The sequence below is a fragment of the Solanum lycopersicum genome, chromosome 11 (assembly GCF_036512215.1).
Source record: "Solanum lycopersicum chromosome 11, SLM_r2.1".
Classification (NCBI taxonomy): Eukaryota; Viridiplantae; Streptophyta; class Magnoliopsida; order Solanales; family Solanaceae; genus Solanum; species Solanum lycopersicum.
In genome coordinates, this window is record NC_090810.1 from 39005528 (window position 1) to 39077616 (window position 72089).

Consider the following 72089-nt stretch of genomic DNA (forward strand, 5'->3'; position numbering starts at 1 on the left):
TAATATATTATTTTGATTGTTTTTTCTTAGGTACAAATATTTTGTTTGTCACTGCACTCTTCCTAGAATATTAGTATAGAGAAAATTAGTCCGCTACTTTTATTGCAAGTTAACTTATTTGTCATATTTCTTCGTCTTTTCTTTTTGGGCATAATAAGAAATCAAGTTTTCTTTAAACTAACAAATATCCAAAATACACTATAACAAAATAAATTTTATCTATAATAAATATGTACATTAACGAAGAGTGTTAGATCCTTTACCGATATTAATTAATTGTTATTAGATTCAATTTTGCTATAGATTTTAGAGACATTTATAGAGAGTGCCAGTTGCCTCTGAAAATTCATACTTAGCGACAAATAAGATTAGGTGTGCAATATGCACCTTAAGGAAAGTGAAGACACTTCCTCTGCTACGCCACCTTCTTAGGGGATATTAATATCACTTTGAATAAGATTAGGTGCGTAATATGTCACCACAATAGTTTAAATGTGTAATTCACTTTTTGGTACAAATTTAGAAGAAATTTATGTCTTTTCTCTATGAAATAATACCATTATAATACATTGGAACTTTTCTAGTTTAAAAAATGATTCTTCAGTTGACACTCAAGCTAGTAGAGTTCTAGAGGAAGCTTCAAGTAGTTCTCTCAACCTCCTCTAATATGCTCTTAGACTTGGGATTCTGCTGTTATCCTTTGAATAAGAAAGTTTACAAAATACTATTAAAATATTTGAGTATGATTGTAATAAAAGAATAATTTTATAGCAAAGTCTTAACAATCTTGGAAAGCTACTCTAACAATCTTGTGTAGAAAAAGAAAAGATAATCTCAAGCACCTTGTAAAGCATTGCAGATAGTTCTAATAAATTAGAAAATCATTCCTGAACAAATTTGGAAGATAATATTGATTAAACAAAAAAACATTTTATCCTCATAAACAATTAAATATTTTAAAACAAACATAGTAAACATATTAGATTACATTGGCACTACCAGAATCCTACTGATAAAAATGCTTTATACTCTACCCTTTTTATACTAATGCAAAATGACTATAAAAGTTTAATTTGCTCTTTCATGTTCACTCATACAATGACTAATTAATCTTTTGGTAATTTCATAAATTCTAATGATACTAAAACGTCAATTATGAATTTAGACACATCATTAATATCAAGGACAGATAACATACTTTATGAATGTGTCTCTTATGAAGATAATTACTTCATCAAACTAGTTGGACATAAATTAACATTGGATCACTTGTCAATATTTCCAACAAACTAAAAGAACAGATGAGGAAATATTTCTTATTGCACTGATATATTGCACCATCTAAAATCAATGAACTAAGCACGGGAACAAATAACGTTAAAACTTATCAAGAAGACTTCAAAGCACATTAGAGTTACGAATTACATCTCAGTTGGGTTATAAATCCCTGCAACCGAAAAGAAAGTGTTGTGTTTTCCTAAAATAAGTGCAAAATATACAGTGCTGCTACAAGCTCATTTGTCAAAGTTACAAATCCTGTCATTTCCCTATTCTTGGGAAACTTGTATGCAAATGGGGACTACTTAATAGAGCGGCCGGCTACATTTGCTAATATCAAAACAAAACAAAACAAAACAAAAATATTGTGCCTGCAGCCTGCTGAAGACGACTTCTTATTATTTCCTTGCATAGCTCAAAATGATTCTATTTGAACAATAGAAATAAAGAATATTGGGAAAGCGAAACAATCGTCATACATCATCTTCATTGTGGCAGAACAAATCAAATATAGAATGGCTCTTTACTGCACCAGATCGGGTGAGGTTCCAAATGTCTAGCAACCCAAAGCATTTGATAGATCTCTTCCTACATATCAACTGTTGGGTAAAGACCAAGAGAATTACGCCCACCACCATTTGAATCTGCACCAGCATACATTGGTGACTGTAGTTCACCAGAATGGGATGATTTGCGTGATCTTGGGTTTTTAGGAGAAGCAGTGTATGAATCAGTTGAACCACTGGAATTATACACAGATGATGTTGGAAGACCATGAATCTTTGGTAGGCCTGTTGGGTCAGTACCTATGCTGTAGCCTCTTTCAACTGTCTCAGCTTCAAGTGGCAACTCATCCAATGTCTGCACATACCAAAAGACATTAATTCCAACGTCTACATCAAAAGCATTTATAAGGGTTTGGTTTACCAAATACTTCAACATTTTCTGAAAATGTTTAATTTAATTTCTGAGGTGTGTCTTGATAAATAGTAGTCTAAGAGCCTGTTTGGTTCAGCTTAAAAGCTGATCAAACTGACTTAAGAGCTGGTTTTTGACTTATTTAGTTGTTTGACAATACTCAAAATAACTTATTTTAAGTTAAAAAAAAACTTATTTTAAGCCAAAAGTTAAAAGCTGGGGTAGGGGTGCTTTTTTATTTAGCTTATAAGTTGTTTTAAGTTGCCCACATTTTTATCTTTTTGCTCTTAATATTTTTATACAATCTCAAATAACCCATATAACCCTACATTTCTTTCTTCCATTTTTTCCTTTTCACGTTTGACATAACAACTTCAGCACTTTTATCCAAACGCATAACTGCTTATTTTAAAAATAAGTTTCAGCACTTTTAAAAGTACTTTTTTAAAGCTGCTTTTATTAAGCCCATCCAAACGGGCCCTAAGTTTTTTAATTAGGTTTTAGCCATAACTTCAAAATTGGCCATGGAGAAATTAATCTCTATCTTCTTTATACAAAGTCACTTCCAAGAAGGTTGAATACTTTGAACTTAGCCTTGTTCCGACTGAATGTGCCTATCAGACACATCTGGCACAGTTCTCAAAACAGATTAAGCATGTGCAAGCACCTCTCACGTGGCTCAAGAAACAAATCAAAATGCAACACGTATTAATGATTTACACCATAATCTGTGTATTCCTTTACAAAACAATAAAATACTCCTTTGTTAATTTATCCGTAAAAGCAAAACAGAAATACAGAAAAAGGAACAATTCAAAAAGACAATAAAGAGAGGTATTAAACAAGAACTATTTTATCCTCAACAGGTAATGAGAAAATACATAGAAACCCCATTAAACTATGACCTGTTTTCGAAAGAGTCACTCAAACTTTGCGGATGTCTTAATACACCCCTAAGCTAATTTAAATTAAATTATTGAATCTGACACAAAGTGTGTGTATCACTCTCCCGAAGCGCGTGAAAACTAAAAAAAAACTAAGATTAACTTTAGTTTGCAGTATTATTTGTTAAATATATTGCTCTACCCAAACTTTTCTGGTTCACCCCAACATTCCCCACTTGTCCGACTGTTGCTGAGCAGTTTTTGGATATCAAACGGACCTCCCCAGAAGGTAATTTTAATGTGGCTTCATAGAGAAATCTCTGATCAAGGATAGACCAAGAGCCCTTTTGCATCATATCTAAGGGATTCCCTGGTTCGGGCCGAAGAAGCAATGTCACTCTGATCTTTCTCGATTTCGGAACGGAAAGGCTTGGTTGAAGGCAAAATTCGATGTAATTCGCCATTTTTTAAGAAAAGAAAGGCAGGGTAGAAAGTCTTGCTTACTTATTTCTCCATCTAAGTAAGAGAAGGGGGGTTGAAGTTTATAGCTAGGGGAGCTACTTGAATAGCAAGCGGCACATGTCCTGGTTCTGGTTCTGGCTGATCCACCGACGTGCCCGTTTTATGACCAATTTTTTTGTTTAAATCTTCCCCTTTTCTTTTTTTCTTCTTCTCCTTCAGAGCTTCACCATTGAAGAACGATGACAATAGTTTCAAGGACTTCTTTTTCTCTCTCTTCCATTTTCTCTTTTTGTTTTCCATTCATTATTCTTCTCAAAAGCATTTCCGTAGGACCTTCTCTTTGAATTGGTCAGATAAATATTTTGTCTCTACTTTTTTTCCCTCAAAAATCAACCAGCCCCTTCCAAAATACCATAACATTATATTCTCTTCTTTTAAAAAAATATATTTCTGATTCAAAAATGAAAAAACAAAAAGGATGGAGAAAAAGCTAAGATTAATGGGTTCTTGAAATAAATTCCTATAATATGTGATACAAAAATTGAGGGTGGTGATAATAAAGATGACATAGGTGGAAGAAAGAGAGAAAAAAAAAAGAGGAAAGATAGATGTAAAAGAAACAAAAATTATTTTTAATGAAACTGACATGTGTCACTTAATGATTTGAGTGTGACAACACCTTTAAATTGGGATTGACTGAAAAAGGGCCAAATAATTAACTTTAAATTAGTTTTGGGTTTTTTGAAATGAATTCCTATAATATATGTGATACAAAAATTGAGGGTGGTGATGATAAAAATAACATAGGTAGAAGAAAGAAAAAAAAAGGAAAGATAGATGTAAAAGAAACAAAAATTATTTTTAATGAAACTGACACGTGTCACTTAATGATTTGAGTGTGACAACACCTTCAAATTGGGATTGAATGGAAAAAGGCCAAATAATTCAACTTCAAAATAGTTTTGGGGGTATTAGGACCCCCCCGCCCCCCCCCCCCATGTTTAAAGTGTCATTATAAAAAAAAAAAAGGGTCATAGTTCAGTGGGGTTTTAAACTTTTTATGTACTCGATGGTAATTAAACATTCTTAATCAAACACAGTAAGTATCTTTGGTAGTATAAATATATATGACTATAAAAGTTTAATTTGCGCCTTCGTGTTCAACACTAATCATAGAATAATTAACTCACCTTTGAGTAAATTCTTAAGTTCAAATGATAGGGAATGCTAACTTATGCATTTATCATGAAATAATTAGATCACTAGTATCAAGGATAAATGACAAACTTGTGGTTGGCCACTGTGACTAACAAAACATTAATACATGCATAATATCCACGTAAGGACATTTTAGTTTGTGCATATTTTAATCATGGTTGAACCCATCGTGGGACAACAGTTGCAACTATTGGTGTCAACTTTATCCCAATGGGTTCAGCCTTTAGTCATTTCGTTCATCCACTTTGGTGACTAACAAACTAGTTATAAGCATAATCACATACATCACATACAAAAGAGTACACAATAAGGAAGTTCATTTCCGAAATTCCTTTCTTTCTTCCACAGATATATTGCACTTCAGCAATTTACTGAAGCTGAGTGCAGCACCCAGCGCCCCATCTCGGCTAGGGTAACTACCATGTCATATTTCAACTTCCAAGAAGAGATGCAAGGAAGACATTGGTATATTGATGGTGCTCAACTTTAACTTCTGAGGGGAAGAGGACAAGGGCAACAGAAAGTGTGGAGCCTGGAGAGGCGAATAGGAATTGATGAGGCAGAAAGGAAAAAGTTAAGAAATGAAACACAACCCCAAAAAGTTGCAAGCTACAATTTCTTTTTGAGTCATATTTTTCTAATTGGTATCTTCCAATTTTTTCCGGGATAATTCAATTTATTTTTTTTTGGTTTTGCAAGGAAATAAAGAGGCTAGGGCTTGAATCATTAAAAATTATAGGATAGCGTTCGAAGCAAAAAATAGGAGTGTAAAATGCAAGTCTATAGAATTAGATTTTATTTTATCATTCCCCCCGAAACCACCAGAATCCTAGTGAGAGAAGGTCAGCTAAATCGTTATGGAGTTTCTGAAACCAATAAAACCTGAAGGAGATGCTGATGAAAGACAGTGTGGATTGCAAATATTGTTTACCCCCCAACCCCCGCCCTTTTTTTTTGTTTTAAACTAATAGATGGAGACAAGGGAAGGGCGGTAGAAGGATGTGGTGGCAAGGAGGAAGAAGAAATTTGGAAGGAGCCAAAAATTTAGCTATTATAGAGGCTTTTAATGCGCTAAAAAGGAGTGGGAAGTACACACTTCGCCACAAAAGCACATTGTGTCTACTAGACACAGTTTGGCTCGAGTTCAAGTGTTCAATAGGTACAACCCTTAGTTTAGGTGTATGAATAAAAAATCCAGACAAGTTTAAGGAGCCACATATGTATTTAGCCGTTACATAAACTTTCATATGAATAAATTTGAATGATAACACCACTAATTATTCATCTTCATGGACTGGTAAACCTAATTATTGCAGGGTGGGGTGGGTGGGGATTGTTTGAAGAGAAGTCCAATAAATGAAAGCTGGAAATGAGCTGTCACTACTCTACTTGGAAAAAGCTTGAATATGACTAACTTATAGTAAAGCCCAATGCCAATTAGTATGAGAAATTTGGGTTTCTTTTTACGTACTGGTTTTTTAATTAATCTGTCATAATGTTGAATGATTCTGAATCGACTATAAATGTTTTTTGAACTGTCTCTCCCATCTATCATGCTCCCCTGAATTTTAAAAGCTCATTAGTTTTGTGTGTTGTGTCCGTGTTTTGTTCAATTTGTAGTAGTATCATATCTCAATTACTTGGATTCAATTAAGAACGTGAATAGATCATATAGACCATCATCCACCCATGCTAACTTGGAATACCTGAAGAAAGAAAAAAATTGGAACTCCAAAAGATCTACAATTTTCAGACATTAATTACCAAACTACAACTAGCCACATAGACCTGCTAACACCAATAGTTCATTAATACGTAATTAACATTTCTCTGAAAAACTCAGATCTATGTTCTGTATAAAAACAAACCAAGATCTGACCTTGAAAGCTTGCTGAAGAACACGAAGTGTCTCACGAGTGCGCTTTCTCTTCAAGGCTACCTCATCAGGTTCCTGCAACATCTCTTCAAGGAGGTTGTCTCTGTCACATGTTGAAAGCACACTGATTAGAATCACGACTAAACCATATACTATATGCCATAACATTTTGAGATAGCTAAGCAGTTGAGCAAGAAAAATATTATACTATCAGCATAGAGTATCACAGCATCCAAAACGTGTGTCCACCAAATCACTTCCTGAGTGACGACTATTTTATTCAGCAAGAAACCCTTGAGAAAGATCAATAAGCAGATGTCTGTAATAGCTTTGGGCTTCAAATAAACTCGGATTTCTTGCTCTTATACAATACCTGTAAAGTTTCTTGATAAATACATTGTGGAGCTCTCGTTTTGTGTGGTTGACCTGAATAAAGAAAAAGAGAAGACATTTTTATCAAACAAGGAGGCTGAACATGAAAAATACATGCATAAATTTGTATATCTATATATACATTGCCACTGATGCAACTACATCATATAAATAAAATGAGAGAACACTTCCTTGCACAGTAACCTCTGACCTTTTGGCAGAAAGACCAAGAAAACCTTTAAACTAAAACAAGATTATTTACTCTTTCCTATTTGTTTAACAGTTAATCTAGACCTCTGACCTTTTGGCAGAAGAACCAAGAAAACCTTCAAGCTTACAGAAGATTAGTTACTCTTTCCTATTTGTTTCCCAGTTTATCTAGACTATCACAAATATATACGCCTCTGACCTTTTGGCAGAAGAATCAAGAAAATCTTCAAACTTACAGAAGATTATTACTCTTTCCTATTTGTTTCCCAGTTTATCTAGACTATCACAAATATATACAACATAGCCTACAGCAGTCTTAACGGTACTTGAAATTCCACCTGAAAGAGACGAATCTCCTGCCCAAGGAGATAGGAGGATCTAGAAGTGGATACACAAGATTATGGGAAGAGTTGCTCTATCAGATCAGAAAAAGTAGCACATCCTAGCACCCAAAGGTAAGGATGTGGCCTCCTGGTCAATGAAGTTGGTGCAAACCTTTGAACACCACGGTTCAAATCCTGGTAGAGACAAAAAAAAAACATTGGGGGATTTCTTCCCATCTGCCTAAGCCTGGGTGAGCAAACTTACTTGGCACTTGTTTTGGTGGGAGGAAGCTGGTACACGGTGGAATAATTGAGGTGCCACAAACTGGTGAGAACACTATCATTGTTTTTTTTTGAAAAAAAAAACACAGATCTTAGCACAGAGTACTCATCTAAAATTACTTAGGATTTGCAAGAAATGGAACCAGAAAATTTTCCCTATTTAAAGCACAATTCCAGTGAAAGCCTACTCAAGTAGATGCCAAAACATCAATGCAAGAAATCGTTAAGACGCAAGATCATGATATCATTATTACCAGAAAGTGCATGATTGCTTTAGGTACTGAGTCCTCAATGTTTTTCCGGACAATGTCATAATATGACCTTAATAACAGTTTTGTAACAGCAATTTCAATAGTCTCCTGATCCGAATGAGTTTCTGACGGCCTCAGCACACTTGGGGGCTTCAAAAAGGTAAGAAGCACAAGTAAGATGATCATCAAATTGAATACCTAGTGATCATAGACTACAGGGGGCCTTCAAATATGTACCTCTCTCAAGTGGATGAAAGCATGATTCATGCTCTGGACAGGTTCACTGAATGGCTTGCTAATGGGATTGTCTTTGATAGATGTACGACTGTCTGACCCACCAAATATTGATGATATCCCCCAGCTTGAACTAACATTTGATCCTGATTGTGAAGAACAAATCTTAGGACATAGCCAATAAAAACATGCAACACTGGATCTGAAACTAGGAGTCCAGGATAAAGAAATGGATGCTAAACAGCAGAAAAAAAGTTATATGGTGTAGCATTCGAACTAAAGTGTAACAAACATAACTTACATACTGCAATACAAGTAAAGATCACATGGCATAGAATCATGTGTTACCAGAAGGAGATATACCTGATGTTGTTGTTTTCTCTTCTGCAGCAGGCCGAGCAACCTGCTTTTCCGGACAAGGTAGCACAATAATCAGAGCAATCTTAATGCTTTCGCTTCATCTTCAGGAAAATAAATAAAACTGATGCCCCAGCAGGATGGCAAGGAAGAGAAGCAAGCTTGCAGATGATGGTGCAGAGAAGTCATACCTGATCAGGAACAATTCCATTAGCATGTCTAGCAAGAATAGCACGCGACTTCAGACTTCTTTCAGATGCTGGCGCTTTCTCTAGATCCACTCCATCCTGATCAGTGAGATAAAAGCAGTAACTTGCGACTAGTTAAATGAGATCACAGAAAAAGATCCACTGAAGTCTGTGAAACAACATATCAAGTACTTACTTTCTGCCTCGGAGCAGGTACAGTAATCCTGTTGGACTTGACCTGCTGCATTGCCATCTCCACAGCTTTACTCCCCCCAACAAAATTTGGATGTGAAGTGTTTATGTAATCCATCTAGAACAAAATATAAGTTGAAGAAATTTCAACTTTCTATAACAACGAACGCAGTGATGATTAAGTACTCCACTGATGCACTTACAAATGTTCACAGCTATTACTGTTTATTATTATTTGAGTTAACCATAAAGTCTTTGATACTAAAACTCTGGTGTCTCCTAAGCTGCTGACAGTATAGCAATTGTCAAATAGATTATTATCTATGAGAAAAGACGAATCAAGAATATCAAGGATCTCAAAAATAGGTTGGGCTATATTAAGCAAATTCACTTCAGAGTACACAGAAATACAGAAGAGTATATATGTGTGTACACACAAAAAAAAAAATTATACACAAGTTGATGCATGTACAAAGAAGTATACAATAGGACAGCCGAAGGTTGAACATACCTCCATCTCAATAATGTGTCCAATCATAGTCTCTGAAGGTTCCAGGCCTTCCCGCAAAAAGTAACCTATAACCTCATCCATCCGTTTTCTCAAAATAGGAAATCGTTGCAATTCATTAACCATGCACCGATGGCTCATCTGTGAATAAATAATACAAGTTGAACAGCAGATACAAACACATAACACTCAAAAACCAGACATTTCAAACAAAAGGCCATACTTTTATTAGCTCGTCGTAAATAAATCGTGCACACTGAAGACTTGGATCTAACAGACGAGCTATCTGTCTTCGGATAAGAACTTCAAATGGAACCTACATATATAAAGTGCAAGGCCAACCAAATAGAATAGATTTTACAAGAAGCTACTTGAGAAAGCCCACAACCACTGGCACAAAATAAAAGCATTTCCAAAAGCAAGTAAGGGTTCACATCAAGAACCTACTTCTGGCACAAATAAAGCAGATTTAGGACCAGTTGCATTTTGAATGGCAGTTCGGATGTCGTCATCAGTTAAATCTTCACAAGGATCTACCTCCTGCAAAAGATGGACGAGTTTGATGATATTTGTTGAATTTTGAAATAATATTTGAATAACGTTAACTAAGACACCATACTGATGCAAAGAAGCTAAGTTTCTTTTCAGTTTCCCAATCATCGCGTTGGACTATATCCCAGAATTTGAGACAACGTTCAGCTGTAGGCAACATGGCTATAGTAAAAAAAGGGCGCTAAAGCAAGTAGGTCAAAATGGGAGGCAATTTCATCCTGCTCAAACTTTTGTGGATACAAGACACATTGCGGACAAATGATGACAATTTTTCTTGATAGCATATGTGCACTTGAGCAACAAGTTATCATTAATGTCATTATTTTATAGTAAGAAAGACGAGCAGAACCTCCCAGGAGTAGCATAATATGATTAATCAGAACTGGCTATCCCGAGTAGGGGTGGCAATTTCAGCCCATATAAGTGAAATGAAACCATTTTGCCCATATTAAATTAAATGGATCTCTCATATTTTCTTTCCTTCTCTTAAATGGGTTAATATGGTCTTCAACCTATTTAATACTGTCAGGTTTAAAAAAAAAATCTCCAAGTTAGAAAAAATATAAATTGGCATTCTCAAGTTGATAGGAAAGATGTGTACCTCCAAACTCTTCACAAATATGCTCTGGAAGATGTAATGAATTCTTGCTCCACCAGACAGCTCAGATGTTGACATTTCTTCATTTTTTCCTTCAATCATTGAAGAGAATGCTGTTCCCAAACCCAGAGGGAGAGATGAGAATCTATACTTCAATGAGATTCAACAAATTTGAGACAACATTACCTTCACTGTACTTGGAAAGGATGTTCAATAGAAGTGCTCCCATACCAGCCTAGTTTGAGAGGAAAATAATGTCAACACACGATAAGGGTAAACTAAGCTGAATAAGAAACAGAAAATCTACCATGAAAAAAACCCGATATCAACCGCCTGTTGTAATATCGCAACAAATTAGCAATAGTTCAGGTATATGCATGGTAAAGATGAGCAATATGGCAGAACAAACCTTGGACTCTGTGATCTCCCCATAGCTGGCATGCTCCTTTGCAACAGATACCAATGCAGCACTAATGCGTGATTTCAATCCTGGAAGAACTGTCTTAATGTGTTGCACTAGAATCTGCGTACAAAAAGAAGTTGCAAACATGAAGTTGCATTGTAGAATATTGTCATCTACTTATTTTACAGTAATAGTTTCACTTATGGAAGGGCAAAGAAAATCGTCCGTATACAAGAAGTAACTAAAAAGTAGCAAACCTACAAAATCCAATGGTTTTCTACAAGCGACACACAATCTTCTATAGAAGATGGAATATCATGGGTGCAACAAAAGGAAGTAAGGGACAAAAGGCCTTCCTCAGTTTAACAATACTCATCTACACCCTCAAAACTTCTCATATTTCTTCCCCTCCACACAACCCACACAAGTGCAAGCAGTGACCCACATTCCACTACATGAGTCTTTTCCTTCTTTTACCAATATTCCAGCTAAATAATACTTCTTCCACAGGACCTGACATCACCCAAGTAACTCCAAACCAACAAAGGATTTTTTCCTACCACAGCCTCCGGGCCACTAGGCAGTGAATGAGATGATGATCAACGTATTCAACCGGACTCTTATACATAAGTTGATGTAGGTGATTTCCCCCCGCCACAAGTTTTTTGTCGTCAATAGCGCCCCACTAGCTGCTTGCCAAGTGGGGGGAAAAAACACCTTACTAGGAACTTTAGGGATCCAAATAAAGATATGTTGGAACGCATCCTCCTCACTATATAAACGCTTAACGTAAAAATACTTCACAGAGAACATCACTATTACCCACCTCCACCTCCAAACATCATAACTTTCCTGTGAAGTACTGTTTGTGGAGCCATTCAATCAAACTTTGGAACTCTGTCATCTCTGGGTCATGCAAATTCCTAAATACCTAAACACCTCTCCCTCCGGTTTTTTAAGCACTTGTATAACTGTCATCTCCCACTGGCAAGATATTCTGTACAAGTTTTGCAAAGGGATACTCAAAGAACCCACACCATTTGTAAACCCAAAAACTTACACTCCTTCCATCCCCAAACCTTAAAGTCAACGAAGACACGAAACTCTTCCCACCCTTCAAAATATTGCTCCCTAATGCAGAACCATATGGCATAAAAATATATTTAACCACAGTCACCTCCCTTAAAATTAGTATTCTTTGGTCACAAATCTCCATAAATATTTTTGTAGCTGAGGTTTGGACCCAGCATGGATGGAATTTCCAGTTTAGAAGGAATTTCAATGATTGGGAAATCGAGACCGTAACTGATTTTTTTGGAAGGTTGGAAGCTTTTACAGGAACAAGGGATGAACATGATAGATTATGGTGGAGCAGAAATAACAAAGGCACATTCAAGATAAACTCTGCATATAAGTTGCAAAATCAAGATGGACAACAACCTCCTCTGTGGCCTTGGAAGCAGATTTGGAAACCTAAAATCCCTTTCAAGGTGTCATGTTTCATTTGGCTTCTGGCAAGAGAAGCAATTTTAACACATGAAAATCTCAAGAAAAGGAAGTTCTCCATGTGTTCTAGATGCTATTTATGTGGGGAAGAGGTTGAGACAGTCAATCATCTGTTTCTCCAGTGCTGAATAACATCCAGCTATGGAGGATTTTCATTAGGCTCAGGGTTTTTGATTGGGCTATGCCTAACAGAATCACGCATCTTTTATACAGTTGGGGAGAAGTAGGGGTGGGAGCTGCAGATAGAGATAGATGGAGGATTGTCCCAGCCTGTATTTGGTGGACTGTTTGGAAAGAAAGAAATGCTAGATGTTTTGAGAGCAAGAATTGTGATCTCCCAAAGATCAAACTAAATTGTATCAGACTTTTTTGTGCAAGCAAATTTATTTAGAGGACACTGAATCCATTATAGATATCCTAGGTTCCTGTTAGGATTCAGATTCATTTTTTTAACTTTTTTGACAAGCTGTAAATATGGTTTAGTGCAAACCAAGCACTGGTTTCAATGAATATACACAATATTACCTTCTCAAAAGAAAAACTCCATAACTATATCCTAACCTAAGATTTTTACTCCCAACCCTCCCCAATACTTGGGACTTGTTATCATCTTCCTCCTCATTAAGTGAAACTTCCTTTCCCCATAAAATGTTCTTTGAAGCTTTTTTCAATTTTCCTACGACACTAGCCAGAGCATGGTACAATGACAAAACATGTGTGGGACTCGATATAGTACTCTTATAAGTACTACTTTTTCACATTTCAATAAATACCTACTCCCTCCATCACACTGCCGGTTTCTTCTCAAGACTTTGTATTACCGGATCCAAATCAGCTTGAAGAACCTAGCAGCAACCCAAGATAGACAGTGGGAGGAGCCCCAATCCTGCAGATCATATAAGCTTGAGTTAACGTTTCAATGTCCACCTCTCCCGTCGGTATTATTTCACACTTCCTCGGGTTGATCTTTAGCCTGACACCACCTAAAACCAGGTTCACACATGACCTAGATGTTCCAATTGAGATCTGTCAGAATCACAAAATACCAACTTAAGACCTAATACAACTTCCCTAACTGCAACAATAAATCCTCTAAATAACCACACTATCCATCATCCTACTCAGCACATCCACAACCAAGATGAACATGGGAGATAGTAGATCCTGCTGTCTCAACCCTCTGAAACTGCCAAAGAAACAACAAGGGCTATCTATGTTGCTTGAAATCTTCAAAGATGTCATTGGATACGTGTCGGATCCTTTAAAAGTAGTGCATTTTGGAGGATTGTGGCAACATTTTTGGAGAGTTCTAGCAACTTAGAGGCTACCATTAATCAGGTCAACACTAGAAAGAATATTTGATCCATAGTCTCCAACAATCAACAAAAACAAAATTTGTCTTCCACATAATCAAGTTTAGAAACTCCCTGTTAAAATCATCACAGGCTTTTTCAAGGTCCAACTTGCATAAGATGCCAACAGTCCCTACTTTCTTTAGTAATCAACTTCATTGGCCAGCAAAGTTGTATAAATAATTTGTCTTTTTCCACATAAGCATGTTGCGAAGTAGACAGTCTTATCCAAGACCCTCTTAAGTCTAATGGAAGACACATTAAAATTAATCTTAGAGATGATTCTTACTAGACTAATAGGTCTCTAGTCTTTGACGCTGGATGTTCCCTCCCTTTAGGGAATGATGACAATGAAAGGTGCATTAAGATCGGTCAAATTCACCCCTCTCGAAACTCCTTAATGGGTGCATTAAGATCTCTCAAAATCACCCATGTTGAAACTCCTTAATGGTCTCCATCAACTTGTCTTTGACAATATTCAAACATAATTGAGAAAAAGCCAAAGTGAATTTATCGCCAAAGTGAATTTATCAAGTCCCGGAGTCGAATCCCCACATGACACACTATTGCCTCCCACACCTCCTCCCCAAAACCCCTCTCCAACCACTCTCTTCTCATTATCTATTAGACTAAACCCTAACCACCACCACCCACTCCCCATTTTTGACCTCCGCTCTACTTCTTCTTTGAATAAAAAGCCGAAGTGAATTTATCAAGTCCCCGAGTCGTATCCCCGCATGACACTCTACTGCCTCCCACACCTCCTACCAGAACCCCTCTCCGACCACTCTCTTCTACTTAACTATTAGACAAAACCCTAAACACCACCACCACAACCCTCCATTCCCCAATTTTGGCCTCCGCTCCACTTCTTTGAATAAATGCTCATGAAATTTTGCCATAGCCCTACAAGAAGTTGTCTAGAAGACCATCTAATTTCAACAAGTTGAAAAAACACAAGACATTTAACTTGAGATTTGTTTTTGCAAAAGGTGGGTGAGGACTATGAGAAATTATTTAATCTGGGAAAAACAATTGAAAGGAAGAAATATTTTACTTTTTGGAACAAACAAGGGGTACTGCAACCAAAGGTAGGGTATGGGTTATGAAGGAATGTTTTAAAGGAAAGGGAAAAATTCCACCATCTCGAAAAGGCATTCTCCTCAACTCCAAATCTCCATAGACCCTCTCAAAATAGTTGTCTAATTAAAAACCCTTTGATCTCTAATTCCAAGCCCACTACTAGCATGTTTGGTCAAGCTTCTAAAATGAACTTATTTTGGAAACTGCTTTTTTTTTAAAAATAACTTTTGGTAAAAGTAGTTTGTGCTTGGCCAATAAGTTTAGAAAATACTTTTGAACAACAGTTAGAGTTTGGGCATTTGGCCAAACTTTTTAAAAGTACTTTTCGGTATATTTTTCTTTAAAATATTTTTCAAAGAAGTGCTTTTAGGCAAAAACTACTTTTTTAGCTTCGGCAAAACTATTATTACTACTCCCAGAAACACTCATTTTCTCTCAAAAGCTTTGTCAAACACCTCACTTTTTAAAAAAATAAGCACTCATTAGAGAAAATAAATAGTTTTGGGAAAAATAAGCTTGGCCAAACAAGCTATACAATGCTTTGGTGTCGTGACTAGGGGCGTACAAGTCAAACCGTAAAAGCAAACCGAACCGACGAACCAAATCATACGTTTTATTTTTTATTAAGATCCAAAGTTACAATTATATTGTTATAGTTTTTCAAATTCGAAGTTAACAATTTACTTTATAAATATTTTTTGTATTCAATTTTCCTCTAGCTTTTAATCTTATTAATTTAGCATAATGAACGTTGATGTTTCAAAAAAGAAATTATTTTGTACTCATGTGAACTTTACGTTTTTTTCGAAAATTTCTATTCACTTAACATTTTTTAAGTTTAGTTTATCACACAGGTAAGTGAAAATATTTGATCGCTTTTTCATAAACCGTAAAGTTGTAAAAATTGAAAAAAAAAAACGAAAGAACTGACAAAAGCCTAAACCAAAAAAAAAACCTATTTTATATGGTTTGATTTGATTTTTAGATTTAATAAACCGACATAATTGATTTAGATTTTTTTAACTGAAAAACCAAACCGAACCAACCTATGTACACCCCTAGTCGTGACAATATCAACTACCAAATGGAACTTGCTTCAAAAGGGGTTAGTGGGATAGACTAATCATACAAGGCAATATTAATTGCACACAAAAGAAATTGACCAAATATAGCATCCCTAGAAGCCTAACTCAATGAACGGATGAGGATGAATCTTTGGAACTCTAAGACTAGCTTAGTGAACTCATTTTGCAAACAAAGAAGTGCTTAATTTTGGGAGGAAGAGCTCAAACCCAAATAAAATTTATTAAAGTTCAACTTCTTCAATGAAGTCCTAGAAGAAACAAATTGCAAACCAAGTCTAAAACAACTAAAAGGCTAAAGGAGGCGCCAAAATAGTCCCAAAGAGTCAACAAAGAGGTTCATCAAAGGAGCAAACTAGGTGCCCAAGCCATGCACATTCAAGTTGTCTTCAATGAAATTCTTAAAAATCCCACAACAGTAGCGTCCAAGATAGTAGGAAGACCTTGTCAAATTTTCCAAGATCTTCAAGTCTATATTATTACTCCCTCTGTCCCAATTTATGTGTCACACACTCACATTGTCCTTTAAGTCCATCCCAAAAAGTATCACTTTTCTATAATCGAAAATAATTCAACTTCAAAAATTCCCTTATACCCTTGAAGATATGATTATTTTTTTTGGAAATAGGTAACTTTGTATTATATCACAAAACAGTAGATGGGTTATACTGAAACAGAATGTATGGATGCCTAATAATCCATTGTTTTCATTCTATTGAGTCTAAAACATCAATTACTGATATTGACTCTATTTGGAGTATAATTGATTACACCAAAAACATAACAATAAAATGCATTTCAACTTGACCTTTTGGACATCATTTTCTATGCTCTCAAAATACCTACAATTGCTTTCTTTCTGAATTGTCCAACCATATGCTAGCAAGGATAATTTTCCAACTATTACATTCACCCTTGCTGCCTCCCAACTCTTCAAAGTCTCTAAAACCTTCCTAGGCGTCTATGAGATGCCTTTGAGATTCAAAAAAATCATCCATTATTGTTGGGTATACTTGCAGTGTAGGAATACATGGTTTACTGTCTCTAATGACTCCCCACACAGGAAAAAACAAGAGCATAAGGATATCCCTTTTTTCATCAAGTTATCTTGAGTCAGAGCAGCTTCTTTGGCCAACAACCATATGAAGCATGAGATTTTATGAGATATTCTACTTCTCCATATTTATTTCCATGGCCAATTGTGGGTTTGTGAATTTGCCTGATCCATTAAATTATAGGCTGAGACCGCTGAGTTGACTTTGAATTCCCCTCTACTATTTCCCTTCACACTGCATAACATCTTCCCTTAAAATCTTCCACATTGTTGACACTTCTGCTATTTCCCAACCATTGAATTCTTTCGTAGTTAAAGCTCAGCCCCAGATTTGTCCACAACTCTGCTATAGTATTTTGCTTTCCCAGAACCATATTATATATGTTAGGAAAAAGTACTTCTAAGTTTCCCTTTTCATACCACTCATCTTTTCAGAATCATGTCTTGCTTCCATCTACAACTTTGATATTCGCATTACTCTTAACCTCATCGTCCATGTCCCTTATAAGTCTCCACAAACTCACTCCGTAAGGTGTAGTCACTTCTTTGGCCATCCAAATATCTTGACCTTCATATTTTGCACTTATTACCCTTTTCCATAGCAGTTGGTTATCTTTCACAAACTTCCACAACCACTTCACTCTGCACCTTGAGGTTTTTTATCCCCATACCCCGGCCTTCTTGCCAGTTATCATTACTTTCCACTTAACTAAATAGCCAAAAAATGGTCTAGGAGTGTTTTAGACCACAAACTTCAATAGTCTTCCTTTCTTTCTTAAGATATGTGTCAAGTCAAACTAGGGGGGGGGAGGTAGTAAAGCTTTATGTGTGGCATTTGGTATTCAACCTTCAAAAATCAACTTAAGACGATAAGTCAAATTTTTCCCAATCATATATTACTTTTAAGTATTCAAGAAGGGCGATAAGTATGGACTTACTATTGTCTATTTGTCTTGTTATTTGGGATGGGGGGAGCATAATTTATCTCTTTGATTTATATCTACTAAAGGCAATTAGTTTAGGCTAATTGTTGTTGTTCAAAGTTATTTTTAAGATTTAGACTTGGCTTGAAGTTCCTAATTAATTCTTTGATTTCTTTATCCATTCTTGAGTTCAAGAAAGTTCTTTTCGACTTTATTCTAAGTCCATTTTGCACTTATGTGTGGCATTTGGTATTCAACCTTCAAGAATCAACTTAAGGCGGTAAGTCAATTTTTTCCCAATCATATGTTACTTTTAAGTATTCAATAAGGGCGATAAGTATGGACTTACTATTGTCTATTTGTCTTGTTATTTGGGGGGAGGGGGGAGCATAATTTATCTCTTTGATTTATATTCTACTAAAGGCAATCAGTTTAGGCTACTTGTTGTTCAAAGTTATTTTTAAGATTTAGACTTGGCTTGAAGTTACTATTTAATTCTCTGATTTCTTGATCCATTCTTGAGTTCAAGAAAGTTCTTTTCGGCTTTATTCTATCTCTATTTTTAGTGTTTTTCAGTTTCTAGTATTAAGTTCTTGATTTTCTTTATTAAGTCCTTAACACAATTCTTATCAAGTAAGCTTGTGTTTAGAGATGAAAGAGTTGCTTTGTTGAATTCGGCTCTCGATTCAGTACATAATAAAGAAGGCCACAATCCCACAACTCAGGCTACTTATGAAAGAACTCTTTTATGAGACCACAGATATTTCAGAGTGGTTCACTCTCATGTCCTCTAGCACAAACACGCCATTCCTGTACCCAAGAATTTCGCTTGTATTTCTAGAGAATCACAGGGAAAAAGTATCTCTAGTGCTTTAAGTTAAAGATGTTTCCAAACACAATTTCTTTTTCCCATTGTCCAATTCCAATTTTAACAATGAAATGAAGTAGAAGATCAAAATCTATAAGCTTTTCAATTTTTAAGATATATATGACAAACTAGCTTAAGTTTTCGACATTTCAAAGAAATTGAATATTATAAAGGAATTTTCGTGTATATGACAAACCAATAACCAGTTTATTGCACATAGAAACTACACTGATTCTTGGACTAATCACCAATTACCTGGTTCAACTTTTTTGCCAATTGAGGAACGCCACAACGATCAGCAAGTTCACTATACACCTACACAAAAAAAAGAGATCAAACATGAGATACTTCAATCATAGAGACTGAAATTAACTAGTAACAAAAGATGGTACCAACATACAGGACGACTTCGGAAGAAATTTTCCTCAGCTATAAGTGCATCCTTAATACTCCGATTCATCTTAATATCCTGTATAAATGATTCAGCCAAACAATTTAGACGATAATAGGCCCAGAAACCACTAATGTGCGTATTTGATGTGTGTGCTTATGCCCTATACTCACTCTACTCAAGTACATATATAGACACTAGTATCTAATTCCATGTCAATGAGTATAAACATTTTAAAATGATACAAACAATATTAGAATATGTCTGATGAGTGCCACGAAATTTGAAAGGAAAGATGCAAGTTCATATTGATAAATAGTAAGAATGTACATGTACTTATAGCAATTACCCCTAGGCACATACTTTCGTATTTACACACACAATGAGTCTAAAAAAAGTAACTTATTGATCTTCCATTCCACTATGGCACTGCCAGCTTCCTCCATTAAATAGCACAATTTCATGTTTGGGGTTCTCCACATGTATTTCTCCCTATAACCACCATACACTTAATATCATGCGCATTTGTCTTATTCACAAAAGGCTTAGATATCAAAGGATAGTCAATTACATCAAGGAATGCAAGCAAAAGAGCAAGGGTTAAAAGTTTTTTTAGCTAATTACATCTTGGTCTACCACGAGCATCTACAGACTGGAGTGCCTGCACACATTTGATTCTTAAACCATCAATTTATTCGTAGAGTTCATAATATTTTGAACTAAATTAATTATCAAAGACAAACTGGAAAAAAAAAGAATATTACATTTTTTTATTTCAAACGTTGATCAAAATATTAAATTTACCATTTCTAAAAATCCAGCGGAAAAGCAAAGGCGAAGTAGCTCAAAAGCACAGTTCGAGAATCGCAACAATTTATACTTCATTATGCCACAAGACACAAGTCTTCAGGTAGGTTATTCAATCTGATGCACTGCATATTTATGGGTTGTGTTCCCGCAGGCGAAGATATATGTTTTGGTCTCTTTGATCCATTTGTCACAAATCTCACACCCCAAACATGGTGTTAGCAAGTAGCTTTTGGTGATAAATTTATATATCACTCCGACTTTTGGATCTTCATTGCTAAATAAAATTAACATATTGGTGTTGCAGGATTCCAAAAGTCACCAAACTGAGTAGCTACCAATTCATTATTTCTTATCTTGTGTTTAAAGGGATAGATAAATAGTTTTACCTTTTCATATTCTTCATATTAATTAGAACAATGACTAAGAGTTGTTAATTTTTTTTTTGTATTTCCAGTAAAGTAAGAATTGTTAATTAGTATGTGAATTCTTAGAGCAACATAAATTCAACTGATAAAAAGGGACATTTAACTTTATATGAACACTTTGGCCAATCAACTTCTCACTTTTAGAATAGTATTGTAATAGATATATAAAAAAACATGCATGTACATGACGGATTGTGAATACACACACATGTATATCGGTTTCTCAACACGTGTTTTACCAATCATTTTATACAAACGTTCAAATCACATAACTTCGGTAGTTGAGTTATAATTCAAGAATTTGAACAATAACTATAGCATCCAAGCTATTTTTCGTGCACCTCGACTAATTCAACTACCTCCCCGGGCAAGATACTAGGTAACTCTATCTACCAAGGCTTCAATGACCTTATTATGCCAACACATAAGCTGAAATTAAAATGCCTTATATTTCTTCCCTATAGATACAATAAAGGGCGTGCATAAGTGGGATCAAAGAGTTGGCATGGTTATTACTGCCTCCAAGGGTATGGTCTATCCGTCAATGAATTCAGTGAAAACCTCATTCAAGGTTCAATGACTTACCGAATGCTTGCTCCGTTGGGAAATAGTAAGCACCCAATAGAACGTCGAGGTGTGCCCAAGTTGGCTCAGACACTAGAGTCATACAAACGAAAAGGTCTACAGTTTTTACCCCCTACAAAAGAGCCTTAATGTTAGGCATTTTGTACATCCTTCTAAACTTTATTATAGCTCATTTCATTTGTTGCTTCGTTCTAGCACTTGTGTGTTTAGCCATATTTTCCCCCAAAAAGAACCATATGCAATGTGATCAATATAATAAAGAAAAAGCAAATATAATTCTAGAAGTCAAACACCAAGTTACTACTACGTGAGAATATGACCTTAATAGTGATGAATGTTCAGACTGAAAGGAGGTATGCAACTAAAAGTATTTGACACATAATTATACTGCCGACGTTGCCGAATATTGTCAATCAAGATACAAAATTAGCTCCATAGGATTTTTTTTTAACGAATAGTTGCATAGTTTTTATAATCATATCAAAATATATCAGTTCTAAAGAAAAATAAATTTAGCATCATGTTGAAGAGATCGCTAGGATGAAAGTTTTGAATCACGTGTAAAGCACTTCTTATAAAGTTAGCATCTCTTTGCCTAAAGTTAAAACTACCATAGCGCTGAGGAGACCTAGAAAATAGGTCAAGGAACCAAGTAAAGATGTTACTTAAAATATCACAAGAATGAGCACAAGCACTATCAAAGAAGAAACCACAGCCCTGAAGAAAAATTGCTTTTGAATGAGAACACAAATGGGCTAGTTAGAGAATATGGACCGGAAGTGCCACTACAAAGACGGAATTTAAAAAAAGTCAGATGTTTATAAAATAGAAGTTGTGAAAATATGCAAATGACATGAAACTCCAAAACATAAACATGAAATCTCCAAGCGAACTCAAATGGAAATGATATTATGGTTTGTGGAGATAAGTTAAATGGTCCATCTGCAATGAAATAACGCTAACAAGTTTAACTATTTTTCCATAATGTCTAGTTGAATTTACCTCCTGGCTACGATTCACAACGCCAATATAACCAAGACGAAGGGGTATCACTTTTCCTAGTAAAAAGTTGCGAGCATCAGTGCCCCTATCCATGATGTCCAACTAAGGAAAGAAAGAAAATTCAATCAACGAAAACGAATAATGAATACAAAAACAAAATACACAAGGAAAGAATTTCATTTTCAATCAATCTGACCTTTGTGATTACTCCAATGGTCCGATAACCTGCAAGAAGAAACCTTCGAATAAGAGAACCTCAAATGCAACTAAAATCACCTAGAGAAATCATATAGTTGAGATATACCATCCGGATCAGCATTTCCAGCAACTTGAAGAGCATCTGAGTTGGCTAAGTCAGCATTAGCAGGTGTTACGGCTAGTATTAAGCAGCTTGGACGTTTAATATAAGACATTATCATAGTTCTGATTCGCGCTTCAATATCAGAAGGCTGGTCACCAACAGGGACCTTTGTTATGCCCGGCAAATCCACAAGAGTAATATCAAGAACATTTGGTGAGAAAATCTTCAAACGTATCTGCTTATCTGAAACACCCTTATTCGCTCCCGCTTCCCGCTCTGTCTCCGCCTAAAGACAATCATATAAAGTAGTTGGGGATGTGAAGAAATTATTTAATTACAATCAGTCTCAGAAAAAATGAAGAAATTACTTAAGTGCATGAGAAAACAAAAACATACACATAATACAAATTGAGATGTCTCTTTTTGAGTGTCCCACTCATGCAATTCATGCTACTGGATGTTATGTTACCAAAACCCACTACGCAAACAGAAAAACCTAAAACGCAGATATTTCCACAGCAAACTCAGATACAGCCCTTCAAGACTGATTTATGTAACCTTATCGCGTTCAACTCAATGGTGTCACTTATAGTGATCATGCTACTGTAAAGGTATCTATAGCGAAACGGGGTCAATTGATAGAAATTTCTGAATTAGATTGTGTTACATGAGCATATAAAATACCCTCTTTATTCTCTATCTCACGGAGATGCTACCTCCACACTACAGTTTAACGCATTGACTATGTCCTCCTCGAGGTAAACTCCACTTCTCTCACTGTTTAACTTCATTATCTAATGACTAAAGTGAACTCTATTCAAAAGTAAAGGTATGTATTAAGCAAAATAATGAGAAGAATGACAGAGACAAAATAACAATTCCTTGCAAAGACACGAAAGCCTGATGAAATGGGTAATGTTTGCTCTTAGGCACAAAACCCAAAACACTCTTTCCAACTTTCTAGGATGATAGGAAGTCCCTTTCCAGTGACGTCGCCGGATTTTGAACCTCTATCTTCCTAACATGAGTCTTTCACCTTTTGTGTTGACTGTTTTATTATCTACTTTTCCTTCCTTTTCGATGAGATCTTTCTCCGGAAATGGAAGGGAAGATCCTTTTTGTCTTTGGTGATAAGTCATTCAGAATTTCGAAAAAGGGAAGGGTGCAGACAGAGAGTTTGTTTGGGTAGAACAAGGTCGCGAATTCACTAGCCACCAAAATAGACAAGGAAAATCTCAGATAGGTAAACACCCAAATGCAGCAGGCATCAAGAGGTCTGGGGAATCTTTACATAAGATGGGGGAGAAAGATACAAACTTACATTTACCGGGTGTACCAAAATTTTAACATTTATGGCAGATACCTCAGAGTTGGAACAATAGCAGGGGAAAGAAGAAAAGACATTATAATTCCATAAGCTTTGTTACAATGGGGGTTGCGATGACATCAAGGAAATATTACATTGGTTGGGTTAAGCGTGGAGCAACAAGTTCAAAATAATCTCAAACATTGGGAGAAGTCCTTAGACTCCGTACAGATCTACTCTTGGCCACTGCAGAAAAAAGAATTACCAGTCAATCCTAAGAATTTGGACGACAACAGCTCCTTACCTTCAAAGTATCTTGTGGGATACTTCAATGATCCTTTCAATCATAGTCCCAAAGCTAAAATAATCCAAATGCTGGTTTGTTAAGAGGTGGCAAGTAACAGTAGGCCTACGAGTCTCTCCCATATCCCACAGCTTCCTCTTTGAATTTCCATCCAGACAAGAAGCATTGAGAGTAAAAGCAAGGGACTGGTCTTGGAATGAACAACATTTGACGCTTGATTGGTGGTCGCCGGAATCTGAGTCAGTATCGACGAAGAGAGAATCAGGTCATAAATGGATCAAAGCAATTGGGCTCTATTAGCACCCCATTAGTCTACCAACGGTTTACACATGGAAGATTTAAGGAAATTAGAAAGTAGATTACATCAGCTTATAAGTTATTTATTTCTATTTCTCTACAGCAGTTGTTTGCAGTAGATGCTACAGCTTTTAAGTTAGTTATTTTTCCTATTGTTATGTAGCACTTGTTGCAATAAGGAGGTAATTCCTCAACTTCTCATTCCAGTTGTAGTACGAAGTTATTTCCTTGTCTTCAGATGGGTGGTTAATCCACCAGTGTTAGTGTTATCAGAATTTAGTGAAATAATAAACAGAAAATTAATCTAGTTTTTGAGTACCTCAAACTCAAAAGATTCCAAGTTCTCTCCTAAGAACCAAAACCAAAGGTAGAAAAAAGAAAACCTCTTCCCAGACTCATAATTCACATAACATTAACTCTAATTTTGCCTTGAAATGTCCCATAACTAGATCCATAAAAGAAGGGATAATAACAACTTGGTATCATAGGCGAGAGTTATGGGAGACCAAATTCAACATCAACTAGCACAATTTAGTGAACGTGTTCCAAGAAGAACGAGCAGCAAATTTAGTCGGACATGAAGCAACAAATGCTTGCTTTGATGCACTCACACGGGATTTAGCAAATTCGAAGGTTAAATCTGATTCAACTGAACATATCAGTCAATATCACCATACAAAGTTGGATTCCCCACGATTTAATGGCCAAGAGGACATTTTGGGATGGTTGAACAAATGTGTGCACTCCTTTTGACACCAAGAAACTTCGAAAGAAGAAAAGGTTGGACTTGCTTCTTTTCATTTGGAGGGCAATGCACAACTTTGGTTTCTTCAGCTAGAGACAGATTTGCCTTAACCGTATTGGGCTAACTTCAAACATCATTGCAACCTTCGTTTTTGGCCACCAATCAGAAGTCAAAAATTGGGAGAATTCGCTAAGTTACACCAGGTCAGGTCTGTGGTAGATTATCAAGAAACATTTGATAAGTTGATTTCACGGGCGCGTACACACAGTCACAAAACATTAAATTTTAAATTGGCGGTCTTACTAATTATATAGCAATTATGGTTGAGTTGCATAATTCTTTAGATTTGGCTATAGCGATGAGTTTATCCCGACTTTATGAATGCAAGGAACAACTCATTTGTTCGCCATTGTTAGATGCTTGCAAATGAAAGACCGCAAATATCTCACCTCAATAACATGCCATATCTGTGAAGAAACAGACCAGGTGTAAAATGGAGGAAAGCAACTTAAGGGACTTTGTTTCAACTCTAATGAACCATAACTCGAGGTCATTCATGCAAGAAATTATTTTGGATCGCCTCTCTATACGATGAGGAAGATTTTATTGGAGAAGAGGAAGTACTAATATTTTCCACACTTAGCACTTGAAGACAAGCGTGATTTGAATGAGGGAGTAATGTTAGCACCCTTTTAGTCTACCAACGGTTAACATATGGAAGATTAAATAAGAAAGTAGATTACTTCAACTTATTAAGTTCTTTTCTTGTTTCAGTGTAGCAATTGTATGCAATAGATAATACCGGCAAAATGAGTCCATATTTTGGTAATCAACCCATATTTTAATGGGTTGGGTGAATGACTTCCATGCCCACTGAGAGTGCTTTGTCGTGCGACATCACTAAGGTATCCTTTTTTGTCTTTATTTGACCCCAAGAATGGATTGGATCGAAATGACTTTCCTGTTGAAGCCCTTTGTTTTAATCTCTGGCCGCACGAAATCTCTATAGCCAATTTCCATTTTTGATAGAAGGTGTTGTGTTTGGTACTACTATTATTTTACACAATCTGGGAACTTTCATAACGTTGGCGTGATCCGGTTTGAGCAATGGATCCTGACGTGATACATCCTCGTAGTGAAAATGGAGTGGAAACATGAGCTTTGTACATGGGTAAAATATGGGTTGATACCTATATTCAACCCACAAAAATATGGGTAAATTATGGATAAATTATGGATAAAAATATGGGTAAATTATGGATAAAATATGGGTAAAATATGAATTAGCCAAATGGGTTAAGCTTCTAACTTATATTCACTCAAAATTCATGATGTCACTAAAAATATTGTAACTTCTCTTCCTTTTTATGTTCATCAATAGAACTAATTGTTTTTCTCTACAATTGAAAAGGTGAAGTCTTTGGCCCTCCAAAAATATATATTATAAATGTACATTTCTTTTTTTTAATTCTTTAATTTAATATTGGATGATAAATAATAGTGTAAAATAAGCAAGATCATGTAGTATTAGCATTGACATTGCTTAAAGTACAATGTTTTAGTCCTAAAATGCAAACATTGATTTAATTTGAAATTAAAAATATTTTCCCATTGTTATTACATAAATTCATTTTATATCGAGAAGTTATAGGATTTATTTTTTTACTCTTACGAAAACTAAATGAAGCATTTTCAACATTTTTCATCTAAAAACACAAATATTTTCTCCATGTTGAATTCTTAAGTAGAGTATTATTTACTATTTTACCCAATCCAATTTTTACCCATATCAAATATGGGCGATTCGAATTATTACACATTTAATGTTGACCCATTTTCAACCCACCTAAATTTGACCCAACCCGCCCATTTGCCACCACTACCCATAGATACAAGTTATTTATTTTTCCTAATTTTGTGTACAATTGTTGAAGTAAGATTATCCCTGCCCTTTATCATTTCAATTATAGTAGGAAGTTACTTCCTTGTTTAAAGATGGGTGGTCAATCCATCAGGGTTGGGTTGTTTGATTTCAGTGAAATATTAGGCAAAAAAATAGTCAAGGTTTTTAGTCAAACTCAAGAGATTGCAGGTTCTCCCTTAACGAACGAGCACCATGGGTAGAAAAAGGCCAAATACATACGCAGGTCCCTAAAGTTGTTCGCGTGTTTCCCCCAGGTACCTCAACTAACCAAGATTCCTATTAAATCCTTTAACCCCCTATAATTTGATCCTTTTAAATATTCTTGGCTGATGTGGAGCCAAATTTTAATAAATTATTTTTGATAATTAGGCGCGTGAGATGAACCTTCCCCACGTGGAAATTTTGACCAATACACTCCAACCCAATTACACGTCAGTGACTTAATATGTGGCACACGACGGCGACGGAGAAGAGAGAGGAAGATGGGGAAGTGACACAGAGGTCACCGATTAGAGTACATAGGAAGAGGCAAAACACTGGAGATCTCAATGGAGTTAGAGAGAGAAGTTTTCGGTCTCAGACGGGAAGATCGGCGCTGTCTCCAGAAAAAAGAAGGTCGCCGGCTTCGTCAAGGGGAGTACAGGGGAGGGGAATGCCGCAACAAAGGCGTAATGTGGGACCCCCAAATGGACTCCGACGCGGTCCCAGCGAAAATGGGGTTCGGTGGTCAAATTCTCCGGCGAAACGTGGACTGGTGGATGCACGTCGGAATGTGAGAAACAGAAGTCCGGCGGCGCGTGAAGCAGAAAAACCTGGTAATCAATCGCCGGCGAGAAACGCCGAGAATGAGGGAAGTAGTAGTAAAACTGAAAAACCCAAAGAAGAAGTTTCGCCGGTAACTAGCGAATCACTTGAAAATCCTCTGGTTTTAATGGAATGCTTCATTTTTAGGTTTGATGACAAAAACATATTAAGTCATCAAACCTAAAAATCAATTTCCCCCCAAATCACTTCTAACCCGTTTTTAAACGAGAAAACCCTAAGAATCTCTTCCTTTCAATGACTTTTACAGCTGAAATTCTTAGATTTTAAAGTGATTTCGAGTGGATTAAAGTGAAATTCTTAGATTTTAAAGTGATTAAAGTGATGAAATTCTTAGATTTTAAAGTGATAAAAGTGAAATTCTTACATTGGAACTTGATGATTAAGAAGAAATCAATGAAAAAAAGATATAACATAATGAGCTAAATAGGAGAAATAATGATGAAGAGAAACAAAAGAGGAGAAAAAATGGAAGAATGGAGAAATTAGGGTTAAAAGGGGGAAGAAGTTAGTTGGTGGGTGGTTCAAGATCCACATCAGCGCTTTTAAAGAGTCTGCACGCGCTTAAAGGACGTGAGATCACGTTTGGCTCCACATCAGCCAAGAATATTTAAAAGGATCAAATTATAGGGGGTTAAAGGATTTAATAGGAATCTTGGTTAGTTGAGGTACCTGGGGGAAAAGCGCGAACAACTTTAGGCACCTGCGTATGTATTTGGCCGTAGAAAAAAGAAAACCTCTTTCCAAACTCACAATTCACTCAACATTAACTCTAATTTTGTCTAGCAACGTCCCATAACTAGATTCATATTCATGGACAGTAACAGGCTCCCCTTGAATGGCTTATGAACCCATTCAAGACTATCGGTGACATGTGTTGTGGATTCACAGTAATTGACAATGAGACAAGCTAGATCCCACTTGCGTATATGTGCAAAGAACAATCGAGAAAAGTTGTTGGCAAAGATCAATTTGAAGGTTGGCAAATTGAGATTCAAAATCCAAATTTTGGAGGATTATCTCACTCAGATTATTGTTGATCACCGAAATGAAGAGGGGCAACAAAAGGAAGTCGAAAAAGAAGCTAAGAGAGCTTCTTCGAGTCATGCTAAGAAGACACAAATTTACCCGATGGTTAATAACCTAAAGAACTCAAAACCTAAAGAAGGAACCACTAGTTGGAACAAAGAGTTTCGATGAGCTAGAAGTTCAAAAATGCAGGCTACTTGATGATTTATCAATCCTCGAGCATCATAGAAGGAAGACTTATGACACAACTTGAAAGAGAGATCACTTCACATAAAACACATGTATGACACAACTTGAAAGAGGGATCACTTCACTTAAATCACAGGTGGCAGGAAATAGCTAAAAAAGAAGAGATCTCCTCAGGGCAAAAGTCTAAATGTTTATGGCTTAAAGGAGACAAGAATACCAAATTCTTGCCAAGAATAGCTAACTCTTAGAAAAGGATTTACCGCATTGGCAAGCAACTAATTGGAGATGAAGTCGACAAAAACAAAGATGACATCAAAGCTGAATATCTACGATTCCATCAAGCATTGTACATAGAAGAAGAACAATGGAAGCCAGAAGTAAGATTTGATAGTCTCAACAGCTTGTCACAAGCCGAATGAAAGAAGAGATCAAAATGGCATATGCAATACTTGCCCATGGAAGGAAGGCTAATACTAATCAATATTGTTTTGGACAACATTCCAAGATTCGAATCATCTCAATAAAATTGATTAGGAAGAGATTATTAATGAGCAGAAAGGGAGGACGAAGGAGATTTGGTATTATTCAAACTATCAAAATAATGGATATTGTTGACTGGTACAAGAATAGAATTCCTTGCTTACACTTCCTTTCTACTGGTTAGCTTACCCTACCACAGTGAGAACTAGTGGTTCTTCTGTTTGTTTGCTCTAATAAATATGTCCCTTATACATATGTCTTCTAAGGTGATAAGCAAACTGGATACATTGAGAAGGTCCTTTCTTTGGGGAGGGGAACAGTGTGGAGCAGACATTTCATCTAGTGAAATGGAAAAAGTTCTACTGCCTAAGGAACAGGGAGGACCAAGTATAAGAGACTTGAGCAAACATAACAAGAGTTCGCTAATGAAATGGAGGAGAAGATTCAGCCAAGGACCACCATTCTTACGTAAGGACGTCATTATCACTAAATACGGAAGACAGGAAAACTGGTGCACTATGCAGATGAGAGCTCCACATGGAATGGGACCTTGGAAACACATTAACAACATGAAGAATGATTTCTTCCAAGAGCAAGGTTGGGAATGATACTTGTGTCAAATTTTGGAAAGATAGGTGGTTACTCAATCTTCCTTTGAAAGAATCTCACCCCAAACTCCTTCTAATTACTACATATCCAAATTCAACAGTTGCAAGAAAAAGAGATGGTAACATATGGGACCTTCACTTCAGAATAAATTTGCAAGATTGGGAGTATGGTGAGCTCTTTGATTTATACAATCTTTTGGAAGGTTTATCAATGAACCACTAAGCCCAAGACATTCTCAATTGGAATGGCTCAAGCAAAGAAGTTTACGCTGTCAAGGCAGGCTACAATAGGCTCAACATCCCAAATGCTTTAACGGATCACTAGCAAACTCCCCCAAAGATCAAGTGTTTCCTATGGACAACTCTCAAGACACCCTTAATCATGACAATTTCAAGAAGGGGGGCTTCCAGACAGCAAATATATGCAACATATGCTTCATGTGCCATCTCAAAAAAGAATAGTACACCATTTGTTTTTACATTGCCCTATGGCAGCAACCATTTGGTCCATGTATCTTGCAGTTATTGGCATCAGCCATCAACTATTCAACATCATCCACCCTAAAAGTAGTAGTTGAAAGTTGGAGCTTACGAGAAGTGGATAGATTCATCAAAAGAATTTGGCAAATGATAACAGCTTGTATATCATGGAGTACATGGATTGAGAAAAGGAACATATGTTTTGATGGGACTTCAACTCCAAACTGCTCTTTGAAATATAAAAGTATTTCAAAAAGTCTGGTGATTCTTTATAGCTAGAGCAAGCTGTGATATCCCGTGTAGACTTCATTAGCTGAACAACTATGAGTGTTTGCTATAGATTTTAACTCCAAATCACAATTATTATTTTGCAATTCTGGATTTATCACCTATTACTTTGTAACTATCTTGCATCTCATTGATGCCTTTTAGTACAATCGTTTACTTCATCAAAAGAAAATGACAGAGACGCACAACACTGCATTCTAGTTACTGTCACTTTAGAAGAGATCACAAAATAGGACTTCCAATCATGCTACATAGAATTGATGCCTTTAAACAAAACTAAACTATCATGTTTTTGCTGATCTCAAACTTGAACTATATCTTGTTACTGTCTTGAACTATAACTTTCAAGGGTTAAGACCCCAACTCAATGTTTGTTGGTGTGGTTACTGCACCCTCCCAAAACAATAAAAAATGTGCAAAGAGCCACAACATGTGTAATTTAAACTTAGAGTTAATACACAAAAAGAAAACATAAACTATCACTATTTTGTGACTATCCGGTGATTTTGTTACCGTTGAACTATGATTTTAATTTTTTACCGTTAAAACTTAACACCCCTGAAGAATAGTTATTGGGAGAACCCAACTGAACTCATCCTAATTCAGGAAACAACTCTATATATTTTTTAAGGTCGCAACACCCCTGAAGAATATTAATGTGCCTAGTGTCCCTACACATGACATTATATTTTAAGCCCAAATTAATATTCTATCAAAGTAAATACAAAAATAAATAAACTACTTAGAAGTAAAAACCAAATTATTATTAAAGAACTAAAAATTAAAAACTGAAAGGGATCAATTGTTGGTTTTGCCATAAAGGTTAAAGAACACCAGTTCTTTTGTTTATTTATTTTATAATTGTGGTGTCTGAGACAGCTTTACGCACACCTCAGCACAGGTTCTTTTGTAATATTGTCTCTTTTTCTTTTGAAATTTAGGGTCATCAAAAACTTAGTACTGTTATATGTTTTGGGTTTGTTCTTATGAAAATTAGTGTTCACATAGATTTGATGACGTCTTCCCACAACGACATAAATATTCATTTTCATACTTAAAGTGTTCGGCTTTCAAAGAAGATTCAATGAAATCAAGAAAAGGGTGCTGAGGACGGTGTTCTTTCAATAATATCAAGAAAAAATAAAAGAATAAATAATTTCAAATGAAACCTGAATGCAAAAACCTAAATCAATTTGGTCTAGAAGGAAATGAAATAGACAGAAGAAAAACTAAGAATATAAAGGAAATAAAGATGAGGAAAAAACTGAAAAACTTCATTATTTGAGGCTTGATTAGCCATTGTGAAAAAAAACCAACATGGCATCATTTTTCACCACACACAAGTCATTCAATCTTCAAAGACAGCCTAAGCGCACCTCAACTAATTGCACAAGTGCTTTCATTATATTATCTCATTTTCTATTGAAGTTAAGGGTCGTCAAAATTAGTGTTCACATGGATTTGATGACGTTTGCCCAAAAACACATAAATATTCATTTTCATCCTTAAGGAAGTGTTTGGCTTTCAAAGAAGACCAAAGAAATCAAGAAAAGGGTGTTGAGAAGATGTTCTTTCAATAATATCAAGAAAAAAAAATGAAACATGAATACACAAACCTAGATCAATTTGGTCTAAGAAGCAAATGAAGAAAACGAAGAAAGACTAAAGAATATAAAGGAAATAAAGAAGAGAAAAAGCTGAAAAAAAATATTTATTTGAGGCATGATTAGCCATAAATCAATCTAACATGACATCATTTTTCACCTCCAACGAGCCATTCAATCTTCAAAAATCATAATTCAAGGATAACAGAAAATTTGATAGTTTAAGTAGAAAGTTGCAAAAAAATGATAGTTTAAGAGGTTATCAGCCATTATAAAAGCCACCCAACATGGATGACTTATTTTACCCCACACTTTTAAGTGACAGTTAACAAACGCGGTCAAGCCATGGAGTTTTAACCCTGAAAAGTTATAGTTCCAGGAGGTAAGGGAAATAAGGCATATCTTAAGTATGAAAGGATCAAAAATTTGATAGTTTATGTGTGTGTATATATATATGAATTAGCATAGCAGTTTAAAGACGAATCTACGTGTAAGGGAGGAGGTGCCATAGCACCCGATACCTCGATCGAAACCTTTGTATATTTATGTGTATATGTTTATGACATACAATATATAATACACTTGCCACTCGTTCGCACAAAAGATCAAAATGTGCCAGTGGCAAAGTGTGTAGCATGCCACCCAAGTGATCACAGCGAAGCACTAATTTTTTGCTTTTTTTGTTTGCTTCGAAGAGAATTGTCTTTAGCTCTTTCTATTTCATTAATTTTTCTTTAAATCTATTGTTTATTAATTCAAAATGACTCCTTTTTGCTTTAGACAATTTTTTACTTTGCTACTCTCTGCTACTAAATATTAATCTCTTGATATAAGTGTTGTATACGTATACAATATTAATGAGTAATACATGATAAAATGATGGGTTTTATTGTGTTAAAGTTTACAAAATTTAGATGTCAATTTGATCTTTCATCAGCTTCTGTGCTAAGTGAAGATAACTATGTTGAAATTACAATTCTTGAATGCTTCACAACTATATATGTGCAGCAACACATAAAGACAATGATATATAAATATAATGAGGTAATGATATTAGATGGTATACACAAGTTCGATTCTCTAACGTGAATATTTTTTTCTTTGTCAAACTCTTAGAGAATAAGAACTCTAATCTAAAAAAAATTGGACTACTAATTAGGTAATTTGAATCTTAAATATCTACAAGAAAACATAACAAAATATGCATATTTAATTAATTTGTCTATAAAAATCGAAAGAAAAATCGTGAATCATACACCAAAACTGAAAAACCCAACCCATTTATTTTCTTTGAATTTTCAAAGACAATATATGAAACGTTTGGCGTCATGGGCTTTATCTGTAGATTCAATATAGGGAATTGGGAGTTCAAAGAAGGACTATACCTGAATCTGCCTACAACTTTCATTGAAAGAAGCTCAATACATGAACAGCCAACATATCCTCATCGAAGTTTCTACAAGTAGATTATGAATCCAAATACTGAATAAGTGCAATTTACCTGAATTTCCCTACGAATTTCATTGAAATCATAGAATCGCTTCCCCGAAAGGTGCAAAAACTCTCCATATTCGTCTTCAGTACCATCTGGCTTACGCTTGTTCTGTATAAGCTGTAGAACAAGCGGGCGCCGAGTACAGATATCAGAACCCCTAGGCAAGAAATCGCGACCGACAAGGGCTTCCAGAACGCTGGATTTTCCACTACTCTGACTACCGACGACAGCTACCTGAGGCAGCTCAATCGTGGACTGACTTCCGAGCTGTGCAAAGATGTCTTGGAGCTTGTTCACTATAGGAATCACTGAGTGACCCAACGGCGCTGTATTGGTGGATGATGGAACTGGAACTGGAACTGGAACTGAATCTTCCGCCATGGAAATGAGTCAACCCGGATCGAAGTGAGTAAGATTGTGATGTTACTGGGTGCTCTTGAAAGTGGAGCTGTAGTGAGATCGGTAAGAAGGAAACCCTAGAGAGGAGTTTTTAGGGGTTTGAGAACTATGTGGAGAGAATCGAATTTGAATATCTCGGGACAGAGAAAAAGGGGGTATACTCTCTTACCGCCCAAGAAACTATTTTGGGTGTTGATTTTTTAATATTTATTCTATAATTTGATTTATTTGTTTAATTAATGATATATTTATAGATGAAGGGTGTGTTTGGTATGAGAAAAATGTTTTTTTTCGAAAATAAATGGATTTCTAATTTATTTTATAAGGTAGGATAGGTGAATGAAAAAATATTTTTTAAAAAATATCTTTTTATTTTTTACTTGAGGATAAAAACTCTTTTTAAGTAAAAATAATTTATGATATGAATCAACCCTGATAATTAATGTAGAACTGAACACTCAATCTAGACAAGACTCCGATCACCGTTCAAAATCGACTCTGACCCTAGGTCTAAACCTATGAAAAAAAAATTAAAACAATTTAAAAGCAAAAAAAATTGACAGGGTCGCTATGGGTTGCGGTAGGAGTGGGGTGCATAAGAATGATTTTTAAAAATGAAAATAAAAATATTTTGCAAATATAATTTTTCAAGAAAAAAAATTTATGGGTGAAAATTTGAAATATTTCCCAAAAACAACTTTTCTTTAAAAAAATATTGACAGAAATGACATGACTGGGGGGTGGCGGGAGAGGGGTAAGGGTGGGGTGGCCGGAAGGGGTGGGGTGGTATTAGAGTGGATAGGGGTAGGATTAGCATAAAAATGAAAAAAAAAATTAAATTTGAAATATTATCCGAGAACAATTTTTAAAAATTGACGTGGATGGCTTAGGTGGGAGGTGGCAGCTGGGGTAGGGTAGGGGTAAGACTGAGCAATGGACCAGAGCAGAATCATTGGATTGGCACGAATCGGTATCAGATCAGAAGTGGCGAGTTGACCGGACTGAGATAAATCGGACCAAAATTATCGGGATGGATATTCGGTTTCGTCCAGTCCCACTATATACCAGAACGGATCGGAATGGAATGGAAACGAGACGAAATATCTAGTTATTTCAAAAAGATGATTAAATTTTTTTTAATAATTTTGATTTTTTGAATTACAAAAATATAAATATTTCTTATTATTTTTTTAAGTTTAATTAATAGTTTTAAATTTATAATGTAATTTTTTACTTAAGTTTATTTTAAAGATATTTTAAAAAAAAATTTACTTATGAAGTTTGCAAGTTAAATCTAATAAAGTTTTTTAAAAAAATATATTTTTGAGCTTAAGTTAAGTTTCAAGATTTGAATATTTTGATGTTTATAAGTTATTACTTATTAAATGTTATAACTTATAATGTTATATTTATAACCTGTAATTTATATAACTTAAATTTCTAATTTTAAAAAATTAAATAAAAATAAGGATAAAACAATGACACAAATTAAAAAAATATCAATAATTTATTAAAATTTGTATTACAAATTACAATTTCAATATACAACTATTAGTAGAGTGCATAGTTTACGCAACCACCTTTTAGGAAGGGTTCTGTTTGAACTAAACCTCGAATGCAATACTAATAGTTGTATAGTTTCGTAAATTCTTTTTCGAACTCAATTAAAGATTGACCGTGATCAACTATTGGTCTTGGTAAAGCTCGTTGAAGATCTCTTGAAGTTCCACACCATCATCACTGCCACATCCCATGGTTTAATTTATGAAAAGTTCAAATTGACTATCTAACTTTAGAAGTCCTTGATTTCTCCGCTCAGTATTTATCCAACTCTAAACAGCATCGATATCTCCAAACTGTCTTCTACTAACGAATTTATGTGGTCTCCAATTTGAGATCTTGTTGCGCTGAAAGTTGCCTCCGAAGCTACTGATGATCCTTGAATTGCAAGCACATCATTCACCATCCTACTAAGTTTTGGAAATTGAGTTCCACGAGCCCTCCACCAGTTCAATAGTTGTGGTATACCTTCATCGCTTATAATATTATTCGAACTCTGTTCAAGATATTTAACAAATTCACATTTATTAGAAGAGTCAAGACCAAGTTTATGTTTCACTCTATCATGGGCACCTACTCGAGGCATAGACATTTAAGGATTTTCAATATTATCTACGAAAGAATATTTATCATATGTTTCTTTAGAAAATAACTTACTATTTTGACATGTTACCAAATCAGGTTCTTTTTCTGGTTTAGTATCTAAATTTTGATACATGCATTCAACTAAAGCTTTTGCACCATATTCTTTATATTCGGGGTTGAAAAGAATTGCAGTTAAACAAATTTGAGGGATAGGAAAAAAATATTTCTTAAAATTTTGTAATCATTACTGCAATAGCACTGGTAAATAGTTCATTTGTTTTATATTCAGAAAAGATAGATGAAATCTCACATATGTGTACTAAAATTTCAGAAATAGTAGAATAATATATTCCAGAAAATTTTTAAATAGCGTCATAAAAAATATTCTAAGTTCATTTACTTCATCTCAATCGCTATCATTAAGTTTAAATTTAGGATAAGTATTATGACTATTAAATTGCACAGTAATAGGTTCTCTACATGTATAAGCAACTTCAAGCATATCATAAAAGGAATTTCATCCAGTTTTTACATGCTTCAGAACTTTTTTTATGAAAATTTAAATGCAATAGAAAGCTTTTTAAATTGATTAATTCTACTATTACTACTCATATGAAAAATATAAAAACAAGCATTATCAACTTTATCACAACTATTTTCAAATAATTTCACACTGTCACTAACAACCAAATTTAATATATGCGCAACACATCTAACATGAATAACATATTTACTAATAGGACAAAATCTAGGTTCTAGCATATTAATATCATTTAAATTAGCAGAATCATTATCTAACATAATACTAATGATTTTATCACAAAGATCAAAAAAATTTAAAATTTTTAACACAGTTGTAGCAATATATATTCCAGTTTTTTCTTTTGACAAATTTTATAAACAATAATTTTTTTTGTAAATTTCAATTATAATTAGTCCAATGAGCGTTGACAGTTGAATAATCAAAACCATTAGGACTACGACCCATATCAGTGGTAATAGTAACTCAACAATCCATTAGTTCAAAATATGCATGCAAATATTGACAATATTTTTCTTGAAATTCAAACATATCTCTTTTAACCACGCTTCTTGATAAACTTTTAAAGCTAGGATTATATGTATCACAGATATATGCAATAAAATTCGGATGCTCTCCAAAACTAAAAGGTAAACCACAAACGACAATCATTTTAGCAAAATTTTCACGAATACCATGCTTATTATAGGTTCGATGTGTAAGAGGACCACTTGGGTTCGAAGCATTTAATTCACCTTAAACCATATTGATCCTCTAGCCATGCTTCAACGCTAGAATTTTCACCAACATCAAGAGAAGATATATATGTAAACCACTCTTTACTATGATTTTTAATCTAATGTTGTTTTAATCCCCCGCTGAACCTCCACTCCCACTAGATGTATATTCAAAATGTTATTTATAAATATTACATGTACTTAAAAGTTTTTTCATCATTCAACTAACAAAATTTTCACACATGTGATTTTAAAGTACGTTGTACCTTGGTTTCACCTATAGTTGGAACAATAGAGGGACGAGTAGTTCCAACCGGAGGTGGAACTTCAGTGCTATTGAGGTCGGGACTAATCGATGTATCATTTAAATCTACTTCTTCATCAATTTCTACTTCTTCATTTTCTTGATTATTACCATTATGTCTTTCATAAAGCTCATGGGGAATGATAGGAGTATCTGAATTAATTTCTATAGGACCGGACAGGAAAAATTAGTTTCATTCACATGCGAAAATTCATCCATACTCATTTAACAAGAAGAAATTTAGATTTAGAACATTTATTATTTTTTGTAACCATATTTTTTACAAATAATAAATACAAAAAATAAATATACAATTAGAGAGTGGAACGAAGTTACCAAACGTTTGTGTAAAGAACAAACAATTATAACCGAAAAATAAAAAATTAATGTCGAAACTTGAAATTTGAAGAAGATTCTTCCTCCAAAATTCACCAAATGATATTATGATTGAAATTTAGAACTTGAATGTTGGAATTGGAAAATATAGTCGTTAGGCCTTTAAGGCAGCACCCAACGTTCATATTTTCTTAAAAGAAAACATTGGCCAATGGGGAATTGGGGAATGGGGAGTGGGGACTGGAATGGGACAGGACAGGACAAGAAAACCGACAACGGGCAGGCGGGCAATAACTTTTTATAAAAGTTTTAGGGGGCATGTGGGTCAGGCTGCGTTTTTAATATAAATTAATTAATAAAAAAAATCAATCGAAATTGCACTGGAATCAGACAAGATCGAAACGAAACCAAAATAAATTGATATCGGTATGTCCCTTTTTAAACCTCCCACCAATAGACTTCTTCAAGATCACGGTACCCTTGAGCTTCTTCTAAAATTTTACCCCTCAAGTTATCAGTATCCGGTGCACACAATCTACCTTGGTACCTAAGTACACCATCCCCCCTTGGGAGAACGACTCACTAAACTTGCCAAGGACTGACTCCTTCAACTCCATCAATAAAGGATCAAGATGTTGCTTATACTTCACATCAATCACTTTTTTTTCATCTGTTTTTCTTATCAATTGTTGCCTATATATTTCTTTGTTCATACTGTTTTTTCAAATAACAAACATATTTGTATTCTGTTTTTGAAATTATATTTATCAAATGATTTGTCTTATTGTTACTTGTTTTAGTAAGTTGTGATAGTTCATATTCTATGTATAAGGATTTTAATTTTTTCCATATCTTTCGTACTTTTTTATCTATCTTGGTTTTTGTTATTTTAGTTTCTTTGCTTCTTGTATTATTCATTTATATTTTTCTGTACAAAATTTTAAAAAGTTTACTTAATTTGTTTGGGTCTTTAATAAATTTTATCTTATAAATATTATTACTTCGTTTTTGCCAAATCACATTACCAGAATGTTTATAGAAAATATATACAAGATACAAACCTTTTTAAACCTAAACCCAAGAGCAAAAGATACCAAGAATCCAAACGAAAATTATATCACACAATACCTACAAGGATACAACAAACTAATAGCTCAACCAGGAACAAATCCAAATCTAGTAGCAACTTGCTACAACTACGGACTAATAAGCACAGTATATACTATAACTGGAGACGAAGTAGCTAAAATACCTGAGCTACATAAGGCATTTCTACAATATAAAAGAATAACTAAAGGAACGTTAATATGAAGAAATTAAACCTACAATACAAGTTATTAAGATAGGTTTAACTAGAGATATGATAATACCGGAAAAAATAGATATACAAGAAGAAATACAGAAGGTGGATATCCCAAATTTTTATGCAAACAAAAGAACTATTGGGATAGCTACCATATTAAATGAGTTATCAAACAACTACCTATATGAAAATGCAATTTGGAGTTATTACAACAGATATCAAACAATGATATACTCCAATTGTAAAGAGATAAGGGCAGCAGATATGGAAGAAGTACGACAATGGATATTAAGTTTACTGAAGCCAGAACAAACACCTACAACAAGAGCTATTAGAAGAAATTTTATTTCTCCAAGCTTGATGACCAGATACTGTAAACTAATAGGACAAAAATATACAGATCACCTATGTACAAAATGTAATGGAGAAGATAACTATATTCCTGAAGTCCAGCCAGAATGAGGACATATGTAAAGTATGAATGAGTAGTGTCGGCCATATGTAAAAGTAAAGGTCAGTATGTAAAGAAATAAAGTAGAAAGTTAGTGTGTCGGCCATAAAAGGCCAAATTATGTAAAAAGTATTTTGTCTTCTTAGTCATAAAGTAAATAGTGTGTGTCGGCCAGAAATAAAAAGAAGAGGCCATTATGTAAAGTAGAAATAGTGAGTATTTTGTTTTTAGTGTCGGCCAAATATAATTAGGCCATGTGTAAAGTAAATGTCGGTCACTTACATTGGCCAGATATGTAAATTTAGTAGTATAAATAGAGGGCTTTCCCTCATAATAAAATCAATCCTTTTTCTCTCTACTACATCTCTCTCTAATATCGCTTCCACCCCACATTGGTATCAGAGTTAGTTCACAAAAAATAAGATATGGAAAATCCAGAGATGACAAATCTACAAGAACAGGTATATTCGTTTATGTTCATGAGTAGCTAAATATATTTATTCCTGATAATCTCTTGTTGATTATAATTGTTTATCGTGTCTTAATAATGTTATAATAACCATCTTTAGAAAGTTTGCTACAGAAATATTCTGCGAATAAGTATGCCCAGACTATGTCATCCTAAGGTTGAAATCGATAGGCAAAGAAGGCCGTTAGGGGAGTAAACAGAGTTGAGACACTGTTAGGGTAACTGATCAAAGAAGAAAACTGTAGTAGTGACCAGACGAGATGATTATTAAACCATTATTATTACATAATAAATAAGTATAATCCATTAAGAGGTTGGAAGGAATAAAATTATTTTAGTGGAAGTGGAAATAATTAAAATGAATACTTATCTACTGGATGATGATGTTAATTACAAGATATTAATACTCTATATCTTAAAGGATCACAATATAGATATAAAAAGAGCAATTTATGATATATTAGTAACATATGAAATAATAGAAATAACAACTCAAGGTTGGGCTGAATTAGATATACAAGATAATTTTTATGATGAATTTTATTATGACATAAATGATTTATATGATGATATAGATATATTCAGAGATCAATGATAAAATATATGGTAAAAGCTAAGGAAAATATAAAACAATATGATAAAATAGAATATAATGATTAAACCAAAAAGGTTTGACATTTGGCAAAAACGAAGTAATAATATTTATAAGATAAAATTTATTAAAGACCCAAACAAATTAAGTAAACTTTTTAAAATTTTGTACAGAAAAACATAAATGAATAATACAAGAAGCAAAGAAACTAAAATAACAAAAACCAAGATAGATAAAAAAGTACGAAAGATATGGAAAAAATTAAAACCCTTATACATAGAATATGAACTATCACAACTTACTAAAACAAGTAACAATAAGACAATCATTTGATAAATATAATTTCAAAAACAGAATACAAATATGTTTGTTATTTGAAAAAACAGTATGAACAAAGAAATATATAGGCAACAATTGATAAGAAAAACAGATGAAAAAAGACAAGAACTACAACGTAGGAAAGAAAGATTAATAGAAAACATGTTAGCAGGAGTATGTAATAAATCAATATTAGCACAAAGAAAAGTTATATTTATGTTAGAAATACAAATAGATCACCTTGAATATAAATTACAACATAACATAATTTATAAATTATAATGAATAAAGAAGAGTTTGCAGTAGATGAAAAGACATATGAAAATCAAGATGGATTAATGATAAAAATAATATTTTCAAACCTAGGAAGACGATATGAAAAAATAGGAAATAATTTATATTTAATGTTGGAAAAAGAAACAGCAAAACTAGAAGATGGTCTAACAGCTATGATAAGAATAACAAAAGAAAATGAAGAAATAGACAAATCAAAAGAAATTGAAAAAATAAAAATACAAGCAAAACAAGAAGTACAACATTTAGAAGAAATAAAAAATACAAGAATAAGTGAATTAGAAAAAGAATTAGCTAGGTTAAAATTATTATATGAAACTAAACAAAAAGAGAAACAGATAAAAAAGGAAAAAGAATTAGAATTAACTAATGAAATAAAAGAGATGGAACAAAAACTAAATGAAGACCTTGAAATAAATGAAATAGACGAAAATGAATCAGATACAATAAATGACCAAAAATCATAAATAAGTGATATAAGTGAGACATACACAGAAATTCTAGAACAGGTAAATAAACCGAAAAAATTAGAAATAAACACAGGAGATATGAATCGACCTAGTACGTCAAGAGTTAAAACTCTAGACAATAGTCCCAGAAATAGTCCTAGAATTAGTCCTAGATGGACACCACCAACTTATTATACAGAAAGTTATCAGCAATCAGATAGAACTAACGCAATATGGAATAGTAGATTAAATAAATATTGGACACCAAAACCAATAACGAACAATATAATTTCTTAGATCTAGATTGTGTTACAGATATAAATAAAGCAATATTACTATGGATAGGAAATATATCTAAGCAACTAATAGATAACAAACTAAAAACAACAGAAACACCAAGGTATATAGAAAGAACATTTGTAGGAACAACAAGATTATGGATAGAAAATCTACCATTAGAAAGTTTAGAAGTACTCAGAAGTGACAAGAAAATGGATGGATCTCCATCAGCAACAAATATAGATATACTAGATAAATATGAATCAGCAATAAGAAACGAATTTTGGAGGTATGACCACAGATATAAGAGAATAGAACAGAGAAAAAATAATAAATAGGGAACTTATGACAAAATTAGCTATATGTAAAATGTGTTATATAGAAGAATACACTTGTGCATTTAAGGAATACTATTACAAAGCAAAATACAATTTAAATGAAGCAAAAGAAATACGACAACAATATTTTACAAAATTACCAGAACCATTTAGCACAAAAATAATTAAAGATTGGAATGATGAAGGATTAGTAGATACTGTAGGAGCTAGAATAAAATTTTTACATCAATGGTTCATACAACTATGTGAAAACCAAAAAGAAAAATTAAAAATGAAAAAAGTACTAAACAAGAATTTAGCCTGTTGTAAAAATAATATAGTACCACAGTTTGGATGTACAAATAAAAAGCAAAAGCCTAAAAGGTATAAAAATTATAGAAAAACTAAAACCAAGAATAAATATAAGAAACCAAGACGAAGATATTATATAAAAAATTATAAAATAAAAAGACCATATAGACCAAAAAGAAAAATATCCCAATGTACTTGTTATAATTGCGGAAAGATAGGACATTTAGCTAGAGATTGTAAACTACCCAAAGATCCGAAAAGGAAGAAAATTGCAGAAGTAATTATAGATAGTGACAAATATATGCAAATAGAATACATAGACTATGAATTAAGTGAAGACGATAGTATATATGAAGTATCAGATATAGAAACTGAAAATGAAGAAGAAAATATTAATCTAGATAATAATGAAACAGATGAAGAAATATAATGTCTGAAGATGAGATAAAAATAATATCTAAAGAAGATTATCAAAATGAAGAATTATCAGACCAAAAAATTATATTTGTAATACCTTTTTGAACAAATAAAAGGAAAAGAATTAGACTTAAGTGTTGAAAAAGTACTTGAAATACCTATTTTAAGAAATTGGTTTAAAAGACAAATAGAAGAATACTATGTAGTTAGTCAAAAAGAACATATTATAGATTGTAAATATGCAAGAGGAAAAGCATATATACCTATACTAAGTAAACGAATAATAAATAAAGAAATACAAGATATAAAAGCTAAAACACCAATAAAATATGTACATTTAACAAATGAAGAAATATAATGTCTAAAGATGAGATAAAAATAATATCTAAAGAAGATTATCAAAATGAAGAATTATCAGACCAAAAAATTATATTTGATAATACAATTTTTGAAGAAATAAAAGGAAAAAAATTAGACTTAAGTGTTGAAAAAGTACTTGAAATACCTACTTTAAAAAATTGGTTTCAAAGACAAAAAGAAGAATACTATGTAGTTAGTCAAAAAGAACATATTTGTAACGACCTGTTTAGTCGGTTCGAGTAGTAGAACTATTTTTGATAAAAACTGACTGGGTCGACGGATCACGCGACGGACCGTCATGGTCATGACGGACCGTGATGGACTCCGTCGCCCCATACTTGTGTAATTTCTTCTGCTGCTCTCCTCATTACCCTCGATGACAGGTAGGACGAACCGTCATAGGCACGACGGTCCGTCGAAGGTTTTCGTTCCAAAACACTTCAACTCTGAAATCTGGGTACTGGGATCGACTCTCTGAACTTCACGACGGAATTGCAGCACGGACCATCATAGATACGATGGACCGTCACAAGCTGCGTAACCTCACTACTGAAATTAACTCTCTGAACTTGGTGACGGGCCTGTAGGACGGACCGTCGCAGATACGACGGGCCGTCACAAGCTGCGTAACCCTGACTTGGTCAGACTTCCGCCAAAAGTTTTAAAGGGGTGTTTCGGACTATTCTTGATTATAGTTATGAAATTAGTGGGGTAAGTTTAATAATTTATTTACTTGGGGGTTAAAGAAGACGATAGGGAATAAATAGTGGGTTACTTTTATCACCTTTTATAATTGATTATATGATAATTAGGGTAAAAGAAAAAGAATCTGAAGAAGAAAAATAAAAAGAACAGAAAAAGGGAGAACGAGCGAGAGAGAGAGAACGAAGAGGACATCAAAGGCATTGGGAAGGTAGCTTGCTTGATCACGATTCTTCGGTGGAGGTAGGTTATGGTTTAATTTCTATGTGATAGATAAACTCTAAATAGTGATCGATATGTATTGGGTGGTATTGTAAAGTCTTCTATGTACTTGATTGTGTGATTGTATGATTGATTGTACAGTTGTAGTTGGTTAGAATGACGAGACTGTGAAAATCTTCAATCTTAAATCCTCTCTATTAAGATGACGCCTTGACATAGAGAAGACTTGATGAAATAAGATAATGAGATAAATGGATCGAAGTGTCACGTTCCGACACGGTAATATTGGATCGGAGTGTCACGGTCCGACACGTATTAGGGGATCGGAGTGTGACGTTCCGCATGGTATATGGGATCGGAGTGTCACGTTCCGACACGATAACAATAAAGAGAAAGAATCTTGAATTAGGTTAATATACTCAAATTTGAAGAACCTATGTCCCAAATGAGTATGGTGTGGAGGCTTGAGTCCTCATAGGTGTGGTTGGTGTTGTTGTCAATTGTTCTTGTACTTGTTGCTTGTCACCTGTTAAGTATTGTGGTTGATTTTATATTATTATTCAGTATATATTGCTTTCTATTTTGAGTTGGCCGATGATACCTACTCAGTACGTGTTCCTTGTACTGACCCCTACTTGTAATTTTCTTCTTTGTTATTTTGTGGAGTGCAGCAAGCGTGCCATCGACTTCGACTCGTCCTCAACTCTAGCCAGTCTTCAGTACATCAGAGTTCAGGGTGAGCTATTATTCCTAGCTCGTGCTGGATTCTCTCCTTCACATCTTGATGTCTTGAAGTTCGGACATGGACCCTCTTTTTACTTATTTTAGCTTCTTAAATACTCTTAGATTTAGAAGTTTGAGGATAGATGTTCTTGATATGATGACTTCCAGATTTTGGGAATAATAAGTATTAAACTTTAGAAGTTTATTTAATTGATTACGTTAATAAGTTTTGGATATTCCGCATTATTTTTGTTATTCATAGTTGAACTACTGGTAAATGTTGGGGTTTAAATTTGTTGGTTCGCTCACCTAGGAGAGTAAGTGTGGGTGCCACTCGCGGCTCGTTTTGGATCGTGACAAACTTGGTATCAGAGCGTTAGGTTCGTGAGTCTCATCACACAAGAACGAGTCTAATAGGGTCTTGAGGAACGGTAGGGGGATGCCCTTACTTTTCTTTGAGAGGCTATAGGACTTTAGGAAAACTCCATTCTTTCTTTATTTCGTGCTATTACTTGGATCCAATTGGTATCTAGGTGATACAAATTGGATCTGACATCCTCACTCTATTTCGCAGATGGTTAGAACTAGAGCAACAACTGTGCCAACACCAACACCGGCAAGACAGGGTGCGTCTAAGCCAACCATTGGGCCTGTAGCTCGAGGATGAGCAGTGGAAAGAGGCCGTGGTAGAGGTCGCAGGAGAACGCCCTCTAGGGGTAGAGGACAAACACCTGGTCTAGCTAGTAATAGGGCGGTGACTCCTCCACCGACTGATGAGGTAGTGAGAGAGGGTGAAGAAGGGGAAAACGAGCAGGTTCAAGATGAGGAATTACCACCCCAGCCTACCCCAGAGATGATTAACCAGGTTTTTACTTATCTTAGCGGGTTATCTGATCAGGGCCAGACACCTCCAGTGTTTTCTGCACCAGCACCTCAGGTTCCGGGAGTACAACATGCTGCTGCTGTGGCTCCCCGCATGGATGCCTCGTTAGAAGTAGGCACGTTTCCGCGATTGACTACACGGTCTATAATGATGAGTGATCAGCATGAACTTTTCACTAAATTCTTAAAGTTGAAACCTCCAGTCTTCAAGGGTGCTGAATCTGAGGATGCCTATGATTTTCTGGTTGATTGTCATGAGCTGCTATATAAGATGAACATAGTAGAACGATTCGGTGTTGAGTTTGTGACCTACCAGTTTCAGGGGAATACCAAAATGTGGTGGCGGTCGTATGTTGAGTGTCAACCAGCACAGGCACCACCTATGACTTGGGCATCATTCTCTAGTTTATTTATGGAGAAGTATATACCCCGGACTTTGAGGGACAAGAGGAGAGATGAGTTCCTGAGCCTATAGCAAGGCAGGATGTCTGTTATTGCTTATGAGGCTAAATTTCGTGCATTATCCAGGTATATCACCCAACTTTGCTTCAGTCCACAAGAGCGAATTCGCCGTTTTGTGAAAGGACTGAGGTCAGATTTGCAGATCCAAGCCTTACAGGTAGCTGCTGCAGCAAAATCCTTTCAGGAAGTGGTTGATTTTGTGATAGAGGTGGAGGGGGTGAAGCCAGAAGACTTCACCATGGCGTCGACATCTAAGAAGTTCCGTAAGGGAGGTGAGTTTAGTGGTTCTTACTCCAGAGGGAAGAGTTCAGGAGGTTACCCAGCCTGTCCTATTCAGTCTTCACTACAGGCTGTAGCTGGGGGTCCATCGCAGACCAGTCAACATTTTTCTGAGTTTGGAGGTTATCCCCCGACTTTGTAATTCTCACAAAGACCTATGCTTGACTCCAGAAATTATTATGGATGCGGAGAGACTGGACATATTAGGAAATATTGTCAAAAACAGAGTTACAGACCCCCAATAGCTAGAGGTAGAGGTGGTCATGGTAGGGGCTGCCATTCTGGAGGACGTGGTGGCCAAGGTAATGGTGGTCATCAAATCAGTCGGGGTGGCGGGCAAGTTGGAACTACTACAGCGCAACATGGTAATGGCAATGGGCAGACAGGTGATAGAACCCATTGTTATGCTTTCCCCGGGAGGTCTGAAGCAGAGACATCTGATGCTGCTATCACATGTAATCTTTTGGTATGTGATTGCATGGCTTCTGTATTATTTGATCCTGGATCCACATTTTCATATTTATCTTCCTCATTTGCTACTGGTCTTAATTTATATTGTGATTTGCTTGACATGCCTATTCGTGTCTCTACTCCTGTGGGTGAGTCTGTGATAGTTGAGAAGGTGTATAGGTCTTGTCTTGTGACTTTTGTGGGGAGCAATACTCATGTAGATTTGATTATTCTAGATATGGTCAATTTCGATGTAATTCTGGGTATGACTTGGCTTTCTCCAAATTTTGCAATCTTAGATTGTAATGCTAAAACTGTGACATTGACCAAGCCTGGGACAGATCGCTAGTGTGGGAGGGTGACTATATTTCCACTCCAGTTCATATCATCTCTTTTCTTCGTGCTAAGAGAATGCTTAGTAAGGGTTGTTTAGCTTTCTTGGCCCATCTCAGGGATGATACTTCCAAAGCACCTTCGATTGAGTCTATTTCGATAGTCCATGGGTTTCTGGATGTGTTTCCTGCAGACCTTCCTGGTATGCCACCAGATAGGGATATTGATTTTTGTATTGATCTGGAGCCGGGTACTCGCCCCATTTCCATACCCCCTTATAGAATGGCTCCAGCTGAGTTAAGGGAGTTAAAGGCCCAACTTCAGGAGTTGTTAGGTAAAGGTTTTATTAGACCAAGTGCATCTCCTTGGGGTGCTCCTGTTTTATTTGTGAAGAAGAAGGATGGAAGTTTTCGGATGTGCATAGACTACAGGCAACTGAATAAGGTAACTATTAAGAACAAGTATCCTATTCCTCGCATTGATGATCTGTTCGATCATTTACAAGGTGCTTGTACCTTCTCAAAAATTGATTTGAGATCTGGTTATCATTAATTGAAAATACGGGCAGCAGATGTGCCAAAGACTGCTTTTCGAACCAGGTATGGGCATTATGAATTCTTAGTAATGTCTTTTGAGCTTACGAATGCCCCTGCTGCTTTCATGAGCCTGATGAACGGGATTTTAAGCCATATCTGGATCTCTTTGTTATTGTATTTATTGATGATATACTGATATACTCAAAAAGTAAGAAAGAACATGAGGAGCATTTGAAAATTGTATTGGAATTGTTGAGGGAGAAAAGGCTTTATGCCAAATTCTCCAAGTGTGAGTTTTGGCTAGATTCAGTGTCCTTCTTGGGGCACGTGGTTTCTAAGGATGGAGTGATGGTGGATCCTTCTAAGATTGAAGCAGTGAAGAGTTGGGTAAGACCTACTAATGTTACAGAGGTAAGGAGCTTTGTTGGTTTAGCTAGCTACTACCATCGGTTTGTCAAGGGATTTTCTTCTGTTGCTTCCCAATTGACAAATTTGACTAAGCAGAATGTTCCATTTGTATGGTCGGACGAATGTGAAGAAAGCTTCCAGAACCTCAAGGCCTTGTTGACTACTGCACCAATTCTTACCTTGCCAGTGGAAGGTAAGAATTTCATTGTTTACTATGATACATCTTATTCTTGTTTGGGTGCAGTGCTAATGCAGGAGAGAAATGTAATTGCTTATGCTTCGAGGCAATTAAAAGTGCACAAACGTAACTATCCGACCCATGATTTGTAGTTGGCTACAGTTGTGTTTGCATTAAAGCAATGGAGACATTATCTATATGGGTTCAAGTGTGAAGTCTATACAGATCATCGTAGTTTACAGTATGTCTTTACTCAGAAAGATTTGAATTTGAGGCGGAGGAGGTGGATGGAACTACTAAAGGACTATGATATTACTATTTTGTATCACCCAGGAAAAGCTAATGTTGTGGCAGATGCTTTAAGTAGAAAAGCAGGGAGCATGGGAAGTCTAGCCCACTTACAGGTTTCTAGACGCCCATTGGCTAGAGAGGTTCATACTCTGTCTAATGACTTTATGAGGCTGGAAGTACTAGAGAAGGGAGGATTTTTGGCCTGTGTGGAGGCAAGATCTTCTTTTCTTGACAATATTAAGGAAAAACAGTTTACTGATGAGAAACTGATCCGAATTCGGGATATGGTATTACGAGGAGAGGCTAAAGAGGCAATAATTGATGAGGAAGACATTTTGAGAATTAAGGGAATGGTATGTGTGCCCCGTGTTGATAATTTGATTCGCACTATTCTTACAGAGGATCATAGTTCAAGATATTCTATACATCCTAGTGCAACCAAGATGTATCGTGACCTAAAGCAACATTTTTGGTGGAATAGAATGAAGTGTGACATTGTTGATTTTGTTGCCCAATGCCCGAATTGTCAGCACGTAAAGTATGAACACCAGAGGCCTGGAGTAACACTTCAGAAAATGTCCATTCCTGAATGGAAATGGGAAAGAATCGCAATGGATTTTGTGGTTGGTCTTCCAAAGACATTGGGTAAGTTTGATTCTATTTGGGTAATTGTTGACAGATTAACTAAGTCTGCTCACTTCATTCCGGTCAAGGTGACTTACAATGCAGAGAAGTTAGCCAAACTCTATATCTCAGAATTTGTTCGATTGCATGGAGTTCCACTTTCTATCATATCAGATAGAGGTACGCAATTTACTTCTAAGTTTTGGAGAACATTGCATGCTGAATTTGGTACTAGGTTGGATCTTAGTACTGCATTTCACCCTAAGACCGATGGTTAGTCTGAGCGAACGATTCAGGTGTTGGAGGATATGCTTCGTGCATGTGTGATAGAATTTGGTGGTCATTAGGATAACTTCTTACCCTTAGCAGAGTTTTCATACAATAATAGCTATCACTCAAGTATTGATATGGCCCCATTTGAGGCACTGTATGGGAGGAGATGTAGGTCTCCCATTGGTTGGTTTGATGCATTTGAGGTGAGACCATGGGGTACCGATCTCTTGAGGGAATCGTTAGATAAAGTAAAATTCATTCAGGAGAAGCTTCTAGCAGCTTAGAACAGGCAGAAAGAATATGCAGATCGAAAGGTTAGGGACTTGGATTTTATGGAGGGTGAACAAGTCTTGCTGAAGGTTTCACCCATGAAAGGGGTGATGCGGTTTGGGAAGCAAGGTAAGCTTAGTCTGAGGTATATTGGTCCATTTGAAGTTCTGAAGCGCGTGGGGGAGGTGGCTTTTGAATTGGCATTGCCTCCTGGACTCTCAAGAGTGCACCCGGTATTTCATGTGTCTATGCCGAAAAAATACCATGGGGATGGAAACTACATTATTCGTTGGGATTCAGTTCTTCTTGATGAGAATTTGTCTTATGAGGAGGAGCCTGTTGCTATTTTAGATAGAGAGGTCCGCAAGTTGAGATCAAAGGATATTGCATCTATCAAGGTTCAGTGGAAGAATCGGCCAGTTGAAGAGTCCACTTGGGAGAATGAGGCTGATATGCAAGAAAGATATCCACATCTCTTTACAGATTCAGGTACTGTTTCTCGCCCTTGTTTTTCTTCCTGTGATTGTTCGAGGACGAATGATGGGTAAATTGGTATTTATTGTAACGACCTGTTTAGTCGGTTCGAGCAGTAGAATCATTTTTGATAAAAACTGACTGGGTCGACAGATCACGCGATGGACCGTCATGGTCATGACGGACCGTGATGGACTCCGTCGCCCCATACTTGTGTAATTTCTTCTGCTGCTCTCCTCGTTACCCTCGACGACAGGTAGGATGAACCGTCATAGGCACGACGGTCCGTCGAAGGTCTTCGTTCCAAAACACTTCAACTCTTAAATCTGGGTACTGGGATCGACTCTCTGAACTTCACGACGGAACTGCAGCACGGACCGTCGTAGATACGACGGACCGTCACAAGCTGCGTAACCTCACTACTGAAATGAACTCTCTGAACTTGGTGACGGGCCTGTAGAACGGACCGTCGCAGATACGACGGGCCGTCACAAGCTGCGTTAGTTCTATCTGATTGGTGTTAACTTTCTGTATAATAAGTTGGTGGTGTCCATCTAGGACTAATTCTAGGACTATTTCTGGGACTATTGTCTAGAGTTTTAACTCTTGACATACTAGATCGATTCATATCTCTTGTGTTTATTAAGATGGATTAATGATAAAAAATAATATTTTCAAACCTAGGAAGACGATATAAAAAAATAGGAAATAATTTATATTTAATGTTAGAAAAAGAAACAGCAAAATTAGAAGATGGTCTAACAGCTATGATAAGAATAACAAAAGAAAATGAAGAAATAGACAAGTCAAAAGAAATTGAAAAAATAAAAATACAAGCAAAACAAGAAGTACAACATTTAGAAGAAATAAAAAATACAAGAATAAGTGAATCTATTCCTTCTCTAAAACAAGCTTTTATTAATATTTCTGTTCCTCCTAAATGTACATATTTTATTGGTGTTTTAGCATTTATATCTTGTATTTCTTTATTTATTATTCGTTTACTTAGTATATGTATATATGCTTTTCCTCTTGCATATTTACAATCTATAATATGTTCTTTTTGACTAACTACATAGTATTCTTCTTTTTTCAGCACTTAAGTCTAATTCTTTTCCTTTTATTTGTTCAAAAATTGTATTATCAAATATAATTTTTTGGTCTGATAATTCTTCATTTTGATAATCTTCTTTAGATATTATTTTTATCTCATCTTCAGACATTATATTTCTTCATCTGTTTCATTATTATCTAGATTAAACGATTCGGAGTTATGTTAGGCCACAAAACCACCATTTGGAGAATTTCCCAACTGAACACCCAACCGAGCCAACCTATGAACATCTTTCACTTGGTCTTTCTTACCCATACACATGAGACACACTTCCCATGGTCATATGACTAAAAGCATCCGTAACCACATTGCCCTTGCCGGGGTGGTAACGAACACTCATGCCGTAATCCTTCAAGAGTTCCAACCATCTTCTTTGTCAGAGATTCAAATCCGTTTGAGTGAGCACATATTGAAGACTTCTATGGTCAGTAAATACATTTCACATGAAAACCATAAAGATAATGCCTCCATATTTTCAAGGTAGATACCACGACCTCTAATTCAAGGTTATGAGTTGGATAGTTCTTCACATGCACCTTGAAATTTCTAGAGGCATACATTACCACTTCTGCATGTTGCATAAGGACACAACTCAAATCTACCCGGGAACTGTCACAATATACCACAAAAACCTTGGCACCTTTCGGTAAGGTCTACACGGGAGCGGAGGTAAGCTTGTCTTTCAACACTTGGAAGCTTCTTTCACAAGCCTCCAATCACTCAAACTTAACACATTTTTTGGGTCAAGGTGGTCAAAGGAGAAGCAATAAATGATAATACATCAACAAACCTCCTATATTACCGTACTAGTCCCAAGAAACTTCTAATGTTGTTGGAATCAAAGGTCTAGGCCAATTCTTAACCGCTTCCGTCTTTCTTGGATTGACCTCAAGACCCTCACTTTAGATAATATGACCAAGAAACGCAACCGATCTTAACCAGAACTCACACTTACTATACATGGCAGATAGTTGATGTTCCTTGAGGACTTGCAAAACTACCCTCGAATGACCCATGTGATCATCCTCACTCTTATAATATACCAAGATATCATCAATGAAGACAATTACAAAGGAGTTAAGGCAATCTCGAAACACTCTATTCATCAGGTCCATGAAAGCTGCCGGGGCATTGGTTAGACTGAAAGACATGACTAAGAACTCATAATGACCATACCTAGTTCAGAAATCTGCTTTCGGAATGTCTTCTCCTCTCACCCTAAGTTGTTGATAACCCAACCTCAAGTCAATCGTAGAGAAGTAGCTTGCCCTTCATTATTGATCAAACAAATAATCGATCCTAGGGAGAGGATATTTGTTCTTTATGATAACCTTATTTAGTTGACGATAGTCGATGCACATCCTAAGGGACCCATCCTTCTTCGTTACAAACAACACCGGAGCACCCCAAGGAGAAATAGTAGGTCTTATGGAACACTTGTCAAGTAAATCTTTGACTTGACTCTTAAGTTCTTGCAACTCGGTGGAGCCATCCGATAATGAGGGATTGAGATAGGCTTCGTATCCGGCAAAAAATCTATGCCGAAGTTTATATCCCGTTCGGGAGGAACTTTGGGCAAATCATAGGGGAAGACTTCCAAAAAATCCTCACTACGGGTACCGACCCTGACGGAGGAACCTCGGATACAAGATCTTTAACCCTCACAATATTGTAGAGACACCGTTTAGAGATCATTTTATAAGCTTTTAGACACAAATAATTCGACTTTTAAGGATAAAGTTACCTCATTTCCATTCTAAGACGGGTTCATTTGGGAATTGGAACTTGACTACCCTTTACAATCTATAGAAGCAAAACAAGCATGCAACTAATCCACCCCCAATATGACATCAAAGTCAATCATATCAAGTAATATCAAGTCAAAAAAAGTAACTCTATTGGGCAATGATATAGGACAACTCCTTAAGACTCTTCTAGCCATAACTGAGTCACCCACTGTCGTTGTAACCGAAAAAGGTTCCATTAGAACATCGGGTAATACCTTAAACTTTCTAGCTACTAGAGGTGTTACAAATAATAAAGTAGCACCGGGATAATAATAAAGCATAGACATTAATATAAAACACTTGTAATATACCAGTGACGACATCGGGAGACTCCTCATGATCACCCATAGAGCGGAGAACATAGAAGTGATTCTTCTAAGGAGTATCGGGATCGGGAGAACTTGCTTGTGCTTGAATATTTTCTCCCTTGAGCCTTCACCATAGGACAATCCCTCTTCATGTGGCCACTCTCACCATAATTATACTAATTTCTCGTACCAAATAGATACTTGCCTTCATGTTTTCTACCACACATAGCACAAATAGACCTCTCAAAAAGAGGACCACTACCTTTCTCCTCTTTAGTCTTGGGTGTAGAACATTTACCTTTGTTTATCCTTGAAGTGGGAGAAGGTCTTTGATTGGGGAACCTCTTCTTGAACTTTGGCTTATCTTGCACCTCAAATCTAGCCCTAGAAGAATTTCCATCTTCGATCCTTGTCCTCTTCAATTCCTTACTAACTTGCTTAAGCTTTTGTTCTTCAATTTGTTCGGCATGAAGAGAGATGTCCATGCTGGGAATCAACATGGCCACCCTACATTCATTAGCCACAATATCGGATATCTCCATAACAAATTTGTTCATCTTAGCCCTAGAATCCGCCACAATATTAGGAGCATATTCGGATAGTGGAGTGAACTTGAGGCTATAATCCTTCACACTTATACCCCCTTGACGTAGGTTTATGAATTCTTGCATTTTCCTCTCCCTTAGTTCCAAGGGAAAGAACCTTTCAAAGGAAGTTGTCTTTGGAGCCCCCAAGTAATCTGGTCTGCTCTAACTGGCCTCCCATCCTTTCATTGCTCATAGCAAACTTGACCCACATATTTGAGTTGGTAGGCGGCTAGTTCTGCCTATTCTTGAGAAGACACCCCTATAACATCTAGTACCTCGAACACTTCATCAATGAACCCTTGCGGGTCCTCCTCCACCTTAAAGCCAAAAAAAGTAGGGGGATTCATCCTTGTGAAATCTCTTATCCTTGATGCGGTGGTGTTAGCATTGGGGTTCACCTGGACCTAGAATCCCTAGCAACTTGAGTAGCCAACACTTGAGTCAAGCTATAAATAGCCACCCTTATCTCTACATTAGACATAACCCCTTCTTAAATAGGAACTTTAGGATTTTGAGGAGCCTGAGGGGGAACCGCCTCATTCACATTCTCCTATTCGACCCTTCAAGCGTTGTTCCTTATTGTATTCGATTCCTATAAGCACAACAAAGATATTAGAAGATAAGGACATGTAGATTTAAAACTCTAGAGGCAAGACTTCAATAATACCAACAAAGTGAGACTTTTCCATGCATCACATAGCCTCTCATTCATAAGTGTGGCGCACTTCACAATAATGAACAAGACTCTACTTGACGTGGTTTAGTGAGACTTCACTCTTAAGATTATTCAACCTCATGCTCTGATACCAAGTTTGACATGACTGGGGAGCACCCTTAGATGTGACCGGCGTCTTCGTCCTCGAAGAGGACATAGAGTAGCGCTTAGATTCATTATTACATATTATAGGTAAAAATGCAGAAATATTAAAACTTTTTTACATATTGAGGTATACATAGACCTCTTATATACTGTATATGGAGTTTACTTAGACTCCTCGCATATGAAGTTTACACAGGCCTCTCGTTTAGGAAATATAACCAGTACATAAAATTTATTCTAATACTTTGTCTCACATTGAACAATCTAAAACAAAGTGCAACATTCAGGCATATCCCTTATACAAATTCATGTTTGCCACTGATACGCTCAAACTTACTTCTCATTTGAGAAGTAAAGCGGTCGCGTCATGTAAATAACCCAACTAGTGAGGTTGGGATCGTTCCCACGAGGAAAATAGTCTAGACTTAACTTCAACTTGTTATTACTATTGTTCGGTTGATGACTTCCTTAGAAAGTAAAAGCATAAAAGGGGGGTTTGTATTTCCTAATGAGCAAAAATAACTAACGAACTTGAAAGAGACACTTAACAGCTTTTAATGTTGGGTTTTAATCAAGTAATCAAAGTAACTAGGGTTTACGTGTTCCCCACAGGTTCATAACTTGATAATTCTAACTATAACAATTCTTTCCTAGTATCTTGCATGCAAAGTGATAAGTTATGTATTTCTAAATCCTTGGTCCGGCATCTAGAAAATCTCACTCCGCACCTTGGTCCGGCTACGTGTGTTGCTTTCCTAACCCTTATCCTTACCTCATATTAAGCATTGTATTCGATATTTGACTAAGTTATTACCTCGTACCAATCAATACTAGCCTATTAGATAGTATACACTAAATCTATGTTAATAATTCTTTCCCTATTATCTACCTCCTTGGTACGGCAAGTAGCATTAAGGCGAATTCTAACGTTGATCATCCGTTAAAAAGACTACTAAGCGAAAGAATTATTAATACATGCAAGACACTATTCTAGAATTGTTATTTTAGCTAGGGTTTATCTCATTATTTGCCTATGGTTCCCACAACCCTAGTTATGGAGTTTAGTTCCTCATAGCCATAACCACAATATTCAAATATGGTAAACAAGAATTCATGTACTTACTTCAATGAGAAAGAATAAAGTCCGAAAATTTGCTTGATTAATCACCAAAAATCACTTGTAAGAATCTCTAACAATCAAACACTCAAAACACAAAGTCTAACAATATAATGTTTAATATCACAGAGTCTAACCTCAAAAACGAGGTTTTTCGAACTATTTATAAAAAAATAAAAACCTAATTAAACAAGGATTCTAATTACTGGAAATCTGCCAAAACGCGGCTGGGTCGACGGAACACGCGACGGACCGTCGTGGACTCCGTCGTCCCATACTTGGTGCAATTCTTCGGCTACTTTCTTCATTCCCCTCGACGGCAAGTGTGACGGACCGTCATAAGCACAACGGTCCGTCGAGGGTCTCGTTTCAAAATACTTCAACTCTTGGAATCTGGGTACTGGGATCACTTCTCTGATCTTCACGACGAACCTGCAGGACGGACTGTCATAGCCATGATGGACCGTCACAAGCTTCGTAATCCCACCCTTGGTCAGACTTCCCCATCTTCCTTCAGCAGCTTCTCTACGCTGCCACCTACGGACCGTCACAGGCACGACGGACCGTCATAAGCTCCGTAGGTGGTCTCTTCTGCATTTTTCGCTCAAAATCTCCGCATTCAGCTTTGGACAGATTTCCTGCAAAACAAAGAGAAACTTATATCAAAATTAGCACAAAAAGGGCTTTCAGACACACTAAACTTAAGGAAAAAGTATTAATTATACCGTGAAACCACGGTATATCAACACCCTCAACTTAAATTCGTTGTTTGTCCTCAAGCGACGCACTATGACTCACTACACAATCTTTGTACAATAGTATTCATGCTTTTATCCTTTGCAATCATTTGGCTATCAATACCGATTAATCTCATCAAATATATGCATGCTATCACTATTAGGCTTGAATTTTGTGGTTCGAACATGACACAGACTCACCACGCACTAACACCTATCCTCTTCAATTTCTCACTGAGAGGCTAACAATTCCGGTATAGCATCTAGTGTCCTCACTTTAGAACAAAATCCTCATTTTTCACACAATGATTTCAGTTTGAGTATAAGGATTACATTTCAACACTCGCTCTCAGAACAAAGTCACACTCATTCATACCTATTGCCATAAGCTTGCCCTTATTTTCACTACCTTAAAATCGCTATACAACCCTTAGGATCACGATAGGACTTTTTTAGCTTGTAACGTAGGCTTAGAGTCAGGTAGGGTATATTTAGGTATACTTTAGTGACTTTTTTCCCTCCTTGACATATCGGCTAAACCTTCCACTTTCTATCACTTTATCTCGCCCAGTTTCTCCTATTCTTTCACCTTGCTGTTTTCCTTCTTTCTTCATTTGTGTAAGTAACTCTTTTCTTTTCTCGTTTGTAATTCTTGAATATTTCTCTCTTTTTTTTCCAAAGAGTTCTTGAGTCACTTTACTTTTGTTCTTTCTCTCTCTTTGTTCTTTCAACCCCACTTTCCAGAGCTTTCCTCAAAACAGCCACCCTCAACTCATGGCTTTGCCATGAGTCAAGGTACACAATACCCAAAGTCGGGTCAGGGCCATAACGAAGGTTGTTTATACATTAGCCACCCTCAACTTATGCTTTTGGCATAAGCTGAGGTGCACATGTCCAAGGAGGGACCAGGGCCAACATATTGTTCCCAGAAAAGATCAGTTGGGGTGAAAAAGAAAGGTCTAATTTTAAGTTCAAATTATTTGGATCAAAGAAGGATAACTTTCATTTGGTTTCTTTTATTTAGGATAAAAATGGGCTATATTGAATAAGGGCCTATGATCCTTTCCTAATTGTCTGTTACAGCTTACTTTTAGCAGGACTAACCAGGCAAGTTCTAGCTCAGTATCAGTAGTGGACTATTCAACTTTCCTCACACTCACTTGACATGTCATCACTATACCAGATTATCAGACACCTAGTTCGACTTGAAGATTTAGGGTAGTGCAATGGTGTAACTCTATTTCATGTTTAGAGCCACACAATTTTCAGTTACTACGCCTTTTCATGCAACATTTTCCAGTTTTATCGGGATATCAGTTTAGCCATCGTGCTTCAGAGTTAAACTATGTACAAAAGATATAACGTGCCGGTTCAACAGAAAAAGTAATCAGTCTTTTGGGGAAAAAGAACACAGGCAAGAAAACCCCAAAAGAGGATAGTGAGTTGGGCTACTCAGACTTCACCCTAACACTCACTTTCCATTTACCCCACCCCCAACAAAAAAACATGCAATTGTCCCCAATGCATAAAAAAAAAATCTAAAGATTAGAGGGGTAGGTGAAGCAAACCTGTGGCGCATAGCGCCGTCGATCAACAAGCTGGTGGGTCTGGTTTCCCAAAACCCACATCCTCTGATATCTAGACACCCTCAGTGGTGTCCTCAGCAATCTGGACACCCTCAGTGATGTCCTCAGCAACAACCGCACCCTCAGTAGTGCCTCCTACTGTCTCTACAGTGCGGGAGCTAGAAGCCCCAGCCGCTATCTGCGATGCTCTGATCTGGTGTGCCTCCGCCTCAGCAAGTGAGGCTCTCCTCGCGACCTCCATCTCTCGGCGCTCCTTCTTCCTTGCTCGCGCCTCATCCTCTAATCGAACCCTCCGCCTCTTGGCACTCTCTCTTGGGGAAGGTGGGGGAAGTTCTGACGTAGCAAACAGGGCCGCCAATACAGTGTCTTCAACAGGCTCGACAGGCTCCGGCACTCTCGCCTCTAAGATCGTGTCGATGTCTGCACGAAGACTGTCGACTGCAGCCTGGAGAGTCGACACATCTACCGGAGGGGCTAGATGGGCTAAGACTCTCAACTCAAATGCATCGAGGCGCTGGTGAACCTCAGTAATCTTGCGCTGCATCTTCCTCTCCATACGCGCTTCAGACTCAGTAATAGCCTTCTGCATCCACGGCTGGATATGATGCAGAAGGGTGGCCATTTGTGCCTCAAATTTTTGGACCCTAGCCAGCGGGGCCGGTAACGGTAGAGGAGCTGTACGAGATGAGCTCGGGGCTGGGCTACTACCCGGGATAGACTCGACCGGGGTAGTGTCAGTGGACGCCTGTGTAGCGGGTGTGCCTGGGCCACCGTGTCCGCAAGATCATCAGCAAGTGGTGGCAGCTCTGGACGGGGCCCTCGACGTGGGGGCCAACTCATTGGCCTCGTCTTTGATGAGGCCGACGTCAACGGTGCCCTGTGGGGTCTTCAACTTATCTATGTGCCATATGGGCACACCTGCGGTACTGCAAAGAGCAAAAATCATACACGGGAAGGGGTAGGTAGTAGTGACCTTGAACGCCCTCTCGTGCATGACTGCCTGGAGAAGCCATGCGAAGTCGACCTCGAATCTGGCTATCATCACCGCTATCAGCACTGCTCGATCCCAAGTGACGATGTTATCAGCAGCTGTGGGGGAAAGGCAGTGACGGACGAGTAGCCACAAGAACTTCGCGACGAACGTGAGGTTGGCCTGCTTGATGGCCCCCTTCGGCTCAGTGACCCAATCTGCACCCTCTCCGTCGACTGATAGATGCAGGGCCATCCACCTCTTGGTGGTCTCTCTTAGTGCCTGCTCGCACAAGAACTGGCCATCCTTCACGATCTGCTAGCGGTAGTCGAACTCGGCAGTGTGGGGGGTCTGCGTAGCATCTGCACTCTCGCCGTATAGGAACCGGCAGATGGTTGGCAGGGAAATGTCAACCTGCACGCCCCGGACTCGAACCTGCTCCAGTGGGGCCTGTTTAGCGGGAGCAGCCCGCTTATCGATCTGTGATCGGAGAGTCGCTACGTAGGATGCGTAGAACTCTCGGACCACCTCCTCGCTGTATCTTCCCAACGGACGGGCTGTCCACTCTAAGCGATGCCTGGTGAATATGTTGTGGATCTCCGGCATCGATGGGAGACTCCCTGTAAGTACCCGCCGCTCCAAGGTGAGTGTCCGAGTCATTACCCCTTTATCAGTAAGGAATTTTGCGTCGGAGTAAACTTGAAACTGGACTTCGACGCACCACCGGTTTGGCTGGTCAGAGGCTGGGGTGGGGATCTGGGCTGGTGCGCCGGATGTGGAGTCTAAACTGTCAGCCTCATCAGACAAGGCCGACGCTGCAGCAGTGGCAGGTGTGGGAACCTCAGCAGATCCTGAAGCTTCCTCGGACCAGGATACCCCTAAGGAGCCAGACGTTCCTTCCTCATTTGTGGCCGACCCAGAGGGTGTGCCGGTCAGTGTGCGCTCCTCATCAGACTGGGAGGCAGTGACTACGCCGGACGCCACCGTCTTGGGTGTGGCTCTGGGGGCACGTGCAGCACGGGAAGGTGCGGAAGTTCCTGGGGGCACATATTCAGGGTCCCGCTCATCATCAGACCCGATGATCAAGCGTGCAGACGGGGCAACAGACTTGGATTGCCCACGTGCGTAGGCTTGGTCTTGCTTGGGTGCCATAGTAGATAGTACCTGAAAAGGATCACTATTAGTACGAGTAATGTCAAACAAGACAAGCAAGCCCATACAACATAAAACATTTAAAACAGTGTGTTAGTGATAGTGAAACTGTATCACACGACGGGCTGGATGACGGCTGGTCGTGGACACGACGGACCGTCATGAGGTCCGTCGTGTTGTACTTAGTCAATGTATATAAAAAGAACCTGAAAGAGGGGTCTCTGACCATCATCACGGTCAAGCAGGACGGACCGTCGCTGTGACGACGGTCCGTCGTAGGACACTTAGAAAATGTTGGGAGACCCTTATCAGAGGGGTCTCTGACCATCATGACGGTCAAGCAGGACGGACCGTCGCAGGAACGACGGTCCATCGTAAGAGTCCGTCGTAGGACACTTTGAAAATTTTGAGAGACCCTGAGAAACAGGGTCTCTGACAACCATGACGGTCTGCAGGACGGACCGTCGTGAAGACAACGGTCCGTCACAGGCGTCGTTGGGGAGGGTGCTAGGGCTTGTGCGACGGACCTTACGACGGTCCGTCTTGTGTGTGACGGGCCGTCATCGGGGTCTCGTTCTGACTAGCAGTGTTAGAACTGGGGGTACCCTACGCATCCCCGATGAACCCACATGGTTGTGTAGTGTTGTGAACCTATATGTGTCTATCCCAACGACCTAAGAAACTACCAAAGCAAAATCACCTATGCCTAGGGTTATCAATATGGCACATACGAACATTTTGAACCTAGGTTTAGACATAAGCATATAAAGGAAACAGTATACGACTAAGAACTAAGTTAATACTAACTACAAAACCAAAATGCAAGACAAATAAGTAAAAATGTAGAGACACATACCTTGGAAATGGAGAAGAAGACAAACGGAGAATGGTTCTGGCAAGGTAGACACCGACAGTAGCAGCACCGACAAGTAGATGGTAATGAGAAGGCTTAGGTGGTTGTTGAGAGCAATGATCAGTGAGGGGAAGTGTGAAAGCTGAAAAGAGAGGGGAGATGAGGGGAATAAGGAAGTAATGGGGTGGAATATGGAGGGGGGAAGTATAAACGGTCAGATTTTGAAAAGGGTCTAGCCGGGTCGGGTCGGGTAGATTTCATTAATCGCACGACGGTTCCCCGACAACGGTCCATCGCACGTGCGATGCCCCGTCGTAGGCTCCGTCGTGTGTGCCCTAATTTCAAAAATAACAGAAATACGTACCTGGTGTGACGGATGTATACGACGGTCCGTTGCATTCGCAACGGTCCGTCGTTGTATCCATCAGTGGCTACTGCGGAGTAGTTTTCTGCATAATTTCCTAGTGATGTGCCTGCAAATTTAAAACCCATTTATAGAAAAAAAATGCTACCATTATTAAAAAGACGATAAGTATTGGGTTGCCTCCCAACAAGCGCCAGATTTAATGTCGCGGCACGACTGGGGCCACTTGATTACTCAGACTTCATCAAGATGGTATGCCTCGATCACTTCATTCGCCGATTCAGCATGCCCGAGATAGATTTTTATGCGCTGTCCATTCACCTTGAACCGCACACCCTCCTTAGTTTCCAACTCAACTGCTCCATGAGGGAATAGTTGGGTAACCGTGTAAGGACCAGTCCATTTGGACTTGAGTTTGCCTGGAAACAAGCGCAATCTGGAATTGAATAGAAGCACTAAATCCCCGACCATAAACTCGCGTTTTTCAATTTTGTTGTCATGATACTTCTTCATCTTTTCTTTATATAGGGCTGAGCTTTCATAGGCTTTCAAGCGAAATTCATCAAGTTCATTCAACCCATTTAACTGTTGCTCTGCAGCTTCGCTCCAATCCAATTTTAACTTTTTCATAGCCCACATGGCTTTATGCTCTAACTCAACCGGAAGATGACAAGTTTTCCCATATACAAGTTGGTATGGGGACATATCTATGGGAGTCTTATAAGCTGTCCGGTAGGCCCAAAGAGCATCATCAAGCCTCCTTGACCAATCTGTTCTACTAGCATTCACTGTTTTGGACAATATCTGTTTGATCTCCCGATTCGATACCTCAACTTGCCCACTAGTTTGAGGGTGGTAAGGAGTGGCCACATTATGGCGAACACCGTATTTCTCCAATAACCCCTTGAACAATCTGTTGCAGAAGTGGGAACCCCCATCACTAATAATGGCCCTTGGAGTGCCAAAACGAGAGAATATATTCTTTTTCAAGAATGCAGTGACACTCTTCCCTTCATTGTTTGCGAGAGCTATGGCTTCGACCCATTTAGATACATAATCAACTGCTACAAGAATGTACTTCATCCCATGAGAACTCACGAAAGGGCCCATAAAGTCAATACCCCACACATCAAATAACTCAATCACAAGAATGGGGTTTAGAGGGAGCTCTCGCTTTCTTGAAATACCACTATCTCGTTGACATTTGTCACATGATTTAGCATACCCATGAGCATCTTGATGAAGAGTTGGCCAATAGTAACCACATTGCAATATCTTGTGAGCGGTTCGGATACCACTGTGATGTCCGCCAACAGGTGAAGAATGGCATGCCTCCAATACACTCAACATTTCACATTCTGGCACACAACGCCGAATAAGCCTGTCGGCACAACTCCTATACAAGTATGGTTCATCCCAAAAGAACTTCTTCACATCGTACATGAACTTTTTCCTTTGATGAAAGGACAAGTCTGATGGAACAATATCACTAGCCAGATAGTTCACAAAATCTGCGAACCATGGAATCAAGTCTTGTGAAGCAGCCAATACATGTTCATCGAGGAAAGTATCATCAGTGTCAGTCTTATCCCCTTACTCTCTCATAGCTTCATCCTCTAGACGAGACAAATGATCAGCAACCTGATTTTCAGTCCCTTTTCTATCCAGCACTTCAAAGTCAAATTCTTGCAGCAGTAATACCCAACGAATCAGCCTTGGTTTTGCATCCTTTTTCGCCATCAAATATCTCAATGCTGAATGGTCAGTATGCACTATAACTCTAGTACCTAGCAAATAGGAGAGAAATTTCTCAAAAGCAAAGACTACTGCGAGGAGTTCTTGCTCAGTCACTGTGTAGTTCTTCTGGGCTTCATTTAGGGCTTTACTAGCATAGTAAATTGGGTGAAGGATTTTGTTTCTTCTCTGTCCCAATACTACACCAAGAGCCACCCCACTAGCATCGCACATTACCTCAAATGGACTGTTCCAATCCGGAGAAATAATTATAGGCGCAGACACTAACTTCTCTTTTAGCTCACCGAATGCTTTAAGACAGGATTCATCAAAACAAAATTTACATTCTTTCTCCAGCAATTTGCACAATGGGTGTGCAATCTTTGAAAAGTCTTTGATGAATCTCCAATAAAAACCTGCATGCCTAAGAAAGCTTCTCACACCTTTCACAGAGATCGGCGGGGGAAGTCTCTCTATTACCTCAACTTTAGCTCGATCAACCTCTATGCCCTTTTCTGAAATGGGATGACCCAACACAATACCCTCTTTCACCATGAAATGACACTTTTCCCAGTTTAGTACCAAATTGCAGTCGTCACATCTCTTAAGAACCTCAGATAAATTGGTCAAGCATCGCTCAAATGAATCACCAACCACAGAAAAATCATCCATAAAAACCTCTATAGCATCCTCCACCATGTCAGAAAATATTGACATCATACATCTCTGAAAGGTTGCGGGTGCATTGCACAACCCAAACGACATTCTTCTGAACGCAAAAGTCCCATATGGACTAGTGAAAGTGGTTTTCTCTTGATCTTCTGGTGCGATAGAAATCTGATTATACCCCGAATACCCATCAAGAAAACAATACTATCCTTTTCCGGCAAGTCTATCCAACATCTGATCCATGAAGGGCATAGGAAAATGGTCTTTTTCAGTCCATGAGTTCAGTTTACGGTAATCCATACACACCCTCCATCCAGTAACCGGTCTCATTGGAACAAGTTCATTCTTTTCGTTGGGGACCACAGTCATTCCCCCTTTCTTAGGTACACACTGAACCGGGCATACCCAACTACTATCGGCGATTGGATAGATTACTCTAGCATCCAACCACTTGATAATTTCCTTCTTCACAACCTCTTGCATAGGAGGATTCAAGCGTCTCTGGTGCTCAATACTCGGCTTATGATCAGGCATGAGTTGGATTTTATGAGAGCAAATACCAGGAGGGATCCCAATAATGTTCGCAATGGTCCACCCAATAGCTCTTTTGAACCTTTTTAGTACCTTCACCAAACTCTGAACCTGTTGTTCATCTAGGTCTGATGCAATGATTACCGGCAAAGTGTCACCATTTCCTAAGAATTCATACCTAAAATGAGGTGGGAGAGCTTTTAATTCAACTTTTGGAGCTTCCTCTATAGATGGTTTAGCGGGTGGGGACTCATGATTCTTCATATCAAGCTCAAATTTCTTCAGTTTAAACCGAACATCACCTTGGTCAAGAGCCGCGACTAATGACTCATACTCTTCAATGCAATCACTATCAAAGTTCATTATCACTGCCGCTAATGCTTCGACACCTAGACGTTCTTCTATTTGTGTCTCAAAGGTCTCACCCATCTTGTAGGATATAGCAGATGCCGATTGGAGCTCACCACTCTGCCTCATGGACCTACAAATTTTAAAGGTCACTTCCTCACTGTTCAACCGAAATTTCATCTGCCCCTTTTCCATGTCTACTAAGGCTCTTCCCGTAGCTAGGAATGGCCTCCCAAGGATAATAGGCACTTCAAAATCAACCTCACAATCAAGAATAACAAAATCGGCTGGAAAGATGAATGACTCCACTTTTACTAGCACATCATGAAGTATCCCTATGGGCCGTTTTACTGTTCGATCAGCTATCAGTAGCCGCATCGCAGTGGGCTTTGGGTCACCCAAACCCAACTTCTTGTAAATCGAGAGGGGCATGAGATTTATGCTTGCCCCCAGATCACATAATGCTTTTGCAAAATGTAATAGCCCAATTGTACAAGGAATAGTGAACGCACCCGGATCTTCTTTCTTTTGGACCAGAGATCTTGTAGCAATAGCACTACAATGCTGTATTCTATCATCATCCTCAAAAGTAACCGATCTTTTCTTTGTGACCAAATCTTTCATAAACTTGGCGTAACTGGGCATTTGTTCTAAAGCTTCTACCAAAGGGACATTGATAGAAAGTTGCTTCAACATTGTTATAAAACGCCGATATTTGCCATCCTCAGTCTTTTTCACTAATCTTTGAGGAAATGGGGGTGGTGGCCTAGGCATGGGAGTTACCTTTTTAGGCACCTCGGCATCTTCTGCACTGTTATCTTCTAAATTAGCATCAACATTTACCACTGTATCAGATTCTTTTGTCACCCCATTCTCATTAGATGGCATAGGTGGGTCAATGGTTTGCTTGCCACCACGAGTAGTGATTGCCATACAATGTCCATCATTTTTTGGATTTTGGACAGTGTTGCTAGGAAGAGTGCCCGGTTGCCGTGTATTCACAGTTGCAGATAATTGGGCCAATTGTAACTCAAGTTGCTTAATCGATATTGCATGTGTATCAACTTTTTGCCCAATGCCTGCTAGATCATTCCTCAACTCTTTATTTTGCTCATCACTAGCATCGAACCTCCTCATCATTTTATGCAACATATCCTCAAATCGCGACATACTACCTCCACCATCCCTAGGAGTAACTTCATGATTTTGAGGAGGAACATAAGGTCCTGTCGTTTCTGTTACCAAAGCTACCCCTGTTGAAGTTGTTGTCACGATTGTAGTTTCCATCTCAGACATAATGACCCTCACGATTGTAGTTACCATAGTTTCGACCTTGGTTCCCTTGACCTTGGCGCCAATTTTCCTGATTAGAGCCTTGGGCACTTGGTCGGAAACCCCCCATCTATTCATTTACTGCATAGGAATCCTCCTCATAATAACACTCATCGATTGGAGGTGGTGGTTTAGCCAAGTAGTTGACTGCATTAACCTTTTCTGCACCCCCAGTGACATGTTTTAGTACCAACCCAAGCTCAGTTCTCATCTGAGCCATTTCTTCACGAATATCATCTGTGGCTGGGTTGTGAGTGGACTGTACTGCGAAGGTGTTTCTCCCTGTATCGGACTTCCTAGTACTCCAAGCTTTGTTGTTACGGGAGATTTTCTCTAATTTCTCAGCAATCTCAGCATAAAGGCATTCTCCATAAGATCCACCTGCTATAGTGTCCAACACCGCTTTATTGTTATCATCCTGTCCCCTATAGAAGTATTCCTTTAGTGACTCATCACCAATACGGTGATTTGGGACACTTCTCAAGAATGAGGTAAATCTATCCCAAGAACTACTAACTGACTCTCCTGGTAGTGCCATAAAGTTATTCACCCTGTCTTTGTGGTTTAATTTCTTGGAGACCGGATAGTAGCGTGCTAAGAAGACATCCCGTAGTTGGTTCCAAGTGAAAATGGAGTTGTATGGGAGCTCAGTAAACCACATAGCAGCCTCTCCCGTCAGTCAGAGAGGAAACACTCTGAGACCTATTACATCTAGATCCAAATCAGGCCTCCCCACATAACTCTTACACACTGCCCTTACCTTAGCTATATGGGCATGTGGATCCTCAGAAGGTAGCCCTGAAAACAAACCTCTGGCAGTGAGCATTTGCATCAAACTACTAGTTACCACAAAAGTGTGGCCTGTGGGTAGAGGAGGCAAAACCAGTGGCCCATCCGAATCTGCTATGTTATCATAGCCTCTGTAGTATGCTTGGGGCCGTGGAGCGGGATTCTGTCCCCTCTGTTGATGTTCACCCGGAGCATCGGGTAACATCTGACCATGAACATCAGCCGGAGCTGGGATGTTCTGGTTTGGGTCCTCATCATTGATTCCCAAATTACGATTCATGTTTCGCAGTGTACTCTCTAGCTCGTGATCGTAGGGAAACAACGGTTCTCTTACTCTCCGTGTATTTGGCATACAAGGAGGATAGTTCTGAAAAGAAATCAAAAACAATAAAACAAAGTAAAATCAAGAAAATATCAACTAAACTATAGTAAGAAGTTCAAGTTAATCTAAAAGCTAATTTCCCCGGCAGCGGCGCCAAAATTTGATACGCTCAAACTTACTTCTCATTTGAGAAGTAAAGCGGTCGCGTCAAGTAAATAACCTAACTAGTGAGGTTGGAATCGTTCCCACGAGGAAAATAGTCTAGACTTAACTTTAACTTGTTATTACTATTGTTCGGTTGATGACTTCCTTAGAAAGTAAAAGCATAAAAGGGGGGTTTGTATTTCCTAATGAGCAAAAATAACTAACGAACTTGAAAGAGACACTTAACAGCTTTTAATGTTGGGTTTTAATCAAGTAATCAAAGTAACTAGGGTTTACGTGTTCCCCACAGGTTCATAACTTGATAATTCTAACTATAACAATTCTTTCCTAGTATCTTGCATGCAAAGTGATAAGTTATGTATTTCTAAATCCTTGGTCCGGCATCTAGAAAATCTCACTCCGCACCTTGGTCCGGCTACGTGTGTTGCTTTCCTAACCCTTATCCTTACCTCATATTAAGCATCGTATTCGATATTTGACTAAGTTATTGCCTCGTACCAATCAATACTAGCCTATTAGATAGTATACACTAAATCTATGTTAATAATTCTTTTCCTATTATCTACCTCCTTGATCCGGCAAGTAGCATTAAGGCGAGTTCTAACGTTGATCATCCGTTAAAAAGACTTCTAAGCGAAAGAATTATTAATACATGCAAGACACTATTCTAGAATTGTTATTTTAGCTAGGGTTTATCTCATAATTTGCCTATGGTTCCCACAACCCTAGTTATGGAGTTTAGTTCCTCATATCCATAACCACAATGTTCAAATATGGTAAACAAGAATTCATGTACTTACTTCAATGAGAAAGAATAAAGTCCGAAAATTTGCTTGATTAATCACCCAAAATCACTTGTAAGAATCTCTAACAATCAAACACTCAAAACACAAAGTCTAACAATATAATGTTTAATATCACAGAGTCTAACCTCAAAAACGAGGTTTTTCGAACTATTTATAAAAAAATAAAAACCTAATTAAACAAGGATTCTAATTACTGGAAATCTGCCAAAACGCGGCTGGGTCGACGGAACACGCGACGGACCGTCGTGGTCATGACGGACCGTCGTGGACTCCGTCGTCCCATACTTGGTGCAATTCTTCTGCTGCTTTCTTCATTCCCCTCGATGGCAAGTGTGACGGACCGTCATAAGCATAACGGTCCGTCGCGGGTCTCGTTTCAAGATACTTCAACTCTTGGAATCTGGGTACTGGGATCACTTCATTGATCTTCACGACGAACCTGCAGGACGGACCGTCATAGCCATGACGGACCGTCACAAGCTTCGTAATCCCACCCTTGGTCAGACTTCCCCATCTTCCTTCAGCAGATTCTCTACGCTGCCACCTTTGGACCGTCACAGGCACGACGGACCGTCATAAGCTCCGTAGGTAGTCTCTTCTGCATTTTTCGCTCAAAATCTTCGCATTCAGCTTTGGACAGATTTCCTGCAAAACAAAGAGAAACTTATATCAAAATTAGCACAAAAAAGGGCTTTCGGACACACTAAACTTAAGGAAAAAGTATTAATTATACCGTGAAACCACGGTATATCAGCCATATAGGTCTTACAACAAATGTCTTCAAGAATAGGAAAGAAATGAATGTCTTTAGACAAATACAGTACTTCTAAGGTAGAGTAAATGGCACCATCCTCGAACGATAGGACTCACCAACAACTTGGAGGAAAAAGTCCAAGTCTTCTTGCAAAGTGGCCGAGAAGCTCTTCAATGGCCGAAACCTACAAAGTTGGGAAAAAGGGAAGAAATATGGTTAGTACAAACCACATGTACTAAGTATAATTCCTATGCATAAAAATCATCAATGCATGAGAAAAGGCACGATTTAGTCAAAACTGTGAATTATGTTGAATAACTCAATATGCACACATAAGGAACATCATAAGTCGATTCAACAAAATATAACCCAACATATAAGCAACCCAAGCAATAGTTGTGCTATGCCAAGAATAGAACCCCATAACCCTATACAAAGCTAGGTATCACATTAAGTCACATACTACATGCATACAATATAACCTTATACTTTATCCTAACATGCTTACTTCATGAGTTCATACAAAACTTGACATAGATAATATAAAATCAACTTAATCATAAGGGAACACTACTAAAACCATTCCTTAGGATCCCACATGTACAATGAGTAAGAGAAGTCCCATACCCTCCATCACTGTATGTAGTAACCTTTGGGACAAGCCCTAATAATAGTTCACATGCTTGACTTGTTCATTTACTTTATTACATTAGGTAAAGAAATGCAATAATCAACATGAGACCATTTGAGCTACATGGAATCCATTGTTCTTCTCCCATACCGAAAAAGAGGGTTAACACTTGCCTATGGTGTAACCATTCATACATAGCAATCTAGGTGGATCCACTAAGCTATAGTCCTATGTGGGCACATAGTTAAGGGTCAAGGATATTGCTAGTAGAAACCTTGAATTACTAACGTGGAGGTTTCCATCTCATGATACAACACATATCTTGAGAATTCGGACTTACTAAACGTGAAGAAACCCATGTGGGATGCCGGACTTACTAACGTGAGGACTCCATCTCATTAATAAGCCCTTTCGGTGCTAAGCATTTATTCCCTTTAGTAATCATTATGCACATCACACCAGATCACATTAGTTATCCCTAAGTGAACATCTCATCATAATAGCTCATAGGCATTCAAGTTAGAACTATCCTTTCACGTTAGAAACCACATATAAGTGAGTAGACCTTTCACTCAACACTTTATTATAATGATGGGCAACTACTTTCAATCATATAACAATCATATCATAATATACTTGCATACTTCATAACCAATTCAATAGTCTAGGGTTAAGGATGAGGAACACTTGCTATCAACATCACAACCACATATTAGACATAAAAGCACTATAATCTAAGTAAAACATGCTTCATAATTGAATTTAAGAAGAACCAACCTTCATACCTTATTGCCCTTTCATGGTCCCCATAATTCCATTACCAAGAATACACAACCAATACATAAACAAGGTAAATTCAAGAAGCAATTACATAATTATGTCAATGTAGTCAATCAACATATTCATCCTCTTCACAATTCACTTTATCAATTCAAGGTTTTCATGAAATTGGGGAATTACATAGGTCCATGGGAAGACCATAATTCCGTTACCAAGAATACACAACCAATACATAAACAAGGTAAATTCAAGAAGCAATTACATAATTATGTCAATGTAGTCAATCAACATATTCATCCTCTTCACAATTCACTTTATCAATTCAAGGTTTTCATGAAATTGGGGAATTACATAGGTCCATGGGAAGCTTGAGTGAATAACAAGAATCAACCATCAAGGTATACTTAAACAACATTAATTGACCATAATTCATCATCGCAATTGTTCCTCAATTTCTATTTTAAAAGAAGATCCATGTATAAAAGAAACCTTAGTTTTAGGGGATTTAGAAATCATCTTTTGGATAGACCTCTTGGGGAAAGGAGTCGCAAGAGTGAAAGAAATCATACCTTAAGGATGATTAGCAACCAATTTGAGTAGAACTTTGGAGATTTGAGTCTTCTTCTTGAACTTCAAAGTGTCTTGAATGGAGGATGAGGAAGAGA

The 72089-nt window shown here is 37.3% G+C and overlaps 2 protein-coding genes across 3 annotated transcripts; one reads left to right on the forward strand and one right to left on the reverse strand.

The window, feature by feature from the left end:
- Positions 1 to 1364: 1364 nt before the first annotated feature.
- Positions 1365 to 34679, reverse strand: LOC101245614 (dynamin-related protein 3A-like). Of its 2 annotated transcripts, none has more exons than XM_004250679.4 (20): positions 34066 to 34679; positions 22492 to 22774; positions 22384 to 22412; positions 22188 to 22289; positions 19375 to 19443; positions 19230 to 19289; positions 11113 to 11226; positions 10890 to 10938; positions 10707 to 10816; positions 10001 to 10093; positions 9777 to 9869; positions 9557 to 9694; positions 9050 to 9163; positions 8857 to 8952; positions 8672 to 8711; positions 8312 to 8454; positions 8078 to 8224; positions 7010 to 7062; positions 6640 to 6739; positions 1365 to 2139 (listed from the first exon to the last, which is right to left on the reverse strand). In XM_004250679.4, the coding sequence occupies exons 1-20, from the start codon at positions 34438 to 34440 to the stop codon at positions 1867 to 1869; spliced, it is 2481 nt and encodes an 826-aa protein (XP_004250727.2). In that variant the 5' UTR covers positions 34441 to 34679; the 3' UTR covers positions 1365 to 1866. The 2 variants fall into 2 exon arrangements, with proteins under 2 accessions (XP_004250727.2, XP_010313067.2); XM_010314765.4 differs by having other exon boundaries at positions 8672 to 8714.
- Positions 26602 to 34640, forward strand: LOC109118976 (uncharacterized). Its single transcript, XM_069291690.1, has one exon. The coding sequence runs from the start codon at positions 27510 to 27512 to the stop codon at positions 28050 to 28052; it is 543 nt and encodes a 180-aa protein (XP_069147791.1). The 5' UTR covers positions 26602 to 27509; the 3' UTR covers positions 28053 to 34640.
- Positions 34680 to 72089: the final 37410 nt, after the last annotated feature.

Bases quoted from the DNA above. Each gene is read 5' to 3' on its own strand.
- LOC109118976 (XM_069291690.1), top strand. From the start codon at position 27,510: ATGTGGCACACGACGGCGACGGAGAAGAGAGAGGAAGATGGGGAAGTG.
- LOC101245614 (XM_010314765.4), bottom strand. From the start codon at position 34,440: ATGGCGGAAGATTCAGTTCCAGTTCCAGTTCCAGTTCCATCATCCACC. The intron at 9,164-9,556 runs GTATGTTCAACC...ATTTTGTTCTAG, and splicing joins GACACATTATTGAGATGGAG to ATGGATTACATAAACACTTC. The intron at 8,715-8,856 runs GTATGACTTCTC...TGTCCGGAAAAG, and splicing joins ATGGAATTGTTCCTGATCAG to CAGGTTGCTCGGCCTGCTGC.